Raw genomic sequence first — 60,948 nt, forward strand, 5'->3', positions numbered from 1 at the left:
GAGGGAAAAAAATCACTGAATAAGAAGAAAAGAGAGACGATCAAACGGAACGACAAATCTGTAATACTTTTTAAAAATAGTCAGCTTAATGGATTTTTTTCATTTTGTTACCCGGATCGTAAATATTTTAACTGTCGTTATATTTATGAAAATTAACCATAATCTTTTTTATTTAATTTATTTGTTTGCATTTATTAGTGATGACATTTAATTATGACATGGCATGCAATTAGGAAAGTTGTATTTTGAATTTAATTAACCAATATATTATCTATAATATTCAAGTAAACTCTTTCTTCGTCCATTTTTTCTTCTTCTTTTGGTGAGATCTTCTATTGTTATACTTTGTCATTCATGTTTTTGGGTGAAATATATTTTCTACAATATTTCAACTAAACTCCATCTCCGTCCATTTTCTTCTTCCAGTCAAATCTTGTATTCATTTGTCATTCATCTCCTTCATGTGTTTCTTATGAGTTCATATTTTTTTCATCTTCTATATTATATCCAATTATCGTTCTATATAAGTTGTTTTTCTCGTATCAAACAAACATTTGAATGTATTTTTGAAATGATTATTACAATGAAATTTTAGGTATTTCAATTCATTTTTCTTACATTAGTAAAAATTAATTTTGTTCATTTTGAGAGGAATATAGTTTCAATTTATAACGATTATATTACATCAAAATTGTAATTTTTTTTCATATATTTAAATATCATTTCAAAAAAATTTAGTGTATATGAAGTTGGTTTTTGGTTTACATATTTGTTCATTATATACCAGGCCATATTGTGCATCATATGTTACAATTATATCTATATATTGTTTTCTTCAGGTATACATGACCAACATAATATATTTTAGTCGATAAAAAGATGTTTCAAGAGTTACACAATAATTCATAAAAATTCTATTTTCTAAATCAACCACTTATATTATTTTATTCACGTGACAATATTACTCTTATATTTAGAGTTTTGTTTCTAAATTAACACATTATATTTTCCATATTATTTGTTGAAGTCATTTGAAACTATAGATCCAATATACGTTAGCATACGAAAAACTCGACATACACAATATGTGAAATGAATATATTATAATCATTAACAACTGAATCAGATTAATTAGGTCTCCAAGATATACCATGTTTTATATATAATATTATTACACTTGTTTAATTATATAATATGAGATATATATGTGCACGATAATTAAATATACATGTGTATATATGAGAAAATACGTAAAATATATATCTTACTATTACGTAACTTATTAAAAATCTATAATTGTTATAATTATATTTGATATAAACATGGTACATACTTGAAATTAATAACTAAATCAAATAAGTACACGAATATAACAATTTTACAGTATATCATCTTATATTACAAATAATACATGAGAGGTATATTTTCATTTTCAATATGTTTATCAACCCAAAAACAAATCAGGGTATATTTTCGTAAAACTATAGAAGTTGTAGAATAAAAAAATGTACATATATTTCTATAAAACTCTAGCAACATAAAACACGTAGAAATGAAAAAAAAAATAAAAGTGGAAAATTTTAAAAAATAGTAAATTTTACAAAAATATTTACGACCTATAACAAATTCTATTACTGATTGTGATTGATATACTACAGTGATAGAAGACTATCGGTTATAGAATTCAAATTTTTTCTATAGCTTGTAAATATTTTAATTTATTTTGTTATTTTTAAAAATATCTCAAATAAAAAACCATATAACTGACAACAGAAACATAAAAATTATATAAAAAATAAAAAATAAATCAAATATTTATAATTTAAATATACATATATATGTAATGTTTCACATATAAATTGAATCTCATACCATTAATATATGTGTATTATCTTATATTAAATGTTTTAAACTAAAATGAATAATAAAAAGTAAAAATTGAAATAAATTTAATAAGGATTTTTTTTCATAATATACAAATTTCTTCAATTTTTTTAATAATATTAATCGGAAAGATAGATAGTGTTGATTATTTGAACTTATTTTTGTGTAAATTTGAAGTTGGATAGGTCTTTTACGGAGAAAAAAAGTTGAGGATTTTTAACTTCTTAGGTAATTTAACCTATGTATTTAGGTTATATAAGTAAAGCGTGCATGAAATTCTGTAGGGCCAAAGAGCCCATCTATGAGCTTCCATGTAGGGGCTTTTCATTCTTTCGATCCATGGTGTGATATTCATTTTCATACAAAAGAAGATTCTTGAATATATTTAGTAAGGGAACAAAGAAAATGATGCAACTATTAGACTATAAGTTAAAGAGTACAAAAAGTTACTAAATAATTTTTGTGTTGCCAAAGACTATAACCGCTATGCAAAACTAGTGTTAGAATTATAGCCACAAAGAATATTAAATTTTAATCATAAAAAAGTATAAATATAAAATGGTCAAGATGTTTACCAGCTGTAACGGCAATAATCTTGGATCCATCTCCCAAAATTATCATTCTATTCAACATCTGCAAAAGGAAAAAAATGAAAAAGAAATCCATTAGAAGAATTGTTCATCTTAACAAACAAACAAATCTCCTAATTTCACTGCATAAACAATATAAATCTCAGCAGAAATCAACAACCCATTTCAAATCCAATTAAAACAAATTCCAAAAAAAAGGAAAAAAAGGAAAAGAAAAAGAAAAAGATATCGCCGTTCGAATCCCAATCCTAATTCCATCGCTGACGGACTAACAAATCAAGCAGTAATTTCCACCGCAATGACAATGGGGATGATTTCAACTTTGGGTTTGTTCTTGACATGCATTGTAGCGATTGCGAGTGCAGGTTCGCCATCGCCAGGGTCGAATGCGGGGGATTGCTCGGAAGTGGTGTTCCAAATGCTACCGTGCGTGGATTACCTAACGATTGGGAGCACGAAGGCGAATGCCTCACTGGTTTGCTGCGAGGTGTTGAAAAATGCGTTGGAGCCGAGACCCGATTGTATGTGCGATGTGTTGAAGCAGAGCGACAAGATGGGAATTCATTTGAATAATAGCAGAGCCATTGCCCTTCCTGCCGCCTGCGGAATCTCTACTTCTCTTCCCGATTGCGACAGTGCGTTTTGCTTTTCTTTAGTTTTGATTCTGTTTTTTTCTGGGTTTTGTTTCTCTTATCTTCTCTTTTTGGCAGTTGCTCTTACACAGGGTATGGCTCCAGCGCCAATTCCGAGTACGAAAGCGCCTACGCTGGCTCCACTTGCCAAGACGCCAACGCTGGCTCCACTTACCAGGACGCCAACGCCGGCTCCACTTACCAGGACGCCAACGCCGGCTCCACTTACCAGGACGCCAACGCCGGCTCCACTTACCAGGACACCAACGCCGGCTCCAGTTATCAAGACGCCAACGCCGGCTCCATTTACCAGGACGCCGACGCCGGCTCCACTTACCAAGACGCCAACGCCGGCTCCACTTACAAACAGCCCAACGCCGGCTCCAATTACAAACAGCCCAACGCCGGCTCCAAATAATCAGGCTCCATCACCGGCTAGAAATAATCAGGCGCCATCACCGACTCCAACTACAGTTGCCTCAGTGCCGGCTCCAGGTACACTTTTACATATTACTCCATAAAAAATTAACCCGAAACAGAAATCATTTTAAAAGGAAAAAATACTGAAAATATTTACCTAAAATATGACACACATATCATGAGTGTGTTTTTAATTATTTCTAAAGTGTTTAATTTCTTTTTTAAAAAAATTAGATTGTTTTTGGTAGTTTTCCAAATCTTTTTTTTCAAAATGAGTTTGAAATCTAACCAAACACCAAACATGTATTGTTTTTTTTTTTTTTTCATATATAATTCAACCCACTAATTTGTAAATATAATATTTCAGGTAAGACAAAATTTTCATTTTCACCATTTTCACCATTTTAAAAAAAACCTTATGTTTCCTTTTTATACATTATCATTAATAATTTTGATTTCTATATATGCAATTTTTTAAATAAAATTGTACACGGTAACATTTTCATTATCAATATGTACCTTTATTCTAGTTTAATTTGCACATATATTACAAAAACAAATATTGAATTTTTATCCTTTCTTCATTTTTTTTCCGATTATTTTATTCTTTGAACCCATGGAACTACTTTTTTTTATTTCAATTTCAAGGGTATTATTTTTACAATTTTTCTAAAAAGGAAATATATTTATTGATTTTTTGAAAAAAAGTATTGTGTTTTAGATTGGATTAAAATATTTTAAACAACTAAGCTAAAAAACTAGCTAGTCAGTAGCTATTTAATTAGTAAAAAAATAATAGGTTAAATTATATATGAAAAAAAAGTGTTAAGCACAATACTTTCACTTTTCCAATATTATTATAGATTTTAAAAATATACTTAGAGTACAAATTTTATAGAATCTTTTTATAGAAAAATAGAGTGTTAGATAGATTTAGATCATAAGCACAATTTTAAAACTCAATTTATATTTAAAATTTTAACTAATTTCTATCATTGTTTTAAAAAACTGTCGTTGGTCAAATAAATATATGGATAAATATATTGAAATGTTTTACCGTTTTGGAGGTATTTTTTAAGAAAGAAAAACATCTGGTTATAATTTAGGTAATATATATATAAATTAGAAGTATTTTTAATTTTTAAAAATGCATTTTAGTTAATTTTTTCTAAATATAACAAAACCAAAATAAAAAATAAAAATTCTTTTAAATATATTTTTTTTTCTTTTCATCTTCCTTTTCTCAGCTTCTTCTACAAATTTTCTTTTTTTAAATTACTATCTTTGTTTTCAATCCATCCTCTTGTATTATTTTTTCTTTTTATTAAATATTTTTGATATTTTTGGGGACATTTTTCATTTGGAAATAGTTTATATTAAATATTTTGTCTATTTGTTTTATTTTTTTAAAAATCCCTTTTGCTTTTTATTTTAGGTATCATAATCGTGATTTTTAATATAATTCATTCACCTACCTTTCTTTTTATATGGTAGTGTGTTAAAAGAAAAACTTATTCTCATATTTTAATCCTATATTAATTTTGATATATAATCAAATTTATTGTGATTAAATATATAATAAAAAATGTTTACAAATATAGTAAAATATTTCACTAATATATTATTTAAACAATTTTTCAAAATAAAATTTATGTCCTAATATAATTTAATAGGATTAGGAATATGAAATCTTTCCTATTTGAGAATAATTATTAGATTTTGTTTGCTTTTATTTGAGAACAAAACAAATAAATCATTTCTTAATGAGACTTTTGTAAACATTGAGCTTAATTTTGATAAACTAACAAATGATTTCTTAGAGGGGACACAAATGATCGGAAGTGGTTTTAGTCCATGTTTGGAAATTAGGTTAGAAATAATTAATTTTGTAAAACTGATTTTCATTTATTTTTAATCAAAAGTGTATTTTATATATTTAAATATCATTTTTAATTATTAGATTGATTTTGAAAGTCAAAAGGAATTAAAATTGCCAATCTTTATTTTAACGGTAACAATTGTGTAACGTCCCATTCTTTAAAAGTGTGACAATAGTATAAGTGACTTTGAGATTAGGGATGTCAAAAAAATCTCAAGAAGGTGGGTTCTCACGAGACCTGTCCTGATAGGACACCAAATTTTCTCGTTTGACTGGTAATTGGGGATAAATAGAGGACAAATTTAAGGATGGAGACAACATCTTTATTTTGATACATACATATCAGTGATAGACTTTTCAAAACCCAAACACATTGAAGAAACCCTAGTAGTCATCTTGGGTTCAAAGAACGTAACTTTTGTTCTACTCACTATTGTCGCTTTCGTCGGTTTCATCTGTTGTATTGTCGATGAGGGTTTCATTTCAAACATGATTTTTAGAAAAGATTTGAAAAGTCCCCACCCCGTCCTTACCTTCAAATGACGAGAACAGAACAAGAAACCCTCACCCCGCTTCGCTTCCATTGCTAACCCTATTTGACACTAATTATAAAATGGATGGTGAAGATTTAAGGAGAATAAAGTTTTGGGAGAGATTCCCTTCCCTTTTAAGATGAAAACACTTCAAAATACTCACATTGTTAATAGAATTTTAACTTTTTGTAAATGATAGGACCAAAATTAAAATTTATCCTATCAATTATATAATATTACAAAACAATGTTTATACATTTTATTTAACATAAAAGATGCTCATAAATAATTATTAATTAATTTAATTATCAACTAATATGTAGGCTGTAACTCTAACTAATTTGTAGTTGTTTAAATTATAATTCAATTATTTGAATCCATATGGTGCATTCAACCAATCATTTCTTTTTCAAATTTATGTTTTAAGATTTTGTATCAAACATTGGTAAATCAATTATGGGTTTTACATTAAAAGTGAGTGTTTTTATTGTGAATTAAACTAAAACCAAATTTTGTTGCAGTTAATCCTCCAATAGCAACACCGCCAGCACCACCGGCCCCCGAAGTAACACCTAGTAGCGACCTAGCACCGTCAAACGGACCATCTGGTGAGGACTCGCCGATGCCGACACCGTCGGCCGGTTCCCCATATTTTCCCAGTTCCAGTAACTTAATTGTGCTGCTTCTCACCCTTCTCGCATCATTCAGAGCTTTGTAATGCTCTTTTTTGGAAGTCATCTTTTCCAATTTTGATCTATTTTCATCCTTTTTCTTTCCAATTCATCTTTTAAAATTAGGAAAATTTAAAAACGCAAAAAAGAAAAAAACAAGAGAAAAAAGAGAGAAGAGATTAATGTATTTCTTTCCTTTTTAAATAAAGTAGTTTTACTATGTTGCTGGAGATATATGGAATCAATATATAGAGAGTTTTATTTATTTATTTACTCTTTTTTAAGTGTAAAAAATATCATTAAATTATTATAAATATTATAATTTAGGTGTAACGTAGATATCTATGATTAGTGTCTTTAAAATCTACTTCCCACTTTCAACCTATAAATAGTGTCAATGGAAATTTTCCTAAATTCCATAAGTTCATACTTTCGTTATTTTAATTATAATTTTGGAGTCTTTTTGAAAATATAATAAAGGTTATAAAACAATTTCGAAAATGAAAAAAGTCCTGCAATAAAAAATACAAAAAAAATAATATATTTGGTTATTAAATTTGATCGTTTAGATGACGATTGTTTATGTTGTGATTATTACAATCCGATCAACATGGAAAGCACACTACTTTTCTGAGTTAATTAAAAGGAAATTGTAGTTTTGAAAAGAAAAATTGAGCAAAACATCTAGTTAAAAAAAGAATAGGTAAAGAGGGCAATGGTTAAGCATTGACTAGAAAGTCTTAACAAGTCAAATAAAAAAATGAAGTCATTTTCAAATACTAAAAAGAAAACATATAATTATTATTATAATTTACAAAGTGAAAACCACATGTTTATATGTTTATGACATAAACTCCAACATATATCTATATATATCATAGTTGTAGTTGATTATGTATGTATCTAAATGGGTAAAAGTTGTAGCCACTGGGACAAATGATACCCAAACAACTTTAAAATTTTTGCATAAAAATGTTTTTACACATTTTGGCACACACTGGGGGGCCATCATTAATGATGAGGGGTCTCATTCTTGTAATAAGCTATAAGTCATTACGGACAAATATAGTGTTAATTATAAGATTGCTACAACTTATCATCATCAAACTAAATGTTTTTGTTGAGTTGTCTAACAGGGAAGTCGAGCAAATTTTAGAAAAGGTAGTCAAGACCAACAGGAAGGATTGGGCCTTAAAACTCAATGTATGCACTGTAGGCTTACTGTACAACTTTCATACCTCTAATTAGTATGTGACCATATAAGTTGGTGTTTGGAAAGGTCTATCACTTGCTAGTAGAGCTCAACCATAAAGCCTATTGGGCCATAAAGAAGCTAACCATGGACTTCCAAAAAAAGGTGTGAGCATAGACTTCTGGAACTCAACAAGATGGCGGAGTTCCAAACTCCAAACCTACAAGAATGCCAAACTCTACTGAGGTGCATCGTTAAATGGCATGACAAGAGGATTACACCATGAACATTCTTACTAACACAACAGGTTCTACTTTTCAACTCACGTGAAGTTTGTTTCCAAGTAAACTTCAAACATAATGGTTACACTACTCAAAATTTGGGTTTACACTCGAAATCAAGGAAAAAATTGTGAAGATGGAGTAAAATGTGTCGTTGAAAATAAAAATATAGAATTTTTCTTGCCACAATTTAATTCTTCTTGACACAATTTTCGTATAGTTAATTAATGACATAAAAGAATTTGTGTTGTTAAAAAATTTTCCTCAAAAACAAAATCCTTATTTTCAAATTAAGTTTTTTTCCCATTTCCTTCGTATGCTTTTCGATCTCTCAAAACCCTTTATGCTTATGGTTGTAACTCTTAAATTACATTACACTCGCAAAAACCCTCGTGTCATCTCGAATCGCCATGATCTACGTTTTTCATCGAATAAACCCTCTCGTCATCTCATGATCTTTCTTAGTACGCACCGTCGAAATCAACCTCCAACTCTGCCGTCTCTCAATTCCTATAGTTTGCTCGCAAAAACCCTCGCATCATCTCAGTTCGTCGTCTTCCATCGTCTGGTGCTTCTCCTCGCTCCCTCCTCCATTCGGTGGTTATTGCAATGCTCCTCCGTCCTTCACCGTCGGTTCGTTCTCTTCACTCTCTTTAGTTTTTAGTTTAATCTACTTTCTTGCAAGAAGACTAAGAATTGCTACGTGTTTTTATCAACATGAGTTCCTAAAATTTATACATTTGATTATTGTGTAGTGATTGTTGATTCTCGTTTTCTCGCTTTAATATTTATCTTTAATTTTTACTGAATTTGATATGAAAATTTAAAATTCATTTTGAGTTTGATTATGGTGTACTGAATAACATTTCATTATGGTTTTGTATCATAAGCATGAAGTATATTGGTCACGATAACAACTAGCTTGACCTACCGTTCTTGATAACTCGATCATGATTATATCATGTCGAAACTCGATCAAGTTAGCAGAGCTCTGTTCATAATATCCTACTTGAACTCGGTGGTAGTGGCTAATGGTCAGCATAGCTTTATACCTCTGGAAACTTTGTGTACATTGACCGTCAAGAACTCAGTATATAGAACAAACATATATAGCTTAAAACTTTTCTTAATAAATTCATGCTTTTCGAGCATCTTTCTAAAACAGGGACAATTCTACAAACTCAAACATACCCATAAATCATTACTTTTCAAATCTTGTAAATGAACTTATCAATGAAAACATGCTTTGTGAAAGACATTTCTAACTCGTGCTTTAGAAACATTTTCTAAATAAACATACTCAAATACTTTTCATAAACATGTTTGTAATCAAGATCTAATGATCATTATAAAATGGCGCTCTTGTCTAATGACTATAAAATGACTATTGTCTTCCTCAACCAAAATCTCGAATGCCCTTAGAGAATACAAGAAAGACTAAGTGTTTATTGTTTTGGTTTTTTGGAAACCATAGTCCTAAATCTCTTTAGAATTCCCATTAAATCTTAATCAATCTTGAAATAGACTTCTACCCATTTAGTCCATACTCAATTCGAAATCTTGAACTTTAATTAAATAGATCTAATTTAATAAAATAACTCAATACAATAAGTTATTAATTTACGTACCCAGTCCACGCTTTAATTATGTAATAATACACACTTTAATTATACTTATTATTTAACTACGTCTAACAACTAACAACACAACTTAAAATAGTACTTTAAAAATATGATTGAAATAGAGATGGGAGTGGAGGTCTTATATTTTTTTAATAATCGAAGTCTTATTATTCTTTCAATCCTATTTTTAATTTTGTTATATTTATTTTAATTTTGTTATATTTATTTTAATTTTGGTGGATCATAATGATAACTGTCATATACTCATCCTTATCCCTCCAATCTCCATTAATGGTAATAATGGTCCACGAATTTTGGTGAATCAAATGATCCACGAGGTTCCACGTAGGCTCCAAATTAATCACTTTCTATTCACTTTCAACCTACAACTTCTCTTTCATTATTATGTTGCAAGTTTAACTCTATATTCTACACTAAATTCAACCTAAATTTTAACTTCCACTAAAATTACTAATATTTTTTAACATTAAAACTCCCAACTTTCAACTTTAGATTAGATGTGAACTGTTGTGCGTGTTTGAATTGATTTCTAGAGTGTTTAATTTTTAAAGCAATTCATTTTAAGATAAATTGAGATGTTTGACATTTGTTTAAAATAAATTTTGGAAAAATGAGATTACCAAATAAATCATTTTAGAGAAAATACATCCAACTAGATTTTAGAATAAATGTTTATTTGGTGCTTAAGAAAAAACTCCTTTCAAATACGTATTTTTCTCTCTATTTTTTCTATTTCCTTTTACTATCTATTTTTCACTCCGTGCTTTTTTTCTTTTTTCAAAATGTTTTGACTATTTTTTCAATGTGTGTCCATATACATTTAAATACAGAGATTTACAAATGTTTCTCCTTCAACTAAATCTACTTCACCTCAACATCAGTAAAAGAAATCATGAGAATGTCAATGAAAAACGTGATCGTTTGGTTCGTGAAATAAAAATGAATTAAGAACGTTATTTATCTTATTTATATTTTGTTGTTGGAAATCAATTAATTTTTTTATATAGTTATGTATTTACATTTCAAAATAGTGCTTTTAAAATTGAATTGTCCAAAATAATAATAATAATGAAACTAATATTTAGTTTCGAGTATTTAAAAAATTAATAATTTCAAGATAACGTGCGATTAATTTTAAAAAATACTTTTTTAAAAAAAATTTAAAATATATGTATTTGGTTGTGAAATTAATTCATAATATTTAATAACATTTTAGGGTAATTTAACCTACATATAAAACATTATTAGTATAGGACAAATCAAACACATTTTTGCATATAAACGTTTATAAATAGGTGAAGTTTAGATTTTAAACTTATTTTATAAAAAATGTTTTTTTTTTAAATGCAATCCAAAATTTGGATGATGGAATTACTACAACGTTTACCTAGATTGAAGGTGCTATTTGATGCAGTTTGAAAGATTGACATTATTTTGATACATCTTCGTTAATTTGATTTTTTTTATTAAAATAATTCACTTTAAATTCCTAAACTTTTGTTTGCAATCATTTACGTCGATGTAATTTAAATATGTTAACAATTTACATTTTACAAGAAGAGAGATTATATATTTTATAATTGGCTAGCTAATCATATATAGTCTCATTTAGTTATAACCTCTAAATGTGATTGTGATCAGATCATTTGTAATCCTTTCAAAATGGGTCACGTGAAAGTGTTCTTGGAATAAGACACTAAATTCTAATTTATCGAGATTTTATAAACATTTTGAGGTATTTTGGGGAGTTGATTTGAGTTATGAACTTTAGAAAGTTTATATCTTAGGTTTAAATTATGAAGATGATTTAGGCACCTTTAACAAATATGAAAAAGAGTAATATCAATAAAAGTTGCTAGATAAATACACAAAATTAGATAGAAAACACTATACAATCTATGAGTCCAAACATTTCATTTACGTTATTTCATAAGCATGATCATTTTCTATATTTGTCAAATACATTTGGTTTAAGATTACCATATTGTTCGATTCTATTATTTAAAAAATATAGTTACAGTCCTACCTTTAAGAGTTTTAAAAATTTACTATGCATTTTATTTTATAGAATCAACCATTTTTTTTATTCATACAAAAATTTCAATCATGTAACGACAAAAACACTTCGAAATTAATTAGGAAGGGAAATATAAGAAATTCTAACAAACAAAAATAAATTTTGGGAATCGGAATTAAATAAAGGGGGATTTTAGAAAATAGAAAAAAACGTGAAAATATTTACACTGCGAATAATTTTAAAAAAGAAAAAAACTCACAAGCCTACAACATAAAGTAACAAAAATATCCTGCAATTAATCAGTCACACACGTGCGGAAAAATGATTTTTTTTGCCTAGTCTAAACAATCTCGGACTAAGTCTAAACGATCTCGTAGCAAGTTTGAACAATCATGTAGCAAGTCTAAAGGATCTTGTACCTTTGTACCTAGTCTAAACGATCTTCTACCCAACCTAAACGATTTTGTACCAAATCAAAATGATTTATTAGTTATAGTGATCTATCTCTTTCTATTTGAAATGGACAACTGATTGTTTAGGTATTGATACACAATTCTTCAGATCTTGTACCAAGATGGAAAAAAGAGAAGAAGATGAGAAATGAAGAAAAAGAATGAAATTATGAAAGAGGAAATGAAGAAATGGGTAAACATTTACCTAAGTAACCATAATATTGTAAAATGAAGAAAAAGTAATAAAATGAAGAAATTAATAATACGAAGATGAGATGAATAAATTGCAAAGAAGAAAAAAGAAGGATAAGTGAAAATAGTCAGCATTAATCAAGTGCAAACCTGGAATTTATGAAAAGATCAGACTTTTTTATTTTGTTACATGTGTCGTAAATATTTTAGTATTTTGTTATATTTATAAAAATTAACCTTAAATAAAATTAAGCATTAATTAATATATGTTATTGCTAAAATGATCACAAATGCACAAAAACTTTATAAAGATGTCATGCAATAATGTGGAAACGTAAACAAGTTTTACTGAGGTAAAAGGTGTGGTTGAAGAAACTTGGACATTAGCGAGTAGGTTGGGACCTAACACCCTCTCGTTTTGTCTCCATATTTGTAATGGATTTGTTCATTATATATCATTGTATGTTGTTGGGTTTGCTTGTTTTAAAGTTCTTTTGAATCTTCAAATTTGAAAATTTTTGGGTGCAACTTTCTGGATTTTCGTTGATTTAAGAAAAACATGTGAAAATATGCGAATAACATAGTTTTTTTTTTTTTTTTTAAAAAGGTATCGTAATACAACTTGGGGTGAAGAGATTTAAACCTAGGACCTCTTGTCTTTAGGTATAGGTGTTAGCTGAGCTAAACTCGTTTTAGCAGATAACGTAGTTTAAATGTGAATATGTGAAAATAAACATGTGTGTAAATCAGGCCCCAAAGTTTTTAGAATATAGAATTTGAAATATAAAAAAGTGTTTAAAACAATTACATATCACTCACGGGCATGCATCAACCTATTAAAATTAGGCAAATGTAATAATAAGTATTGGCACACAATTGAAAATGTGAGTTAATTGTTATTAAATAAAAACTAAGTGTACCAACACTTTGAAACTCTTTTAGTTAGGGTACGCTTTAGTTTCATGATTACACAATGAAATCCTAATATTATATAAAACAAGAAGTGCCAAGATTTTTGAACTAGATGATTTTACAAATTAAGTTTAGTTAAAGAATAACATACCTTGATCCATGAATGTTCTTATTGAAGAATTGTGTTTCTCTCATCTAACCTTTCTTTAGAACTTAATTAGATTTATTGATGGGAAATAATGAACTACTTAATGAGGCAGGAAGAGGATCAATGCAGTCCTAAGGTTCTATTTATAGACACTATCTATCATGGTGTTTAATTAGGACATTATCTTTTTACTTAATGACCTTAATAAAATAATAGGCTCAAAAGATATAAAATAGCATATAATGCATATGAGTCACATTAATAGTAATATTGTCACACCCCACTCTGAGCACCTCCTTGCTTGGTCCGAGATGTGACGTGAAGTCAATCGATATCGTCCACTTCAAGAACGACACTAGTTAACCCCTTAACTTAAACCCTTAAAGAATAAAAAATAGCGGAAGCTAATACAAAAATTTTAAGCACAAATGGGTAAAGTCTTTTTCATTAAACAAACTCTAAAGGAGTTTTTACATACATAACTTAACTTTTATTTACATAACCAAAACCAACCTTCCTAAAAACTAAGTTTGACATCACAAAAGACCGACTAATCATAAATATAAAACAACATGACACATATGATGATAAAACAAAATCCTTCAGCAAACAGATAACAGCGATTCAGGCTTCGAGGACATGGTCTCTATCTGGAAAGTGGAAAACATTTTGAAGAGTGTGAGCTAAACAAGCCTAGTGAGTGATAACTTTTCATAGACTTTTCAGAGCAATCATTCACAAACCTTTGAAAACAGTAAACATTGAACAATATCATGAAATCTTAAACTTCATAAATATTTAGAAAACAGTAACATAATTTCTGTTTTTCTTGTTCAAACCCCAAGTCTCTACTCTTGCGAGGTGGTAGAGATTACTCAATATCAACGTGAAATCAGAGATGGACATCCCCAACCCCTGTTTTTGTGAGGTACGCATCCCTAGCTCGAATCCTGGAGATAAGTGTCCTTACCATAAATTTTTAGGTGCCTCATAATCCTGCCCTGTTAAGAGATATTTAAAGACATCTTGGTTTCGAGAAAATATTTATAAAACCATAACTTTAAAGCTCTTTAAGAATCCTTTTCCATGAAGAGTCTTCAATTCACATAAAACCTTGATAAACTCATTTTCCAGTAAATCATAAACATTCCTCAGTAATCAATATTTTTGAATAAATACCTTTAAACAATAACATGCTTGAAAACTATTCATTAAACAATTTAAGCATGTAATACAAATCATTCATAAATCAAAGCTTAAGAACATACTTGAAATCACGTTAATTAAATTATTTTTCACTCACAGATACAAACTCAAGTCCTTGGTCTATACATTTGCTCAATCTCTTTTTGACCTGAAATAATGGTAAAATAATCTATTTGATTTCCCTTAGCCATGAAAATACTAAAAATGTACTTAGAAATTCCAAAAACCACAAAAAACTGCCCAAAACGAGCCTCACCTTGGCCACGTGCCTTGCATCCCACGCGACCCTCCTCACGCACATGACTTATCACGCGCGCCTTGGGCACAAATTGTGTGTCCAACACAAGCCTTCATGTTCACTAACCTCTTTTTTTTCACCAAAACACACGCCCATCTCGCCTAGCTTACCTTGTCACTCGGCTAGCCACCAACTTGCCTAAAAACTCATTTTTGGTTTAGAAACATAACCCAACTTGAAAAATTTATAACTAAAAATACACAACTCTTTTGAAGAAATGTTCTTCTACAAAGTTTCTTAATAATTACTTAACTTACGTACCTTAAAATTTTAGGTCCTAATTTCAAAGGATGTGCTATGTACCTCTCTGGAAGTGCACCTTACTTAGATTCACCTAAAAACTGATCTTCCTCACTTTCTTCAACTCAAACTCAACCCTCCCTTACTTATAATCATCTGGTAACCCTTGTCTAGAAACTAGACTCAATTTGTGATCTTTTGAGAGTAATTTTAGCCAAAACGAACAAGTACTGTGGGAGAAATGTCAATCTAAAGTGACCTATTTATACTGAACCCTGCATGAACCTTTATTGACATCTCCTACTAGCTGAAATCTAAATGAAGCATGCAAGGACACCTGTAGAAAACTTCACAAACTCTACCTTTTTATTATCTTGCCTAACCAAAATGCCAAATGTAAGACCCATACCAAAATTAAGAATTTAAAAGGTAAAATTTTGACTAAGTGTTCTAAACAATTTGGATTAAAAGAAGGAATTTTGAAGTGGAGCCTGCAATAGAAAGTAATTCACGAGGAAGACTCTTGAAGTACAAGTATATCTATGCGGTAAAGATCTTTAAGCATTTTAGAAGATAAGTGAGATGAAAGGTTTGATGAGAAGATGTCAAATATGATTTGACATAGGTCAACGAGTAGGATTAAGGACTAAGTATCTTTAGGTTAAACCTTGAGCTTAGACGTACGCCACTAAGAAAGAGAGCTAGCAAACAGACAAGAGTTTGGTGATGACTAAGCTTTTTTAAGCAGTAGTATAAATATGAATCCTCAGTTAGTTTTTGGAGGGGTTTTTATTATGAGTTCTGAAAAGGAAAGCTTGAGAGCTAAAGTGCTGCTGAATTGCTATGCGAGAAGTAGAATAAGAGAATAATTTCAAGTTTAAGGCTAAGTTTGTGATTGTTTTTCTTTAAAAGAGTTCAAATGATTTTCAGCTTTCTTTTGCATTCTTTATTGATTTGATTCAATGATTTCTAAAAGAAATTCATATGAAAAGTGCTTATGTTCTAAAGGATGTTTATTGTGTTTCAATGTATTATTGTGTTTCAATGTATTATTGTTATAAAATGGTGTTTAAACCATTTAGTTACTTCTTTTTAAATAAGCTAACTTTTATGTGCACATAAAGAGTAATGGTTACCATGGGGTGTACGAGGCTATATGGGTGATGAGATGCTAGTTAATATGTTGAAAAGAGAAGATTAAACTTAGCAGCGTGAGCAACAAAGATGAATCTGTATGTTCTCGGATGTTGTTGTTACACTAGTCTAAACGCGAAGTTACATGACCTAGCGTAGAGAACTATTTGGGATCCTTAACGAAAGGAATATTTGGTAACTAATGTGTGTTATGTGAAATGATGTATTATCTGAAATGATATATTTCTATCTCATGTTGATGAAATGATATTTGTAAAGCTATTGCAAAAAGATTTTCTTAAGACCTCATTGAGTCTTGTAGACTTATGTTTTTAAATCTCATCTTTCAGAAAGCAGGCATTTAAGCAAATTAAGGAGGATTAGAAGGGCTTGTTAAGCGAGAAGACTGCCAATGCCAAGTGTTTTAACATAAGTTTAAATTTTTTTATTTTTATTTATTTGTATGTAGAGCTGTTGTAAGCTTTTAGACAAAGATTAATAAAGTATGAGTTGGTTTATTTATGTTTGTTAAGTTGTTTATATCGTCTAAAGTATATTTCTTAAGTCCAAATTAAGAAGTTAGGCGAGTAAGCAAAGCTTAAAGACCTCAAAATTAGTGTCTTGGCGTGTATCACATCAAGATACTCAAATTGCGTTGCGTCTCGCATACTAAGCAAGGATGTGTGCAGAGCGGGGTGTGACACCAAATGTTCAATGACAAGCCAAAACACCTAGTGTCAATGCATTGCTAACCTCCAAGTCCTTCTCGCGTGCCATACTCCTCGCCCATCCTTAAGCTACCCATCTTCTCGCCTAACCTCTCAAGACCCTAAATAACCTATAAGTGACAGCCTTCCTCGTCTAGCGAAGCATACTTAGCTGCCCATGACACCCATTTAGAGGTTCTTTTCGCCTAATAACCAAACACAAGCCTTAGTCACTTACCAAACATAAACGCCTAATGACGCTCCTTTAGAAGTTATTTCCTTTCCCTTGGCCGCCTACACAACACCAAAATAACCTCCAAAACACCTAGCCTTTAAGCATCACTTTTTATGACACTTTTTATCCTTAACTCCCTTCGACACTTTTTATCCTAAACTTTCCATCACTTCAAAGGACTTAAGTTTTTCCAAGGTTCAGGGTTTACAAATATTGTATTAAAAATAAATCTAACATTCTCCCACTTGGCCCATTGACATTATTTACCATATACATTCATAGACATAATGTGTAAGATTAAATTTCATAACATATTATGTCAAGTCAAAGAAACTACCAAAAAATCATGGCAGTCATATATCATTGCATTGACATACTCCCTTCCATGTATCACTGAAATAGTTCTTCTATTAACATGATCTATAATAAAGATAATCAATAACGGTCTAACAACAAGTGTCTTTATTAAAGATGATATACTGTTTGATTTACATAACTCATTTACGTATATACTAATAATCATAAGAATATAATCATGAGATAAAATCAGAAACAGTAAATAAATAAGTTCAAAGTGTCAAATAACATAATATTGATTTCAATAATGATATCCACTAATGCCCATATGTTTAACATGATCATTGAATGTCTTTGGTGACAATCTTTTAGTTAGTAGATTTGCAATCATAACTTTAGTGCTAATGCATTTGATTGACACTACTTGTTTCTGAACTTCTTCTTTAACAATAAAGTATTTTAATTTCACATGTTTAACACCAAATACTTGTCCATTTTTTAAAAATGAAAATTGCTGCAGAATCATCACAATAAATTCTCAGTGGCTTGGCAATACTGTTGACAATTCCAAGTTCTAAGATAAAGTTTCACAGCCATAAAACATAAATTGTAGCCTCAAAGCATGTTACAAATTCAACCTTCATAGTGGACAACAACAATACACTACTTCACACTTTTTCATGAAATTGCTCCTTAAGCTAATAGAAACAAATAGTCAAAAGTAGATTTTCACGTATCCACACACTTGGCAAAATCTAAGTTTGAATATCCAATCACCTCAAGATGATCAGATCTTTTGTAAGTAAGCATATAGAATATGAATTATAGTTAAACTTACCCCCACTGATCCTCAGGTATATATCAACAATGTTTTCTTTAAAACCAAAAGAATATCAACAATGTAAGTAAGCATATAGAATATGAATTATAGAATATCAACAATGTTTTCTTTAAAACCAAAAGATGTGATGGTATCATTGCACTTAAGATACCATTGTTTGGAAGCTTCTTTAAGTTCATATACTAGAAGAAATATGGCCTTTAATGTCAGTTTAAAACTGACATCTTTGCTAGTGTTATAAAAGGAGACCTTTTGACAGAGTAGTTTAAAAGAGAGAACGCCATCCCGTTCATCTTCTACCTCTCTCAGGAGGATGTAGTGGCAAAGTGGTCCATTGAACACCAACTTCACATCTAGAATATGAACAAATATGGTTTTCTTAAACATGTCTATTTGCTTCGGTGTAAACTTCTTTTTTATATTTGACACTGTTTTAGCTAAGTGCAAACAACATGTCAGGTTGACCAAGAAAAAGTCTTTAGAGTTTATTTTTATGACAAGAGGCATCTGCAAGAAAGAAAATATACATAACAAAGCACAATCAGTATTATGTGATGAATCTCAAGATATTCTCAGCCAAGAATAACATGAATAAGCAGTTGAACTCAAGCAACATTGCACCAGGATGCCATGAGATGGGGGTTTTACATGCATTCTATAATGCGTCAGTCTAATCTCGGGTGAAAATCATCCACGAGATTACCCCACAAAATGTATGTGAAACACATTAAATCTTGGGACTCATTCAATGAATATGAGAACAATTTCATAGATCTCAGTTGAGATTCTTCATCTACACGGGCCTAGATTGATGAAATAGCCGAGATTCATCGAAGAAGATTGAAACACCAACTACATCAAAACGAGTTTAGATTAACTTAGAATTTAGTTCACATTTAACTATATCATAACACCAAAACTTCGAAGTTTCCCATGCACCTCAGATTTCAAACTAAAAACTAAACCCTAAACTATAGGATCATTCAAAGTAATTCACCTTGAACGATTTGAGTTCGAGGATGACTTTTTCAAATTTGGCATAGCAAAAGTTAAAGAAATTTGTTCGATTTTGGAGCAATCTTGTTTAGTTCTCGATCGAACTAAGCAGAATTTAAGGATTTTGACAGTATCTAATGTTTAAGCTTCTAAGGGTATTTTGATCATTAGATACAATGCATAATCTTGGTGACGTGCCTAGTCAAGATGGATTGAAAAATTACGTTCAATGCGTTTCTTATACATCTCGAACTAATGTTGTCCAAGTTCAATTGGTAGTTAAATTATGTTGTTCTCGATCTAAATTGCCTTGAGTTTTAACACTGAATACTGGTTATGCTTTGTTACTTGTGTTTTCACATTAGATTTTAGAATAATTCTGCTTACAAACTTTTATTCCTTGGGAGCAACAACAAGAACACCCTTAAAGAAATGGAGATTTAAACTAATCTACATAATATTTGTGTTAGATATTTAATGGAGTGTCTATCAAACAAGTCAAAACCAACAGCCACCTCAACTTACATTCACAAAATTTGCCATAAATTCAACTTAACCAACATAAAGTTATTAATATATGTTGGAGCATCATCAAGACAAGGTGAGATTGAGGAAGTTATATGTAAACACTTTTCGAATAAGAGGTCATAGGATGGAAGTTGAAATGACGACATATAATTAATGAGGTTGGTACAATTAAATTAAGTGATATTTATTCATTTGGGAGAAAACCCGTATAGTTCTCGACTGAAATGAGCATGTTCGAGGTACCAAGGGTATTTTGATCATTTGATAAATTCCTTTATTTTTAATTTTTTTAAAAAACCAAACAATCTCGGTGTCAAACTCGGTCGAGAGGGATCGATAAATTATGTTGGAAGAATTTTCTAAAATTTGTGAAGAATCTCGTGGTCAAAGTCGGTCGAGATTGACCAAGAAAAACAAAATTAATTATGAGTTTTTCGAAAGTGTGTTGCTTTTGAAATGTAAAACTAAAATTGTACTACTTTTATCAACTTTCCTGAGACACAACTAGAACAACCGATTGAGAGACACCTTAGTCATGATATTAGTTTTTATATACCTAAAATGAAGAGGTCTCGACGTATACCTAGAATGTTTTAAATTCTTAGATATTATTGTAATTAAAGTAGGTTTTCAATTCTTAGATATTGTTTAATACTTCTATGTCATGTAGTATATAGTCTTGTGGATTACATTAATGTTTAAGGAATAATTAATGAATGTACAAATAAAATAAATATGGAAGAAAAAACGCAATATTTAAATTGCAAAATAGTAGAAAAGTTTTATTTGATTTCTAATATAAAATTAAAATAGTGCATAAGACAAATGGTTAAGAGCCCTCAGCAAATCATGGAATATTCAAACACTAACTTGTGGAAATGTTAGAACTATTCCTAAGACAACCATAAGTCAATAAATTTATGATAGTTTCTCTTATTCCTTTATTTTATTAAAAATTAAAACTTAGAAATATTACTTTCATTTATTGGTATCTTTCATATCAACCTTGTACTAATAACCTTGTACTAATATTTTATAAAATGTAAACATCAAACGATACAAAGCTTCGTTTGTTTGCCCTTTTAATTTTTTTTAATTAAGTATATACAAAGATCGAGTAGTTATATACTTTTGACAATTTTTATAGAACTTCTTTAAAAAAATTGTCTCAAATTTAAAAATACAAAGATGAGCTCGCTTTGGTAACGGAATGGAAAGTAGTATGTTGTGGTTATGACAAGGATGATGATGTGGGTATTGTAAGATTAAAATGATGAAATTATACTTGTGATGGAGTGATTAATCCTGGGAATCCTATAGAATGTTCACGAGTGGTCAATATGGCTTTCAAAGCATGCTCTAATATTTAGTTTGATTCCATTGGTGAACTCCATTGAAGAGGTTCAACTAATCCAAAACATAAGTTTAGGACAATTTGGCTGACATTTATGATGTTGTAATAAAGAAGAAGAAGTATTGTTACAAAAAATTGGATTAAATATGTAAACTATAACTTGACGTTTAGGTAAAGGTTAAGAACTAAAAGTACTTTAAATGGAAACAAAAAGAAAAAGTGCGTTGAGGTGTGAGAAGAAGCATATGGGTATATAAAGAAAGGCAAAACAACAGCGGTTATTCGTTGGATCATCAAAACGGGATTTGGATTTAAAGTTTTAGGGCAAAAGGGAAGGCGAAGATTTGAAATTTTGCGGCGAGAGAGGCGTGGATGAATCTAACCCTCAACTATTACCCAACCCAATCACCAAGAAATTTAATTTTTTTTTGCCTCTTTGGCCAACCCATCACCTAAACATGAATTTCTTGCATTAAATGATATTAATGGATCCACCCACAAACAGACACACGCACTTTCTCTCTCTCTCACGCATCAATTTGGTCAAAATGTGGAAGAAATGTGAAACTATTAAAGTTTCATGGCTTCAATTTCGTTGAACCGGGTGTTTGGTCGCCAACACCACCTTCCCCATACTCAATGCGCCACCTCCTTTGACAGTGATACCACCCCCAGGTTGTCTATGCTTCTTTCACCTTTTTTAACCATTTGGGCCTCATTTCTTGGGAAGGGATTACTGGAATTTGATGAGGTTTTTGGGATATGACTGAAGTTCTTGTTTAATCTGGGTTACTGTGAATTGTGAAAACTATCCGAAGGAGATATAAAAGAGAGATAGGCGGGTTGGAACTTGGAATGGGGGGATACCACGTGCAGGTTTCCATTAAAGGAGTTAAAGAGTGAGTGACCCCACTTAACCCAAACTCCAACCTACCTCCTCTGCCTTTTCTTTTAAGCTTCAAGGCTGTGCGTGATTCACACCGATCACTAATACCATTTGATGTTTTTTCTTTTTTTCCAATTCTTCTTTTGCATTTCTGCAGTCTCTGATTTGTAATGAAATAATAGTTTGTAGCAACCATTGTGTGAACTGAAGTATTTTGATCTACTCTTCTTCAAGATTTTGGTTTCTCTTTCTGCACTAAGGTTTGTGACTTCCTTTTCTTTGCCTTCTTTTTTTAGTTCTACTTAATGGGTTATTTCGTTTTTTTTGTTATTCTATGCTGAATTTTGGTGTCAGACATTTTTGGTAGAGGGGAAACTATTAGGTTTGTGCCGGATCAGTCCATCTGTGGCTTACTTTCTTCTAGTGGGAAATTGTCAATCTGAATACGGGAATCTTCTTGCTTTTTTTCCCCTGTTTTTGTGCACTCAGAAAGTTTATTTATCTGCTTTTAATGAGAGCGTAATTTTCTGTCTACGATTTATGGCTTATTTTGGACTTCACGAGGAAAGGGAATCCTCTAACAAAGCTAATGGAAGAAGAAAAGTTTTAGATGCCATGCACCTGTTAAATCCATGTCTTGTCTAGTTTCCTAACATGATACGCAATCTTGATGTGGTTGGATTCTTTTGCTAGGTCCGCTAATGTTAAAATAATGATATACAGTATGTTGCACTTTGCAAAGAGAAAAAAAAAAAAAACTCAATTAGGAGGCTTTCCCTAAAAAGCTGCATGATAAATAATGTGATAATTTTGCTTGAAACTTCTCGTTTTTTTTCTCAAAACTTGGAGGATAGCTCTGTCATGTAACTAAGTCGACAATTCAGTTGACTGTCTAGTTTATATCGTTGCAGCATGTCAGAAGCCCTGAGGAAATCAAATGTGATCAATTTTGGGCGTGGGAATGGATACTTAAATGGGGCAATACCCATCAGAAATGCAACTGCAGTTCCTGAAGTTGATGAGTTCTGCCAATCTCTTGGCGGGAAGAAGCCAATCCATAGTATTTTAATTGCAAACAATGGAATGGCTGCAGTTAAATTCATTCGTAGTGTTAGAACATGGGCTTATGAAACATTTGGCACTGAAAAGGCAATCTTGCTGGTGGCTATGGCAACACCGGAGGATATGCGGATCAATGCAGAGCATATCAGAATTGCAGATCAGTTTGTGGAGGTTCCTGGTGGAACCAACAACAATAACTATGCTAACGTGCAGCTTATTGTTGAGGTACTTCATCTTTCCAATCAAATTTGCATTATTATCTTCTAGTCCAAGCGTTGGCCACATTTAATAAATGGGCTTTGTTTCTCCTGGAAAAGAAGGGAAAAAAAAAAAAAAGAAGAAGAAAAAACTCTTTCTTTGATCATCAAAGTAATTCGAACAAGCAAATCCTCATAGAAGGTTATGAATACATGTTTCAGTTCAATTTCACTAAACTCTAAAACAGCCAAAGTGTAATTTAGAAATTCCAAACGTCAATTTTACTATTGACATTGGGCTTTATGATTTGTTGTGGAAATTGTGTGTTTTGAGTCCTATCAAATCTGGATTGTATTTGTTGTGAAGATGCTCTCACACTGATTAGAAATTAGGTAGCTTCATGCTCATTACATGTTTTTATTTTTTTAGGGTTTTTTTTGTCCTGATATAAAGATCTTTGTCATATTAAATTGGTCCATTATGTAGATGGCAGAGATAACCCATGTTGATGCAGTTTGGCCTGGATGGGGCCACGCGTCTGAGAATCCAGAACTACCAGATGCACTGAATGCAAAAGGAATCATATTTCTTGGGCCTCCATCAATTTCTATGGCAGCATTGGGTGATAAAATTGGTTCATCATTAATTGCACAGGCAGCAGAAGTACCCACCCTTCCATGGAGTGGTTCCCACGTAAGTTCGTGTTATTTTTTCTACAGCCATATCATTCACTCGATGATCGACAATCAATATACTTTTTATTTTGTGTTTAGGTGAAAATTCCACCAGATAGCTGCTTAGTTACCATCCCAGATGATGTGTACAGGGAAGCTTGTGTATACACAACAGAAGAGGCTATTGCAAGTTGTCAAGTTGTAGGTTACCCTGCCATGATTAAGGCATCATGGGGTGGAGGCGGTAAAGGCATACGGAAGGTTAGAATAGAAGTGTTATGGATGCTTTCTGTATAGGTAGCTTAGGAACAATGAAAATAACTTTGGGAGCTCTTTCATTGATGAATTTGAGCCAACGAAGCACCATGACCATTTTTCTTTTTAAATTGTTATATTATTCTCAACTTTCAGGTTCATAATGATGATGAAGTGAGAGCATTGTTCAAACAAGTGCAAGGTGAGGTTCCAGGATCGCCCATATTTATAATGAAGGTTGCAGCACAGGTTAGAAATCAAATGCACTTTATCACAATCATCATTGATTTGGGGCATATTTAATTCTGACTTTTTATTGACTTTTGTTTGATTAGAGTCGGCACCTTGAAGTACAGTTATTATGTGATCAATATGGAAATGTTGCTGCTTTGCACAGTCGTGATTGCAGTGTTCAGAGACGCCACCAAAAGGTTAGTTCATATTGTTGTGTTGCAGTCTCTATTTCTTGGGAACCTATGCTTTCGTAAGTTTTTCTAATCTGTTCATACTAGGAGACTATCATTTAACTTCCTATTCTCTGCTGAACAGATTATTGAGGAGGGCCCAATTACTGTTGCGCCACTGGAGACAGTAAAAAAGCTAGAACAGGCAGCTAGAAGACTGGCTAAATGTGTGAACTACGTTGGAGCAGCAACTGTTGAGTATCTATACAGTATGGAAACTGGAGAGTACTATTTCTTAGAGCTCAATCCCCGGTTACAGGTATCGATGAACTTAAATCTATCGCTTGACATAACCTACATTACTGATCACTTAATGCATCAAAAAATCCTTTTCAAGCATGGCATCGATCCTGTTGGATGTGGCCCGTGAGCCATGATGTGATGATAATGTAAATCTAAATCTTTACTGAGCAAATACAATTGTTGTTTTTTGTTTACTGAGATATTTGGATGCAGATAACTCATGGAAGGAGATTTCTTGTAGCATATTATGATCTCTGTTAGTCCCAACTGTGTGTTTATGCTTACTCTGACAGCATTCATGAATACCAGTTTTCTGTTGCGTGTTGATTAAATCCAAATATGCATATCACAAAATATTCATGAGGGGTGATAATTTTGTCTACCTATCTATTTTAAACAGGTCGAGCACCCAGTGACTGAGTGGATAGCTGAAATAAACCTTCCTGCAGCCCAAGTTTCTGTGGGGATGGGAATTCCTCTGTGGCAAATTCCTGGTATGATTTAAATCTATGGAATTCATTTTGTGATATTTGTCTCTTGAAATACAAGATTTCAGAAAAGTCATTGTATAATTTTTAAAATCAGAAATCAGACGCTTTTATGGGGTAGAGCATGGTGGAGGATATGATGCTTGGCGGAAAACTTCTGTTGCTGCAACTCCATTTGATTTTGATCAGGCAGAATCCACTAGACCAAAAGGTCATTGTGTAGCTGTGCGAGTTACAAGTGAGGACCCTGATGATGGGTTTAAACCTACAAGTGGAAAAGTGCAGGTTGGTGGAGTTGCTTATGATTATTTTACTTTTTATTTTTAGTTCGACGAAGGATGTTAAAATGTTTCCAATACTATGCAGGAGTTGAATTTCAAAAGTAAGCCAAATGTGTGGGCATACTTCTCCGTCAAGGTAGTCTTTTTTCTCATAGATGTATGTTCTTCCTATGATTTGTTTAACATGATGCTGAACTACATTTGCTGATCTGCTTTGCAGTCTGGAGGAGGGATTCATGAATTCTCAGATTCTCAGTTTGGTAAGTATTAGTCGTTAGATACTTTAATTACTTAGTCCTTCAGTTTGAATATTGGGAAACACATAAATATTGTTTAATTTATTAATTCTATAGTGAAGCAGAAATTGCCTTTACATGTAATGCTCAATAAGAAAAAACATTTCTTAGAAGATGGATGGATAGTACTCTGAATGTAGGAATTCCCCTTTAGAATTGGTTACTGAATTTTGAAGAAATTATTTTAAATTTCAATGTGTTCCTTAAATTATCAAACAACTCTTCATGGTTTTCATTCATCTCCTCTGATCGATAGGAGGATTTGGACCAGGATGGTTCAAGACCTCCTGCAAAAGAGCCTTCTAAAGTGTTCCTAAAGAAGACAGTGTCTCTAGAGATCTTCCTGTTTGGAAAACGGACATTTCTCTGAAAAAATAAGGTTTTATTTTGTTCTGGTTTTAGTTCTGGTCTCAACACAAATGACACAACCCAATCTTGAGATTCGAATTCTACTCTTCAACCTAATTGGTGTCATCTCCGTGAAAAAACTCTATAAAAATGTGGTTCATTGTTCCAAGATTGCCCTTTTGGCTAGCATATTCATTATTTTCAGATCTTTAGAAGGAGCTTCATCCTTTGAAATACTTTGAGATGCAGTCTCTATACCTTTCTTTGCTGCTAGCCTGCCACTCCTGAAGGAATACCTGATGTTTGTATAATCTTATTAGGGTAGGGCAATGTTTTAGTTTTTTTGGATTGAAATAAATAGAACAGTTTACTGAGGGGATCAGAGGAATTAGGTGAAGTTTGATGGACTATTACTTTCAGCATTTTTTTATGACTCCCATGCTTTGTTTGTTTGTTTTTTTGGTAGGCTCCTTCTTTCTGTAATTACTTTCTTTGATTAAATAGTATTGAAGTTTGTTTTTGTACATTCATCATTTATTACAAAATCTCTGTCTAAGAATATCGATTTTTTTAATCATAGAACCTAAGAGAATTATTTTTATTTGGTAATTTGCATGTCTTGCTAATATCTTGATTTCCTCAGGTCATGTTTTTGCATTTGGAGAGTCCCGAGCTTTAGCAATTGCGAATATGGTTCTTGGACTGAAGGAAATACAAATTCGAGGAGAAATTCGAACGAATGTTGATTACACAGTAGATCTTTTAAATGTAATGCTCAAATGATATAGTTTACAATTACGTTTTTTTCTGCCAGTTTAAAGTATATCCTTTTCTTTATTCAATTTTGGTGGAAATGCGACTTAAGAATAATAGTCTACAGGCTCTGGATTACAGAGAAAACAAAATTCATACAGGATGGTTGGACAGTAGAATTGCTATGCGAGTTAGAGCAGAGAGGCCACCATGGTACATTTCTGTTGTCGGAGGGGCTCTATTCGTAAGCACTTGCATTAGAAAGTTGTTTCAGTTTCCTAAATGTCTGTGTAGTTAAACATATGGATAATGATTTTTATTTGTTCAACTTAGAAAGCATCCACCAGCAGTGCAGCCATGGTTTCCGACTATATTGGCTATCTTGAGAAAGGGCAAATCCCTCCCAAGGTATTGAAAGGAAAGATTGTATTTAGGTACCTGATTTTTGTTATTTCAATCCTTCCTACATTAGGTGCTAACAAATTTAATGGCAGCATATATCTCTTGTCCACTCGCAAGTATCACTAAATATTGAAGGAAGTAAATACACGGTAATGGTTCTATCACTTGATACCAGTGCTTGGCAGGTAGTGAATTTATATAGCTTATTGACATATCACTGTAATTGTTGGGTATATTCATTTAGATTGACATGGTAAGGGGAGGACCTGGAAGTTATCGGCTGAGAATGAATGGATCAGAGATTGAAGCAGAAATCCATACTTTACGTGATGGGGGCTTATTGATGCAGGCAAGTACTTATCTTGAAGGTTATGTTTACAAATATTATGCACTACTGAAGCTCATAGTCCACTTCTCATGATAAGAAATCACTTTCAAGATCGAGAATGTCTGTTGACTTTATATGGTCAAGCAATTTGAACGTGTTGCTTGAATTTTGAACAGTTGGATGGAAATAGTCATGTTATATATGCTGAGGAAGAAGCAGCTGGAACTCGCCTTCTTATTGATGGGAGAACATGCTTGCTTCAGGTGTGTTTAAATAGCCCTAGTTAGACCCCCCTCCCATTCCTGAACATCTCTCCTGACGTTTTGTGCTCTTTGTTGTTAATCAGAATGACCATGATCCATCTAAATTAGTTGCAGAGACACCATGCAAACTGCTGAGGTATCTAGTTTCAGATGACAGTCATATTGATGCTGATGCACCATATGCTGAAGTCGAGGTCATGAAGATGTGCATGCCTCTTCTTTCACCTGCTTCTGGAGTCGTCCATTTTGAGATGTCTGAAGGTCAAGCAATGCAGGTTAGTGGCATAATTCAACCATGAATATGGTTTACTCTAGGTATGGCAAATTTATGGAATATCTATTATTTTAGGCTGGTGAGCTCATAGCAAAGCTAGATCTAGATGATCCATCGGCTGTAAGGAAAGCAGAGCCGTTCCATGGGAGTTTCCCCATCTTGGGTCCTCCAACTGCAATTTCTGGTAAAGTTCATCAAAGGTGTGCTGCAAACTTAAACGCGGCTCGGATGATTCTGGCAGGATATGAGCATAACATTGAGGAGGTGAATGATCCTGTCCATTTCTGCTATCATCATCTCTCTCTATATATATACACATATTCCATATTTATCCATTCACTTATGCATATTTCATATATATTTATCTGCACCACACAAACATATGCATACATATACCCACATCTATATGACTACATTTTTCAAGTCTTCTTATAGTAATGAAACACTAGTGAAAATTCATTCTTATCTCTCAGGTGGTGCAAAACTTACTCAATTGCCTCGATAGTCCTGAATTACCATTCCTACAATGGCAAGAATGCATGTCTGTTCTTGCAACACGTCTTCCTAAAGAACTCAAATTCGAGGTGCTTCATTGTCTTTAAATCCTTCTTCCACTTTTATCCTCAACTACTAATTTTACTACAATCTGAATCTTCATTCATTTTGTTTTATTAGCTGGAGGCCAAATACAGGGAATTTGAAGGGATTTCAAGTTCTCAGAATGTCGATTTCCCTGCCAAATTATTACGTTCTATTCTTGAAGTAAGTTCCTCCCCCAAAATCTTCTCAGGTTCTCGTTGAATTGGTTTCACAAAGGTAAACACTTCTTCTGGCAGGCTCATTTATCCTCCTGTCCAGAGAAAGAGAAGGGAGCTCAAGAAAGGCTTCTTGAACCGTTGGTGAGTGTTGTGAAGTCTTATGATGGTGGAAGAGAGAGTCATGCTCGTGTTATCGTTCAGTCCCTTTTTGAAGAGTATTTGTCAGTTGAAGAACTGTTCAGTGACAACATTCAGGTGACGTGTTTTCTCATTTTGATCAATGATTCTATAGTAGAAAAATAATAATGTGCTTCCATGGAGCTAGATGTTGAAACTTGCAGTATGAGTTAAGAACCAAAGTGGACGCCTCTCCGCTTTTCATATGGCTATTGAACTTATTTATCCAAATGGATCATATGATTTATACTACTGGATCATCTCTTGTATACCTCTTCATTTGGAAGGCATAGATGTGTTTGTTGAATTTTTTTCATTTCTGCAATCTAATCTACTAATCTAACCATTCACAACTTTGCTTACTTTGAGAAGGGTGTTGCATTACAGAAGTTGAGAATGAAAATACATCTCTCCTCTTGAAATGACTAGGACTAAATTGTTTCATACTGGATTTAGGAAGTTGAAAATCAAGTTTCAATTTACTCGGAGCTTTAAAAAATATTTTCTCTTTTGTTTTTCCTACCTTTTCTTTTTTCAATTTAATTGTTCTCAAAGCTGCTAGTGTGTTGAGTTTAGTCTATAGGTAGGTACTTAACAAATACTGAGTAGCATTTGCGACAATTTTGAGATTTCTTCTTGTAATTCCCATGGTGAATCTGGGTGATTGTCCTTACCCCGTTAACCTTTGTATATGCCATTCTTTCAATGAAGATTTCTTTCTTTTAGGAAACAATGTACGTCTTGTCTGCATTTACTGGATATCAACATGAAATTATTATTTCTTGACATGATGTTTTTTATCTTTTCCTTACAGGCTGATGTGATTGAAAGACTTCGACTTCAGTACAAGAAAGATTTGCTGAAGGTTGTTGACATTGTCCTTTCTCATCAGGTACTAATTTTTTTCTCGCCTTTTCCTGCCCTGATTTGATGCTGATATTTTATTTGAATATCAGTTTTGTGCTCACTTTTTGGTTTTTACAGGGCATCAGGAGCAAAAATAAGCTTATATTGCAACTCATGGAACAACTTGTCTATCCTAACCCTGCAGCTTACCGAGATAAATTAATACGATTCTCTGCACTTAACCATACAAATTATTCTGAGGTTAGCTACTTAGCTAAAGAACGGTTTCTGTATTGTTGAGTCAATTAGTTATTTATAGTCAAAATTTTCATAAGGTGGGGTTTTGATCTGTCTGATATTGGGGGTATTATTCTGCCTTCTAACCACAAAAGTCTCTCTGCCAGCATACCTTTCAGCTTACATTACATCTTAGCCCCCACTCTTAACATGCTTCTAAACACATGTTTAAATGCTTAACACAGCTGGCACTGAAGGCAAGTCAGCTATTGGAACAAACTAAGCTGAGTGAACTCCGTTCTAATATTGCTAGAAGCCTTTCTGAATTAGAGATGTTTACTGAAGATGGAGAAAATATGGACACTCCAAAGCGGAAAAGTGCCATTGACGAACGAATGGAGGCTCTTGTAAGTGTTCCTTTGGCCGTTGAGGATGCTCTTGTAGGTCTCTTTGATCACAGTGATCATACCCTTCAAAGGCGAGTGGTGGAGACTTATGTCCGCAGGCTATACCAGGTACCTTGTTAAAACTTTTGTAATCATCCCCCTTCCAGGTAGAGCCGACTCTTGCATGTCTAACTATGTGAATATCTTCCCTATCCAGCCCTATCTTGTTAAGGGGAGTGTGCGGATGCAGTGGCATAGATCTGGTCTTATAGGATCATGGGAGTTTCTAGAAGAGCATATTGAGAGGAAAAATGGTATTGATGATCAGGAGTATTCCCAATCAGTTGAGAAACACAGTGAGAGGAAATGGGGAGCCATGATCATTCTAAAGTCTCTACAGTTATTGCCCACAACTCTGAGTGCTGCACTGAAGGAGACGACTCACAACGGTAATGAGGCAACCAGAGACAAGTCTCCTGAGGCAATGAACTTTGGTAATATGGTACACATTGCATTGGTGGGCATCAACAACCAGATGAGCTTACTTCAGGATAGGTAACAATTTTACCTATTACTCTCTGCTTAATTCCAATCTTTGGTTGAACCCTTTCTTATGGAGATACAAATTTCTCAATCTTCTAAGCAGCTAAGCTTATACCATCTTTGATGAATTTAAGATTTTGTATGCCTGGCTTTTTCGGATCATAACTCAATAACATATTATATGTCATTTGTTATGTTCTATTGTTATTTGTTGTGCATGCATGTGCACTTTCACAATAACATAGAAATGTGTTGGTCTTCAATTGTTCTATATTTCTTGGCAAACTACGTTTTTTTAACAAGAAACAAAACTTTTCCATTGGTGCAATGAAAAGAGACTAATGCATTCCCTGCAAACTATGTGCATTGTGCTAGACAGATAGCTTAAATAGATTATTAAATTATCTTAGGATTTCTTTATCAGTCTTCTCTTTATCTGCTTGTGTTGGTAATAAACAGTGGTGATGAAGATCAAGCTCAAGAGAGAATAAACAAATTGGCTAAAATACTTAAGGAGCAAGAAATTGGATCCAGTCTTCGCTCTGCAGGTGTAGCTGTAATTAGTTGCATCATTCAGAGAGATGAAGGACGAGCCCCTATGAGGCACTCATTCCACTGGTCAGCGGAAAAGCTGCATTATGAAGAAGAGCCTTTATTGCGTCATCTGGAACCTCCTTTATCCATTTATCTTGAATTGGTCGGTCATGAACACACCTTTACCATTTATTATTCAATGCCATGATTGTCTTACACAGGTGTGACCAGACAATGGTATAATTTGGTGATCTCTTTCTCACCACCTGCATATTATCTGCTCATCCAGGATAAACTCAAAGGGTATGGAAATATCCGGTATACCCCTTCTCGAGATCGTCAATGGCACCTTTATACTGTTCAAGACAAGCCAGGATTGATTCAGAGGATGTTTCTGAGAACACTTGTTAGGCAGCCAGTCTCTAATGAAGGCTTAGTAGCATATCCTGGCTTGGATGTAGAATCCCGCAAGCCTCTCTCTTTTACTTCGAGGAGCATCTTGAGGTCCTTGATGACTGCAATGGAGGAGCTGGAACTCAATTCACATAATAGTGCTATCAAACCAGACCATGCTCATATGTATCTCTACATTTTAAGAGAACAACAAATAGGTGATCTTGTACCCTATCACAAGTAAGTGGCCTCCTTCTCTGATTACAATGTATTTCTTTTCTTTATAAATGATAGCATTCTTAGAGGAGTTTGTTGGACTAATTTCCAGGAGAGCTATCTTCGATACTGAAGAAAAAGAGGCTGCAGTGGAGACTATATTGGGAGAACTTGCTCGTGAAATCCAGTCATTTGTTGGTGTAAGAATGCATAAATTAGGTGTCTGTGAATGGGAAGTAAAACTTTGGCTAGATTCTTCTGGACAGGCAAATGGTGCTTGGAGGGTAGTGGTAACAAACGTGACGGGTCATACCTGCACTGTACATGTAAGGGTTTAAGTATTCTTTTTTTCTTTTCGAATGGTAGATAGATATGTTCGCATGCAACAGTAAATTAGTAAGTAGGACTTCAGTTGTTATAGCTATGGGTTCCTTTCTTGATATTACTGTTAACTTGTCACTTTTTCAGTAAATTGTAAGAAGATACATCAGTACTCAGGAAATTTTTGGAACATCCAATAATTTATGAGTCCAGTTGATAATGTCATCTAGGGTTAGCTGGAGTTGCATTGTTCTTGGAGCTTATCTTTTATACTGAAGTCAGCCATTACTTTTTAAGGTTTATTTATATATGTTCGCATACAAGTTTTAGGTAGCAAGGTAAACAATGGATTATGCTTGGTGATGGAATAGAATATAAATATTACATTTGACAAGTTGAATGCTTCCTTTTACACAATTATGTACACGTTGATATTTTTTTGGCTAAGCAGTATGACAGTAAACATAAAACAATAGGATAGATGTTATTTGAACAATGTTCGAGTAGACTATACAATCAGTAAGCGAAATTATATAGCTGACATGGAATACCTGAAATGATAATCAGACTATATTTTTTTAATCAGAATATATTTTAATAACCAGATATATCGGGAAGTTGAGGATACAAATCAACACAGAGTACTCTACCATTCAGTTACAAAGCAGGCCCCTCTTCATGGTGTCCCTGTGAGTGCACAACACCAGCCACTGGGAGTTCTTGATTTGAAGCGTCTTTCTGCTAGAAGGAGTAACACCACTTACTGCTATGACTTTCCGTTGGTGAGCAACATGTCTTGCTATACTACAAACTAGTAGTTTGTTTGTTTTGTCTTCCAAGTACATGCGTCCAGTGAATGCACAGTCCAAATACTGAAAAACTAAAACATAACTGTTTTTGCAGGCATTTGAGACGGCCTTGGAAAAGTCTTGGGAATCTCAGTTCCCCAATATTGGTAAACCCGAGGAAAAAGTTCTTCTCAACGTTACCGAACTCAGTTTTTCTGACCAGAAAGGTTCCTGGGGTACTCCCCTCATCCCTGTGCAGCGACAACCTGGGCAGAATGATATTGGTATGATAGCCTGGTTAATGGAAATGTCAACGCCGGAGTTCCCCTCTGGAAGACAAATATTGGTTGTAGCAAATGATGTAACCTTCAGGGCTGGGTCTTTTGGCCCTAGAGAGGATGCGTTCTTTCTTGCTGTCACTGATTTGGCTTGTTCTAGAAAACTGCCTTTAATTTACTTGGCAGCAAACTCTGGTGCTCGTATTGGGGTTGCTGATGAAGTTAAATCCTGCTTTAGAGTAGGTTGGTCTGATGAATCTAGTCCTGAGCGTGGTTTCCAGTACGTATACTTGACCCCTGAAGATTATGCTCGTATTAAATCCTCTGTCATTGCACATGAAGTACAGATGCCTAATGGAGAAGCCAGATGGGTTATTGATACCATTGTTGGAAAGGAGGATGGCTTAGGTGTAGAAAACCTAACTGGCAGTGGAGCTATTGCTGGTGCTTATTCAAGGGCGTATAATGAAACTTTTACCTTAACATATGTGACTGGAAGGACAGTTGGAATTGGTGCTTATCTTGCTCGACTTGGCATGCGGTGTATACAAAGGCTTGATCAGCCTATAATTCTCACTGGTTTCTCTACACTAAACAAACTTCTTGGCCGTGAAGTTTATAGTTCTCACATGCAACTTGGTGGACCCAAAATCATGGCAACCAATGGGGTTGTTCATCTAACAGTTTCAGATGACCTTGAAGGGATATCTTCTATTCTAAAGTGGCTTAGTTATGTACCATCTCACATGGGCGGTGAACTTCCAATTTCAAAACCTTTGGATCCTCCAGACAGGGAAGTTGAGTACTCCCCTGAAAACTCGTGTGATCCTCGTGCAGCAATTTGTGGTGCTTTGGATACTAGTGGAAAATGGATGGGTGGAATTTTTGACAAAGATAGCTTTATTGAAACACTGGAGGGCTGGGCGAGGACGGTTGTTACTGGAAGGGCAAAACTTGGAGGAATTCCTGTTGGAATTATCGCTGTCGAAACACAGACAGTAATGCAAGTTATCCCTGCTGATCCAGGCCAGCTGGATTCCCATGAGAGGGTTGTTCCTCAGGCTGGTCAAGTATGGTTTCCTGATTCTGCTTCAAAGACAGCCCAGGCATTATTGGATTTCAATAGAGAAGAGCTGCCACTTTTTATTCTTGCTAACTGGAGAGGCTTTTCTGGAGGCCAAAGAGACCTTTTTGAGGGAATTCTGCAGGCAGGCTCAACTATTGTGGAGAATCTGAGAACGTACAAGCAACCTGTTTTTGTATACATTCCAATGATGGGTGAACTACGAGGTGGGGCATGGGTTGTTGTGGATAGTCGGATCAATTCACAACATATTGAGATGTATGCTGAAACAACAGCTAGAGGTAATGTACTTGAGCCTGAAGGAATGATTGAGATTAAATTTAGGACAAGGGAATTGCTTGAATGCATGGGTAGGCTTGATCAACAGCTGATCAGCCTGAAGGCAAAACTTCAAGAAGCAAAAGGAAACAGAATCCACAATCTCACCGAATCTCTACAGCAGCAGATTAAAGCTCGTGAAAAGGAGCTTTTGCCTGTTTATGTTCAGATAGCCACCCGATTTGCAGAACTACACGATACCTCCTTGCGGATGGCTGAAAAAGGAGTCATAAAAAAAGTTATCAACTGGAGTGATTCTAGATCTTTCTTCTACAAGAGACTGCGACGTAGGATTTCAGAAGAATCATTGATCAAGACAGTAAGAGAGGCTGCTGGAGAGCAGCTTTCGCATGGAGCTGCACTGGACTTGATTAAGGAATGGTTTTCAAATTCTGGCATTGAAACAGCTGGAGAAGATGCGTGGATGGATGATGCCACTTTCTTTAGCTGGAAAGATGATCCCGTGAAGTATGAGGATAAACTCAAGGAATTGCGAGTCCAGAAGGTATTGCTTCAGTTAACCAATTTGGGTAGTTCACGTTCAGATTTGCAAGCTTTACCTCAAGGTCTTGCTGCTCTTCTAAGCAAGGTAAATATACTCCGTCAGTGACAAAATTTTGTACTTTATCTTATCAAGTTACTTAAGGCAGGGAACTGATTGCGTAAAAACAATGCAGGTGGATCAATCCAGCCGAGTACAATTGATCGATGATCTTCGTAAGGTGCTTGAATAATTGTATAAGTTATTGATTGTTGTCACAGATCAGGAATGTGATTGACTTGATAATTTCTTATGATAATCTGGGACATTCTTGATCCCGTCAATTACTTGGTCGCATATACAAGTTACCAATAAGTTTGATGGACAAATGAAGCTGTTGTTATTATATGCCAGTGATTAGTGGTTAGTCTTAGGAAGCATTTCATTACTTTGAGAGAATAAGATTTTGCTCATGCCTCTAGTTTGTAGGAAATAAATTTTGTATGTATATTAAGACTGTTATTGGTAGGGTCTCATCTGCCCAAGCCTTACTGTATCATTGTAACTTTGTGAAATTATATTTAATGAAAATACTAGGTCATTAGGCTTAATTGAACCATTTTGGCCATCAAGAACGGCTTTCCACGCAATTCTACATTTATCATTTGTAGTTGATTTCCCTTTTTGTAGTTAATGAAATCCTTGTTTCTTCATTATTGGCAGACAAGGTTTGTTTTTTAGATAGATAGAAGCAGAGTACTAGACAGTTAAAATCAAAGAGCGATGGTGAATATGATTTAGTTTTATTTTTTTCAGTAGAAACAGATGCTCAGGTGAGTATGGTACAAAAACACTATCCAGACCAAAATGCTTTTTCATTTGCAAGAATTCATAACTTATTTCCTTTTTCTCTTGTTCTTCTCTTTCTCTATCTTCAATGCTTTCTGCTGTTTCCTTTTCTTCTTCAGTTTTTCTTCCTTTTCTCTCGTCTTTTCAGCTTTCCTCTGTTTTTCCTTCTCTCTTTTCTCCTCGGCTTTCCTTTCTTCACCCTCTCTCTGTCTTTCCTTTTCCCTTGCTTTCCTATCTTCTTCCTTCCTTCGATGTTCTTTTTCTTTTTCTCTTCTCTCTTCTTCCTTTTTCTGTTTTACCTTTTCCTTTGCCCTTCTTTTCTTCTCTAGCTCTTTCATTTCCTCCTTTGTGAGCTTTCTTTTGATGTTGAAACACATTGGTTGCAAAAAGGAAAATAAAAACTTTAATCCTCGAAGAAGTCTCAAGAGTAGTCTCAAGCATCAGATTGCTTGTAGTTAAATAGCCATTGCCGTCCAATGGCCTGCAGAGGGGTGTATCTAAATAGCCTTATTTTTATGGCTTTCGGCATCTGGGAAGTAAAAGGGAAAAAAAAAAAAAAAGCCGGCCAGAACCTATTTAATATTTCTTATCGGGTTTTACGAAGAATGTAGCACTTTTATCTGTAATGACCCTCCGAGGCAATTGAAAACACAAGCTTCAAAACGTTCCGAACATATATGTAAAGGGGACTTAATCCTATACTAAAAAGAGGTGCTTGTCATGGAGCCAATTAATAATAGCAGATACATTTTTTATTCAAGGCCAGCCTCAACATGCTCCAACACTCTTCAATGGTGTTAACATCTTTTCAGTGAGCTACAGCTGTGTGTAATTTGAGAGTTTTGCCTGTTGGTTGATCAGAAAGTCTCTTTTGAAGCAACGTTAGCAAACAGATATTACGTAGTAACCTTGCAATTTGTAATTTTCTCAGCCTTCATAGAAATGTGAAGTATGAATGAAGGAAGATAAACGAAAACCTGCCCTCAACAGCCTTTATGAGTTCAAGCTAATGGAGTTGCAAACTTACACTTAATGGAAACAACACTACAAGTAAAAACGAGCGGCTATCTTATACACGTTATGCAAGTAGATCTAAAATTAAATAAGAAAAAAGGTTAAATTCCAAATTTCAATCATGAGCTTTTAACAGAAATGTCCAAGATCATAAAAAGAAAATATTCTATTTTGTCTTGAGCTTTAAAAATATCTAATAAGTTCTACTATATATGACTTATTTTTTTTAATTTAGTCTTGCTATGGCTTGATGCAAATGTACATATTTCTTTTTAACTCCTTTGGTTTCAGGCAACATGTCAGTCATACACATCAATGAAATTTGTTTCGTCACTTGAATTCTTTATTTAGTATGTTTGAGAATTTTGAAATACGTTCCATAGATCAAGACTTTATTAGGTACCATATTGGTTATCAATGTCTATCAATAAAATTTTGTTATACTTTGTAAAATATTTTAGTTCATTTGACTATATTGGGAAATGCCCAAAGAAAAAACCTCCAAAAGTTGAGTGACCAAAATGGCGTAATCCCCCGAAAAAGACTTGAGGGAGCCATGGCTAGAAATGTAAATAATATGAGATCAAACATACATTGATGATACTATCTACTTACCAATACAGAACTTGCCAAAAATATTGGACAAAATCTCTTCAGAGATATCCTCACCACAAATTTCCCCAAGAGCTAATACAGCATCCCTCAAATCCACTGTCCAAAAGTCAGGGGGCAACTCGTCTTCAATGGATGATTTCAATCTTGTAAATGCCTCCTTGGTTCTAAGAAGCTGCACGCATTGTCTCTGAAGGTAACCAAAACAACACTAAATCATGAGTTCTACATTGCTCATTATTATTTCTATTTATTAAGACAAGAAATGATGTTATATCAAGTTTTACCATCAAAGAACCGGATTCTTATCTGGTACGGGGAAGAGAGAAATAGGTTAGTTATACCTGGTTTACCGTCCATCTACGGCCACTTGCAAGAGTTTTGTTGAGTCCCACCAGCTCTGATATTGCCATCTCCAGATTCTGTATTCCTTGTCCAGTGACAGCACATGTAAAAACTTGTTTACTGAAAGAATCACGATTTATACTCATTGCATCCATCTTTGGAGATGGAGCACAGTCTATCTTGTTTATGACAAGAAGTATAGGAGTGCATGATTCATCTGATTTCTGCATATTCAAAGCGTTTAAAAGAAATTGAAATAAACATCATTTTTAATATTCTTTATGGTGGTGGAGCTTTGATTTTGAGCAGTGATTCATTAAAGAAGAATTCATTGCAGGAAACAGGTGGTCGAATTTTGCTAAACCTTTTTTGAAAGTATCCTATTGAGAAGTATGGTATCTTCGGCAGTCCATCCATCGAGGGCACTTATTGCCATAATAATGACATCTGCTCCAAGAGCAGCAGCTTCAGATCTCTCGACACCTGTAGAACAGAGTAGGAGAACGGGTGTCAATTTGCAACTCAAGAAAAATCAAACATGCGAATAAAATAATTTCTTCCAAATTAAAATTGACCCGAGTTCGAGACTGAAAGGGGAAATAACAAAAGCCATAACAAAAGCCATAACAAAATCTTATTATAATCAATCACTATAGTTCTGATGGTAGATCAGGCCTAGGATAAGTTACAATTACTAAATGCAAATCAACCTAGCTCAAAGGGAATAATTGGGCATCATGTGAAATGCTGAATTAAAACACTAAACATTAGGAAATTCGTAAATCATACCAATCTTTTCTACGATGTCATCTGTTTCCCTAATTCCAGCTGTGTCAAGAAGAGTCACAGGAATACCAGAAACGGTAACATTTGCTTCAATTACATCCCTGGTAGTTCCAGCAATTTCTGTAACTATTGCCCTCTCGCTCTGCACGCTAAAAAATAAATGTGACAATAGAATAATGTGATTAAGAGTAAAAGAAAAGGTAGCTAAAGAAAACCACCTAATATCAAACAGAAATTTCTGTTGTGAGGTTAAATTTTTTTTTAACAAATTCACAATTTCTTTTTAGTGAGACTAACACACAAACAATTCATAGAATAAATGAAAATACGCCAGAGGGTAATCACCCTCACAAAAGCAGAAATGCTGCATGTTTCTTAGTTATATGTAGGTTTGACTTTCCTATTGTCTAGCATGGCGGAGGAATAGTTGAAAGAACTCAAGGTGGTAGAAACAATTGAGTTTGTGTACGATGGACTGAAGTGACTCAAAGATAGAAATGGAGGCAAACTCCTGAATCAAATCACAGCAGGTCTGGGTTGGACACAGAGGTAGGAAACAAGAACACAAAGAACTTGTAGGTAGGAAACAAGAATTCACGAACTTCTAGACTAGAAACAGTGACATTGTAAAGGTCTACCCACAAACTTCTAAGCTAAAATAGAGATATACGTAAAGTAAAACCCATGAACTTCTAGATTGGAGACACAACCCAAGAACTGAAACACAGAGATCTTTTGCACTGAAAACAGAGATTTTCATAGAGAGATCTAAAACAAAACCAACGAACTGCTGATCTGAAAATGGAACAGACCAAAACACAAAGAACAAAATCAACTAAACAGTAGATCAAACTAACTAGAAAAATGAAGACGAAACTGGCAGCGCTGAATTGCATTAAAGCAGATTTTGCTGTCTCCACCGACGGTGACGCCCACAGAGACAGAATCAAAGTGGCAGAAGTGGATTAATATGAAAGAAACCCTAAAGCTATGATACCATGTTAAATATTTATAATATTATTGAATAATAACTTGAATAATCATAATGGAAAATTACTGAACAAATAGACTCCCAATAATACAAACAAGGAGAATAACAGAAAAAGAAAATACTAGAAAGGAAAATATTAATTTGATCGTAAACCCTAATTTATTCTAACACTTTACACTCCTTCAAAAGTACTCTACTTTCTCTTTAACCACACTTACTCATAAAAGATTTAGTAGCATCTAGTCAAAGAACTAATTTTCCTGAAAATGTCTTGATTGCTTCTTAAACATATGGCCACAAAGCAGCAACGATGAATTTTTTTTAATTTTCGAGGGAAGTGCAGACTGCAGAGAAGTGGCTAAAAATGTATACCACAACCAACAGGCATAAAAAATCTCTCTGATGCTCAAGACGGACTTCTACAAACAACCTATCAACCAAATTCAATTTCATATGCCTACTCAACCAGCTTCCAAACTGTGTCTTTAGCAAGGCTTCTTTGAGATCTAGCCGCTAAACCCCATGTTCATTGTAAGGACTAAAACATAAGACACCAGATTCCCAAATTTAATGAGCTCCTATAAACTTTTGTGAAACTCCTCATTGTCATCTTTTTCTGCAACTCCATGTCAACATAGGCACACTGCACAGAATAATGGAAAAAGCCATTAGCAAGTTAAATCCAATATAGCATCAGGTAGATTACCAACTCCTTTACTACCTCATGTGTTCATGCCCGGTCCCCTCCACCATCCCAGAATTTTGCACAATAGGTTTGACTGTCCCCATATTTGCAATGCAACAAACTTGACCATGAAGAGCTAAGAGCCACAACACAATGTTCATCTTTCAAGAAATGTTGAATAGAGCCCCTTCCTCTGCAGGAGTTACTATAAAATCCTCACTGTGCTTCTCAACCAACAGTCCTTCAAAATTCAAATCAATCCTTTCCATGTGAAGGAAGAATATTCAGATGTTTCACCACCCTTTTCAGAAAAACCATTACTAGTGTGAAAGTAGTAATACAGTACCAAGATTTTCTCAAATTTCAATTCACATAACACCAAATCTGGAAGTCATGCAAGAGTATCCCTCTCCCTCTTACAGTGACAAAGCACTAGGTGATATTAAGAGTAAGCGGATAGACGTTGACTCAATGGAAACAACAAGGAACAAGCAAAAACTGACATGAAGATTGTTAAATGTCCTTTTCTCTTATATTATTTCGTTCTTTATTTATGCCTGTAATTTCTTTTCCTTATTGGTTGCTGATATTTCTCTATATAAGAAGACCTTCTCCAGTCGCTGCAGCCGACCACAGGACCACAACTTCCTGGACACCACCAGCAGCTGCGTTTTCTTGCGTTTTTTGCTGTATGTTGGTAATTTTAACCACCACTACACAACCATAGCCACCGTCGGAACCCTAGATGTCGAAATCAGTGGCACATCCTACTTCCAGACCAAACTTTCCTATTTGCAGTGGCCAGGGGGTGAGTTACGACTGTCTTCTCCAAACTTCCATACCCACACAACTGAGTGGGATTTTTCAACCTAAACTCGCCAGAATCACGTGCTGTTGCATTCTCCATTGCCACTGCTCGAGTTTGCCACCTTTTTCATAGTAGAAATGGGAGTTCGCAGAACCTCACAAATAACGTAGTTACAGCCGGAGTTTTCTCGTTTCTGTCTACCTTGCCCAAATCGCTGCCAAAACCCAGCTGGAATTCCACCATAAATTTTTTTGGATCTCTGGTTTGTATATCGTTATGTGATTGAACTTGGCTGGTTTAGATTGGGTGCAGTTTGGTTTTCACCTGATTTGGTTTTTCCCAGTTCATTCCTGCACTCCTGCTTGCTGCTTTAGAACTATATTTCCTGGCTTGGTTCTCAGGCCTACTGTGTTGTTCTTTGTCTACTAACACAGGGGTGGAAGTACTACTGATAAAAGATCTTTTATTTGTTGGAGAAAATTTAGGTACATGGTGGAGTAAAAAACAAAATGTAGCGGCCAGGAGTAGTGCTGAGGCAGAATTTAGAGCCTTGGCCCATGTAATTTGTGAAGGCATATGGATTAACAAAATCCTTGAAGAAATGAAAATGTCTCCAAAGACACCTATACAAGTTTATTGTGATGACAATGTTGTCATTGCTATAACTCATAATCCACTTCTACATGATAGGACGAAGCACAGTGAAGTTGGCAAGCATTTCATAAAGGAGAAAGTTCATCCAAGTATAATGTACATATATTATCTTCCTACGAAAGAACAAGCAGCGAACATTCTAACTAAAGGTCTTTCGAAGAAACAATTTGATAAATGTCTTAGCATGTTGGCTATGGATGATATCTACAAACAAGCTTGAGGGGAAGTGTTGAGTTTCCTTTTCTCGTGTAATATTATTTTGTTCTTTATTTATGTCAATTTTTTTTCCTTATTTGTTGTTGGTCTCTCTATATAAGAAGACCTTGAATTTGGTTCAGTAATACAGAGGGATGATATTAAACTTTTTTACTTCCCATTTTTAAGTAAGACTATGAGTCAGACTCATAGATAGAACAAATTATCTAAAGGAGGTCAAGTTCAAAGAAGATAAGAGAATGTCATGTAGCTTACTTTGCTCCATGCATTAAGAAGGCTCGACTTCCCAACATTAGGGCGGCCAACAATTGCTATCTGCAAGTTTTAAGGAGATAGAAAATGGTATTAACAAATCCATGCATCTTTTGTGCAAGGAAACAAACTGATTTAGACAGTGCTTAAAATTTACCTGTATTCCAGATTGAAGAAGCTTGTCATAATTGGCTGTCTCAAGAGCAGTCTCTACTTCCTGTGACATGGCATGCACTTTTTCCATTACAATGTTCAAATCCAACGGTGGCATCTCATCATCAAAGTCTAGACGAGCCTCAATTTCAGTGAGTAATTCGATACATTGTGTTCTTAGCGATTTGACTAAGGAAGAGAAGCCACCCTGCCAATCAAAATATGATATGCTTCAGTAAACTAGAAGTCATTGGATATGATGGCTTAGTATTGAACTTTGTATATGATGGCTTTGTGAAGATCTACTATCATGGCTTAGTATTGAGTTTTTTTTTCTTTTGCTTTTGTTCTTCTGATATGATGAGGTCGCTAAGGAGGTGACAACCTAGTTGAGATGTCTGAACGGAACTGCTGATCCCTAGTATTTTTTACCACTCATGTATAACCCTCTTGTACTTTGAGCTCGGTCACTATTAACAAAGAGATCCGTCTCGTTTCAAAAAAAACTAGAAGTCATTGTTAGCTTCCACACCAAGTTGCAGTAACTCGGTAGCTGAAATTAGATGGAAACACCAGTTCAGACAACATTATCAGTCAAATAAAAGGTCCCAACCTGAATTCCAGCCAGTGCAGCATCGGCAGCAGCTGTAGACTTGGCTGAAATTAATTTCCCAACATTTTCTGCTTGTGAAAGGTCTAAGCGTCCATTTAAGAAGGCACGAAGAGTAAACTCACCTATACATACAAAATCTTAATTATAAACGTTTCTTTCCCCTAGGCAATCATAAGTGTAGATTTGGTAACGATATCATAATGAAAAGCATAAATTCTTAGCCTAAACCAATTTTCCCCACTTCTTTTTTCCATGGATTAGCACTGGTTTAATTCCGATGCAAGCAAACACTTAATGTAAACAAATGAGCAGGGGATTTGTGTATAGTCCATAAATTTAATGAGAAAGCAATCCCAATTCAGAAAATAAACCTGGTTCTGCAAGCCGAGCTCCAGCTTCTAAACAAGCTTTTAGCACACGACGGAGACATACTTCACTCCCGTGACACTGAAGCTCGATCACATCTTCACGAGTATAAGATCTTGGGGCCAACATTGGCACTGTCAAAACCTTCACAAAATAGCAAAACCATTGCTCAAATTAATCCCAAACTAACAAAAGCCTATAACGACACAGAATTGAAAGAATTTTCCAAAGATGACAAGGTAAACATTACTGTACTTCATCAATTACATCGCCCTGTTGGTCCAATACCACACCGTACTCCACGACATGGCTGGTGGGTCTCCATGGGTGCAGGCTCAAATTTTTCCCCTTCTTTTTGGCGGCAGGGAAAAATAAAGTCCCAACGATATTTACAGCACGAGGACCCGATAAACGCACAATCCCCACAGCAGCAGGGGGACCCCCAATGGATGTCACAATGGCAGCAATTGTGCTTGAATTGTCAATTTGTTCACGCTCAGTCCCGGCATGCGAATCCCCCAAGCGCTCATCTGGAGCAAGAACGAACGTATTCTCTGCAGGAAGAAGAAGAAGAATGAGAAAATGGAGAATTCCAGTAAAGTTGAAGTAAAAATAAGAGCAAATTAATAAGGAGGTGACCTTTCCCAGTAGAGTGAGACTTGATCAGGGATTTTGAGAGAACATGGTTAGAGGTTTTGGATATGGAATATATAGAGGATGGTCTAGAAATAGGGGTAGAGAAATGGGTAAAGAGAAAAGCCATTGGTGGTGTGGTTCTGTAAAAATGGGCGATGAAATGGCGGAACCCTGGGAGCAGAGCCATGCCACGAAACTAGGCCAAAGGCGAGGATTGCCGGGGTTGGCGTGTTTTTGAAAGATAAGAGCAAAATATATACAACGGAAATTGCATAAGAGAAAAACCTTTTAAAAAAAAAACTATTACAAAAAATAAATGGAAATTGATTACTAAAATTTGAGTTTGATGTTTATTTGATGGGCCAAGTGTTAATAAGATTTGAGAAACAGTTTCATAAGTCTCTAAAGTCACTCACATCTTTAATAGACTAAAAATGATTTGGTTATTAAATACGATTAATTTGGCACAAATATATTAAAAATTATTTTCTTATGATGTGGTACCTCTACCCTTTTCTATTCTCTTTTTCTCTTTTCCAATCAAAAAATCAAACTCACCTTAGCAACTTTGACATAAATTTTCCTTCTTTTTTTTTCCAACAATCATAACACATCTTCCAAGACCTTTCTTGACTAAATTTCAAATCTTAACTCATTCAAAACCTAACCTTTCAAACTCCGTAAAGACTCAAACTTTTCTAAGGTTCGAAGTTTACATCTATAATTTTTCAAAAATATACCATGATTTATTTTGTGTTGATAAACATATTGAAAAATGAAAATATACATCTCATATATTGTTTGATATATGAGATAATATATTGCAAAATTGTTATATGTATGTACTTATTTGGTTTAGTTATTAATTTGAAATATATACCATGATTATATCAAATATAATTATAACAATTATAGAGTTTTAGTAAGTTACATAATAGTAAGATATATATTTTATGTACTTTCTCGTATAGACACATATATATTTAATTATTTTGCATATATATACCTCATATTATATAATAAATAACTATAATAATATTTTATATAAAACTTGGTATATCATGAAGACCCAATTAATTCGATCCAAAATATAGTATGTAATGAAATTAGTTGTTAATGGTTGTAATATATTCGTTTCACATATTGTATATATCTAGTTTCTTGTATGCTAACGTATATTGAATGTGTAGTTTCATGCCGACTTCAACCAATAATATGAAAACTATAATATGTTAATTTAGAAACAAAACTTCAAATATAAGAATAATATCGTTCCATGAATATAATATATTCGGTTGAAATTCAACGAAAATTATGAATAATATACAAATGTAGAAAATAAAATTTTTATGAACTATTGTGTAACCTTTGAAACAACATTTGTTCATGGACTAAAATACATCGTAATGTTGGTCATACCTGATATATATATATATATATATATATATATATATATATATATATATATATATATATATATATCAATGTAACCTATTATACACAATATGCTCGTTATATAATGAACAAATATGTAAACTGAAACTAACTTCATATCAGTAAAAAATTATGAAATGATCTTCAAATATATGAAATGATCTTTAGATATATGAAAACATTGCAAATTAGATGTAATATAATCGTTATGAATTGAAGTTATATTTCTCTCAAAATGAACAAAATTAATCTTGACTGATGTAAGAAAAAATCAATTGAAATACCTAAAAATTCATTGTAATAATCATTTCAATATTACATTTCAAGGTGTGTTTATACCAAAAGACAACGTTATATACAGTTTAACTCTGGATACGAAAGACGCATTTCAATAACAAAAAAACAATGATATATAGAATGATAATCGGGCATAATATGGATGATGAAAAAAATATGAACTCATTGAAAAACATGAATGATATGAACAACAAAGAAATACAAGATTTGATCGGAATAAGTAAAATGGACGGAAGAAGAAAAAATGGACGGAGAAAGTTTAGTTGAAATATTGTAGATAATATATTTGTTAATTAAATTCAAAATATAACTTTAAGCCCTATGTATCATAGTTAGATAAAATCCCTAATAAATGCAAACATATAGATTAAATAAAAATATATATTACATAACTAATAAAAAAAAATATATTACATAATTAATAGTATAAATATGTAAGTGTTAATATTCAATAAATGCAGTCCAAAATATTTATGGTAAATATATGTACAAATTTTCATATATATCTTTTATTTTAAATTAATGATAAGGTCAAATATATCCCTAAAATTCGTTAAGTCTAATTAATAATAATGGATTTTTTTTAGAAATAATGTGTTTTGTGTAAATATTTTGAAAAATAGGGTTGTTGGGAAAGAAATTATAAGAATAAGGTTGTTTCCAAAACTATTCTAAAAAATATGTGTTTTTTTTTAAATTGGACGAAGTTGTGTACGGGGTACACGACTTCCAGAATGTACAGTCAGCACATTTTTTGAAATTGAACGAAGTCATGTACCCCGTACACGACTTCCTAAATGTATACGACTTCCTAAATGTACACATCAGCATATTTGACCACTTTGCTCCACGTATGGACGAGTTTGACCCACGTGGACGGAAGTCGTGTACGGGGTACACGACTTCCTAAATAATTTTTTTAAAAAATTATTATATTTTAAAAGATTAACTATTTTTAGGGTAAAAACATTTGTGAAAGATGGATTTTCTTTTAAAATAATGTGTTTTTAAAAAGTATTTTCAAAATTAGGGTAGTTGGAAATTTATGTTTTTGTTTAAATGTCCAACTTTAAATATGTGAAAATTTTAGTTTTTGTTTAAATGTCCAAATTTTTGGTAATTTATGTTTATTATGGTAAACAAACTAAAAAAATAAATAAATAAAATTTTGATTATGGTAAGTGGTAAAACAAAAAACCAAAGGTAAAACACATCATTAGTGATATCTTATAAGAATTTTTGTTAATTTATTAAAGAAATCTTGTGGCTTAAGATAGATTGAGAAAAAAATATTTTGAACGTTTTTTTTAATACCTGGTTCTCTATTTTTAAAAAAAACATATTATATATTGATATTATTAAGAATACTCCTACATCTAAATCACGTATTGGCAACTTCTAATTTATAATTAATTTTAAAAAGTCCAATTTTTTATTTATACAACTTGAATAAGTTCTAGCAAAATTTAAAAACACTTAAATTATACAACTTAAGAATCTTCCCCATCTCCCTCTATGACATCATCGCCTTGTCGTCGTCGCCGTCGAATGCGTCTATGATCTGTGTCGGCAACATTTAAACATCGAGTCCGCTGAACAAGGCGGTCTATATCTCTCATGACTTCGTCACACATTGGTCTAAAAATTTCAAAATTGTTTTCCATGGAGACTCGACATACGTCTTCAACAAAATTATTCTGAACGATCACTACTACAAAAATTGAATTATTTAACGTTAATATAGTGTCATGTAAATCTATACTTGACGCTTTAAAAAGCGTCAAGTAATCGACTGTCAAGTATAGTCCTATTACTTGACACTAAAAAAACGTCAAGTACTCTATTGCTTGACATTATTTTTGTGTCAAATAAGATAGTATATTTGACGTTGTTTACATGCCAAGAAAGAGATTGTGTTTGACGGTTTTTTAACGTCAAGTAAGATAATATACTTTACAATATTTACACGTCGAGTAAGATATATACTTGACTCTATTTACCTGTCAAGTGAGATAGTATACTTGACACTATTTACAAGTTAAGAAAGATATATACTTGACTATATTTACCTGTCAAGTGAGGTAGTATATTTGACAGTATGTACACGTCAAGTAAAATTTTATACTTGACACTATATATCCATCAAGTAAAATGGTATATTTGACTCAAATAAGATAGTATGTGTGACACGTATTTAATGTTATGTATACCGTTTATTAATATATTAAATATACTAAATTTTTCTTTTTTCATTTTTCATTTCCTGCATTACATACATTTGTTTCAATAATACATATCCATAAACGAAATAAATTCTCCAACCAACAATTACACAACAAAAAAAAGGACAAAAAGTTTAGTATAATATGTAAACCAACAATAATTCCATTCTTCTCAACAATGTCACCAACAATTACACAATTCCAATCCAATATAGCCAACTAAAATTTCCTATATGTGTCATATTCTAAAATATTAAATGATACTAGTTGTCTTATATAATCAAAATTGAAGTCTATCCCCATATATCTTTGCCCTCATAATGGCTATGAACAAAACGTTTCCACAAAAAAGGTTATGAGCATTCCCATATCTTAGACATTTACAAAATTAACATGATCATATCCAGGTGTGTCTATCATATGTACCGAGCTAAAAATTCAGCCCACTCCCCTCGTACTTCATCCAATTCAAGTTGTGTGTATGGGCTTCTCGTATCAATCTATAAAACATAAAAAGTAGAATACACTTTGTAAAATATTTGAGTTAGTCATATTATACTATCTATAACGTTATAATGTAAATAGTTTAGAAACATACCGCATTAGTGACAATGTTTGTGCCTTTAGTCACAATTTCTCGTATGTATCTCATGACATAATATCCACATTCAGTAGTACCTACTTGTAAAGGACACTATAACACAACCAATTAACAATGCATATATATTATATTATGTGCTAGATTAAAATAAAAATTATTTTATAAATATATTTACCTTTACCGTTTTCCAAAATGTTGTTTTTCTTGTCTTTTTCAAATTCTTATGAGATTGAAAAATTGTCAAGGCCCTACATTTTTCAAAGTATAGTTTAATTCAAAATTAAATTGATTTTTTTAGGGATAAAAAAAAAAACATAAATGTAGTTAGCTTACGTATTCGTTATGTACTTGATATCTTCTCGGGAACTTGTTCTTAATGAGTCAAGATGGTACACCACATCATTATATGCATTAATGACTACTAATGACCAGTGATCACTAGATGAAATATATATGCAAGTAATTAGTATCTTGCTACTAAGCAAGTTTAAATTGATAAAAATTATACTTACCCGAGATTATAAGGAGCAATAACTAATTGATCTTGTTTAGAAGTCATTAATCTACTGCAAAGGTTTCGAGCTCTAATCTCTCGAGTACTATGACCAGTTGAAATAACAGATGGATCTACAAAAACGTACTTTGAAACCTTCTTTAAATCAATAATGAGTGAGTGTAAGTACCTACAATAAATCAATTGCACACATCAACTTATTACTAATTAAAAAGTGTGAGTACATATATCATAAAGAAATAACATTTACTTACGTGATATAAGCAACAATTGATAAAGTCTTCACTTTTTGCATGTTGGAAAAATCAATGACATCTTCTCGCAAGACATAACTCTTTCGGCATATACCAAATAACTCAAAAGGTAGTTGAAAGGAAAAACTAGACCCATCAACCATTACCCTTTAAGCATATCGGAGAATATATTTCAATTGAATTGGTAGATTAGATGGTGTGCTAGTAACTTCCACCTCCTTTGTCATCGACCTTGAAGCTTTTACCTAACAGAATTAAGTAATGATATAAGAACTCATATATGTAAAATTATTTGTTTACAATCCACCTTCACATTTACCTCATTCTTTGATATCTGTGGCTTAGTAGCAATCAGTTCCTCCTCTTCCACTTCCTCCTCTTTTACCACACATTCTTCTTTAATGTAAGTGATATCGGTGGTACACTAGTAGCAATCTCTTTCTTCACTTTTACCATATTTTCTAAATGTGTATCATTAGTCATCTTCTTTAAAACTATCTCCTAAAACCATCCAAAATGTCAAAGCACAAATTAATGATAACTTCACTTTGATAAACAATTAATATTGTAACTTTACTTTAGAAACAAAAATTTTACCTTCTTCTGGACTTTATTCCTGGAGCAACTACCATGCTCGGATGTTGGCATGTTTTGAACTTTTTCTTCTAGTTCTCGAATTCGTTGACGAAGTGCTTCATTTTCATTAATAATTTGTTGGGTTGTATCCACTTTTTTTTGACTTTCTTGGTTTGGCTGTGTGAAAATAAACAGTGGGTGTAATGAAACCACCCACACCACGTACTCGACCACCATATTCTGGAGTACGCCCAAAGCTTGAGTCAATGCATCATTAGGTGATTCATCTTTCTTAGAGAGTGGATCTGCATTGCTATTCAGACTCTCATCCTAAAAGGAGTAAAATTTGATCATTAATATGTAAATATATATTCATGTGATTTTGATGCACATGTAACAATGAGAATCTTACTATTTGATTGGCAACATTTTGTATATCTTCGTTCATGTATCCTCCATTTTTTTTTTGTTCGAGCTTTTTTCCACATATTAGCTCTCCCAAAATCATGTTCATTAGAAGGATCCTTTTTCTACATATCATCAAGCATACCATAGTTAAATTTAAGAATATCTGTAAAATACTATAACATTAAGAATTACCATATCCTCGGCAAGATTTGCATAACCTCTTCTTGACATATTATGGGTATATTTGCTCCTCTTTCTTCGATCTTGTTGTTCACTTCGCACTTTCTATACAAATTTTATGTAAAAAAGATAAAAATAAACAAACGTGGTTTATATTATGATTGATTTTACTACAAGAGAAAAGGTTTATACCTGAAATTCAGGAGACAGTCTTGACTTGACAAACTCTTGCCAAACATATATGTGTATCAATTATGTGAGAATACAATGCAGCTGGATCTATCATGAGTTGCGGTTCATCCACAAAGGGGATAATATATTGTGTCGTCAACCAACTCTTTAATTGACGAAATGAAACTCCAGCCGTTTTCATAATGGCCTTCTTACTTCGACCATCAACCATAAATGCTCCATATACAAACCAAACAATGCATAAGCAAAAATAACCTCTATGCACTAAGTATCAATATATGCATGATTGACTACCATAGCTGTAGGATAGACATACATAGTACAACTTAAAATATACAATAACTGTGTAATATATGCATGATTGGCTACCAAGGCTACAGGATAGCCACAACATAGTATGACTCAAAATATACAATAAGTGTGTAATATTTGCATGGTTTCCAAATAACAAAGGATGATTACATACCTCAACCATATTGTATATTTTTTCTTTCAACTCAGTCGACACCAGCTTCCAAGATGCATGTGTAATTGGGATATGATGATGCACACAAGATCCAATGAAAGATTGTAATTTATGCCCATTCTCGCCAATGGTACTCCATTTTCATTATAGTCAACTACTATTTTTTCCCCCATACTCTTAATTCTTGTAAGTCATGCATCAATGTCAGTCCTCTTGTTTTCCTTTTTTCGTTCTTCGGTGCTTCAACTTGTTCCAATTCATTTGTATTTGCATTATCCAAATCTACTTTGACGTCGTCCAATCCAAGTGCTAAGTGTCCTCATCACTTGCTAGCTCCATTGTATAAGAATCAACCTGAGAAAAAAATAAAGTTAAATTAGCTAAGTGTAAGATGAAAATTATTTATAACAACTAGTATGTTACCCACCCAAACATTTACTCGTTAGGAATCCATGTGCCTTCACAATCAGATCGTATATATGTTGGAGTGTTATCGTCTAAATCAAGCCTAGATTCAAATATCTAACGTAGCTTTAGGCATTCCTTGACAATTTAGCATTGTATCTCCAAGTTCGTCATCATTGTATTGATCCTCGAAATCCCTTTGTGGTGGAGTAAGAACAATAGACCATCGACTATCACTTGGATCCTCGACAAAAAACACTTGTCTTGCCTGAGTTGCGAGTATGAAAGAATCGTTCTTGTGACCTATTCTATTTAAGTCAACTAACACAAACCCAAGCTCGTCAGTTTTGATACCACCACTATTTTCAACCCAATCACATTTAAAAATAGCAACCTTGAATGTATTATAATTAAGTTCCCAAATCTCTTCTATCACACCATAAAAGGAGATTTTTCCAATTATAGGATTTTTATATTTCGAGCTACATACTTGCATTGCATTTGCAACTAAACTGACTCCACTATTCTGTACAATTTTGTTTTTTTCATGCAACTTTGTGTGGTAGTGACATCCATTAATAGGTAACTATTGTAAGTAGTCACAACTGGATGAGGGCCATGAGCAATCCACCGCAAGTTATCTGAAATCTCAACATCTCCTGTTGCAAGTTCCGTTCCAACCTAAGTGACAACGACTTGGACAATTAGAATATAATTAATAAAGGATAATGTTAAATATCTAATTCATGTTATACCTTTTCTCGTAACCAAGCTATGAAGGTTTTGTTGTGTTCATCTTGAATCCATTTTTGGTTTTTTGATCTACTTCGGTGTTGTTGTTGCAATGTGATCAAATGCTTCCTTGTAAAGTAGAACAAGAGATTGAAATGCAATTACTTTAAATTTCAAGAATTTCAATTAAATAAATGGATTATAGAGAGAAGAACTTACTCTATATATGGTTGCACATCAACAGTATTCTCCAAAACATATCGATGAGCTTGATGTAAAAGCTCTCGTTCAGGTATGTTAGTAACTCCACTTGACAATGGTCTACCAAGTTCTTAATTGCCAAAATTGTCTCTTAACTTTTGACAACCAAGTCCAGTAGGATCTACTCCACATACAAATTCTGACAAAATTCAACAGCTTCTTCTAATATATAACCTTCAGCAATACAACCCTCAGGACGATGTCAATTTCTCACAGCATTTTTTATAACCTTCATGAACCTTTCAAATGGATACATCCATCGCAAATAAATAGGCCCATAAAGTTTTACTTCTCTAACAAGGTGTACAGTAAGCGCCATCAGGTGTAAATAATATAATTAAAAAATATTCATGCTTGTATTAAATTTATAAATCATATTAAAACTATTACCATGCGATAACAGTAAGCGCCATCAGGTGTCATGAAGCGTCGGGTAATCGACGTGTGCCAGGAAAAGTAGTTATCTGATATTGTCGGCTTCTGTGTTGCTTCTGCTTTGGCATAAAAATTATTTAGTGAATGCCACATTGCTATATGCTCTGCATGAATCCTACTCCAATCGTGATCGTGCTTGCCTCTTAAATCAATTTGGTGTAGGCCCTAATCTGTGGAGCAAAACTCTGGTGGCATTTGTAGCATATGGAACTGTCGCAATACACGATCTACTTGATGCTTCTCAACGAGATGAAAGCAAATCATAGGACCCACATATGTCCACATCGCTTGACCGTTATGACATTGATGTGGAAGCAATGCCATAATGTGGGACGTGTATGGTGTCCAATTAATCTGTTAAAAAAAACGAACATAAGGAAACAACAAAAAACATGCCTACGCAATATTGGTATAATATTTTACTACCTGAGAGTTGATCAGCCGATCAAAAAACATTCGGTAGGTGATAAACATATTTGCTAACAGTTCTGACAATGGTATAACACCGCTCCATCTAATGTGAGAAATGAACCATTAATAAGTTATAAACCCTGCAAATTTTACTAAAAATATATATATATATATATATAAAATACCTGAAACTCAAAGGTCGACCAACTGACACCTCAACTGATACTTGTGGTGCCAGAATAGGAAATCTGTCATACGCCCATACTTGCAACAATATTAATGGGCCAGCAATCTCTAAAGATCGTGCATTACTCGCTCGACACAATTCCCTATACAACCATGCGAGGCATGCAGCGCCCCAAGCATACGTACCAGCCTGGTCAAAATTAATTAAAAGCGGGAGGAACATACAGTGGACCAGGGTGTTTGATTTGTGTGTAAATAGAAAGCCTCCAATTAACTGCATAATGTATGCACGAGTGTATCTTTGAACGCTCACTACATCAGCATCCGGTGGCAATTCTGTGAACTGTTCTGCCAACCAAGAAAGGCTCAATCGTTGACCTTTCATTTCAGGTGGACGAACTCCCAAGTAATCCTCACATAGTACCTTCCAGTCATATAATAACGACCCTACCACAGGCTCACCATCCACAGGTAACCCTATCTGAACTGCAACATCCTGTAGGGTGATCGTGCATTCCCCACAAGGCATATGAAATGTGTGGGTCTCTGGTCTCCAACGCTCGACCAGAGCAGTAATCAAATGCCAGTCCAACTGCATAAATCCTATTTAGGAAGCCCCTAGAAATCCAGCAGCCTCTCTTCGTCGACAACTCAAAACAACTGTGCAGGAGGCCTCCCAAATAAACTGTGAACGATGGGATGGTTGTAGATATAGCTGTGTAGGATCACTTGGCCCAGGTTCCATTATGCAAATAACCTAAAAAATATCAAAATACTATGAGGATCAATTTACCCAAATTCCATTACATGATTACAATATTATAATTTTACATACCAATAAATTATAATTAAACTATTCATCAAATAATTACATAGAAGTCATGCATTAATAATTACATCAAACCCTAAAATAATTACACATTAGTGTCTTGAAGAAGAAGCACGTTGAGGACAAGTATGTCTGTTATGTCCTTCTACTTTACAGATCGTGCATCTAATTGATTGACTAGACTCTTTCCAATCCATTTCATTTTGGATCCTTGTAGTTCTTGGTCGACCGGGTCCTTTAAGTAAGTCCGCATTGGGGCGAACTTCAGTGAATGATATCTCTGGCCAATAATCTGAGTGTTGGATTGGATGGAAGCGACCGTCATAACAACGTTTGAATGTCGACAACAAGTAGCATTCATCAATGTATGGTACGTATGTCAAGTGCATGTAATTACAAACTGCAATTACATGCGAACACAGAATCTTAAACGACTGCCACTTATTGCAAGAACATGTCCCTTCCATCAAACTTACTACCTGTGTGTGTTGGCCTTTGTATGGAGAAATCATACTCATACCCGTGTGAACCTCAAATGTCTGGGTTTCTCTATCAATGGATGTCACTGAATGTGCAGAAGCTCGTTTTTCCCACTTCTTAAGCTTTCTTATCGCATATTCCGTATAAATATCACCACGATCGAGTGCTTCACTTATCTCAGCTCGCCGACGTTCGAAATAAAGGATTGTGCGATAAAATGTTAGTCTAACCAAAGAAGTGATGGGTAACATTCGAGCTCCTTTAAATACACCGTTCATACATTCAGCTGCATTGCTTGTCATCCACCTATATCGAGACCCATTGTCATGTGACTGAGTCCATTTTTCCACGTCAATATCTTCAAAAAACTCAAGACACTCTGGGTTCAATCGTTGTAGTTCTTTCATTATTTTTATAAATTTGCGCCTTTGGTGTTGATTACCTGCCCTAAACACCAAGTCTTTCAGTTGCTTTGATTTATATTTCTGATTGAAGTTGCTAGCAACATGACGAAGACAATATCGATGGACAGCTCGAGGTTCACTCCAACCTACCTCTTCATTGTTAATGGTAGAAAGAATGCCCCTATGTCTGTCAGAGATCAAGCAAATACCATATCGATCAGTAACATATTCGCAAAGTGCATGAAGAAACCATGACCAACTAGACGTGTTTTCCCCTTCCACTATAGCAAATGCAAGAGGAAATATATGACCATTTGCATCAATCGATAAGGCAGTTAACATTTTTCCCTTATACTTTCCATACAAATGGGTTCCGTCGATCTGAATTAATGGTCTACAATGCTTGAACCCTTCTATTGCAGGACCAAATGACCTGAAAAACCCTTCAAAAAATGGTTGTACCTGGTACATCGAATGGAAGAAAAAACCAATCAACTCGAGTTCCCGGATTATAATGTACAACGGCACTCAACCAGTATGGAAGCTCATTATATGATTTCTCCCAATCACCAAAAACTGTTATCAAAGCTTTTTTCTTTGCTTGCCAAACTCGTTCATACTTAACACTGTAACCGTATTGTTGTTTTATGATTTCCACAAGCACAGGCACAGTAATAGTAGGATCAGCTTTCACCATGTTTTGAATTTGAACACTCATGAAATTTGAATCTAACTGTGAGTGATCTTGTGTTAGATTTGAGTACAGACATGAGTGCTCTCCTTGGAGCTTAGTTATTTCAAACAATCCGTGACTCTTACACTTCGTAGCACGTAACCTCCAGTTGCAACCATTACTCCACTGTTTGCATCGAATATTCCACAAATGTTGGTTTGATTCGACTACAACAATTTCATAGTGTTGTGTCACACAATACCTCTTAACAGCCAACATAAGATCTTCCTTAGAGTCAAATATCATTCCCTTCTATATTAAACAAGATGTGTCAACAGATACATTTCTATCTGTCAATGTACAACCTTGTTCACAAACAGAATTCGCAATGTCTCAATCTATTTGTGTAAATATATCAGACGGGATCATTTCATTCTCTTCCTCTATATTTTCTTCATTACCAAATAGTTCATCGACTTCTACATCTATATCACTATCTCCATCATTACCAGGTTCAAGAATAACTAACTCTTCAGGTCGCAACGACATATTTAATTAGCTGTTAAATACAAAAACGATCATCAGTTTAATGTATCTATTTATTTTATTAGTAATGTAGTGTACACAATAAAGTGTACACAGTAATGTATGGTTTACTTTTGGATTGATTGTTATTATTATTATTATTATTATTATTATTATTATTATTATTATTATTATTATTATGATTATTATTATGATTATTATTATGATTATTATTATGATTATTATTATTATTATTATGATTATTATTATTATGATTATTATCACTATCAGTATGACTATGACTATGACTATTATTATTATTATTATTACTACTACTACTACTACTACTACTATTATTATTATTATTATTATTATTATCACTACTACTACTATTATTATTATTATTATTATTATTATTATTATTATTATTATTATTATTATTATTATTAAAATTAAAAAAACAAAAATTGTACACTAAGGTTAAGGTGCATTAATTAGGTTTTCTTTTAGATTTTTATTAATAATTGTATTTTTTAATAATAACCCTAATAATAATAATTATTATTATTATTATGTTTTATTATTATTATTATTATTATTATTTTATTCTTATTATTCTTATTCTTATTGTTTTTATTATTATTTTTTTTTATGATTAGTCAAATCATTATTATTTTTACTATTATTTTTTTTCATTATTAGTCAAATCATTATTATTATTAGTCAAATCAGAATTTTTATTTTTATTATTATTATTATTATTATTATTATTATTAGTCAAATCAATCAGAAAAGAAAAAAAAGTACATTTAACATTAATTAGGTTAGGTTTTGATTTTTATTAATAATTATTATTTTTAATAATAATATTAATAATTTTACTATTATTATTATTATTAATAAGGTTAAAAAATAACAAAATTTTTTTAAAAAATAACAAAATTCAACTAATATAACAAAATTCAAAAGATATATCCAAATTCAAAGATATAACTAAATTAAAAAATATAACTGAATTAAAAAATATAACTAAATTAAAAAAAAGAACTAAATTAAAAAAACATAACTAAATTCAAACAATTTTTTTCCACAAAATAAGAAAATAAAATAACAAATCTAAATAAAATTAGGGTTAGAATAAACATACCTTGTGAAGATGAATGAGACAATGGAGAATAGGAGAAGCCTACAACAAAAAATAAATTATTTTATCAACATAACAACAAAATCGTGTACCCCGTCCACGATTTTTAGAAAAATATACCTTTATGACGAAATAGAAGAGGAAAAGTGAAGAGGAGGAAGAGAAAATTTGAAAGGAAAAATGGATGAGAGGAAAAGAGAAGAGGGAAGAGAAAATTTGAAGTTGGAAGGGAGAATGAAATAGGAAGAGAAAAGATGAAGAGGGGGAAAGGAAAGATGAAGTTGGGATGAAGAATGGGTTAGAAAGAGGAAAGATGAAGAGAGAAAAAACTAGATGAAGGAAGAGGAAAGGAAAGATGAAGGAAGAACGAAAAAGAGGAAGAGGAAAAATTTAGAGAGGAAGGAAAAAAGATTTGGAATGAAGGCAGAATGAGGGGATTTTAGGGTTTTTAAAATAGGCGAAGTCGTGTACCTCGTACACGACTTCCTGCATGCGCGACACGTGTCCACACCCTCTGAACCCTACGTCCACCCGTGAACCCTACGGTTGACTGGACTGTTGACGGTTGACTCATTATACGGAAGTCGTGTACAGGGTACACGACTTCCACCATACGCGGCAAAATGTGCCAGCTGTACGGGAGTCGTGTACGACTCCAGTCAGAAAACGTGGGTCGGGTCCACGACTCCACTCAGATATCGTAAGCCCGGTCCACGACACCAAATCGATCTGTGGAAGTCGTGTACCCCGTACACGACTTCAGTCACCTATTTTTGAAAATACTTTCCCAACTACCCTATTTTTGTAAATACTTTTACAAAAGACATTATTTTTAAAAAAAATCCCATATATCATTAGGCATTAAACATCACACACAGAATATATAATATTTCATATATGTTACAATATATATTAAATATCATTAAGCATTAACTATCAAGCATCACACACATAATATATTATTAAGCAGCAGACACATAATATATCATATGTTATACCGCATATATAAAATATCATTAGCAATACTTTTTTCTAATTGTATTGATATAAATTTGTATTTTCACATAATGTAAAATTTGTTACAAAATTAAAATATAATGTAAAATATGCACACATACATTGTTATCTTATATTATGTTAAATATACATGGTATATAATGATCTATTTAAATCGAAAACAATTTCAGTCACGGTAAGATTTTACAAATTAACTTTCAATAGATGGAAATCAATGTAAATTTGATGAAATATAATAAGTATATATAAGAAATTATTAAGTTACGTGGAATATATGAAAAATAAAGCAAAATTGAAAGAAAATGACGTGGTATATATACTTGACTCACTGTAAATAGAGGTATATACTATCAATTATGTGGCATATATACTCTATTCAATGTAAATTTTTTTATTAGAAAAATTTATCAAAAAATTTCATCGGTATACTATATTTTACAATTTCATACACATAGTTAATAATATATGAAACAAATATGCACTCATAGGAAACATTTGAAAGAGATGAATGAAATAAGAAAGAATGACGAATGAAATAATTTTTTAACAAAATCACCAAAAGAAAAATAAATAAGGCGTAATTTTGATTATAATATTATTATCATAGAATTAACCACATACCATATTTACATAAGATATCTAATAAATGAAAATTTTAATCCAATTGGATGATCCACTTTTCTTATTTTATTTTTCTACTTTTAATATATTATTAATAATAAAGATGAGTAGTTAGGTCTTTTGGCTCTACAATTATGTAAAATTGAAGCCTATTAGAACAAAAAAATTGACAAGATTATATTCAATTTATAATAATAACTCATATTTAGGGTGTAGTAGCTAAAATCCAAAAAAAAAAACTTAGAGTGTGTTTGGGCTCATATAATTAATGTGAGCTTGGATTATAATAAGGGTTTTAACTCATATAACCTAAAATTACATACGATATTACAATATTGATCTAAATTTCTCAAATTTTTCATAAATGTCCTAAATTGACTAATATTTTACACAAATATAAGACCCAAATGACTAATTTACCTATATTTATTATTAATAATATAGTAAAAATAGAAAAAAGAAAAAGGAAAGTAGACTGTGATTAATATTTGTATTTATTAGATATTCTATGTAAATATGATAAGTCAGTAATTCTATTATGGTAATATTATAATAAATTTTTTCCTTAATTATTTTATTTTGGTTATTTTATTCAAATAATCTTCTCTAGATCTCTCTATCACTTTCTAATTTCTCACTCTGACCATTTTTTCTTTCATATTAAATTTAAGGTTAGTAAGAATTTATATTTCATATTCGAAATACATTAGGGTGTATTGAGTATATTGAAGATAACATCATTTATGTATTATTGAATATATGAAGTAGTATATATGTAACAAATCACATAAAATATATGTATTATACAGTAGTATATATGTAGGAATTTTAAAAAAATACTGAT

General features: G+C 33.0%; 4 protein-coding genes across 8 annotated transcripts; 2 read left to right on the top strand and 2 right to left on the bottom strand.

Annotated features, from left to right (window-relative positions):
• The first annotated feature begins 2,778 nt into the window (after nucleotides 1-2,778).
• LOC105435500 (extensin) lies at nucleotides 2,779-6,867 on the top strand. Its single transcript, XM_011656904.2, has 3 exons — nucleotides 2,779-3,109; nucleotides 3,185-3,601; nucleotides 6,460-6,867. The coding sequence occupies exons 1-3, from the start codon at nucleotides 2,779-2,781 to the stop codon at nucleotides 6,654-6,656; spliced, it is 945 nt and encodes a 314-aa protein (XP_011655206.2). The 3' UTR covers nucleotides 6,657-6,867.
• A 14,738-nt stretch (nucleotides 6,868-21,605) lies between these two features.
• Nucleotides 21,606-36,489, top strand: LOC101212380 (acetyl-CoA carboxylase 1). 4 transcript variants are annotated; one of them, XM_011656906.2, is made up of 33 exons: nucleotides 21,607-22,181; nucleotides 22,326-22,428; nucleotides 23,080-23,455; nucleotides 23,915-24,121; nucleotides 24,202-24,363; nucleotides 24,514-24,606; nucleotides 24,693-24,788; nucleotides 24,907-25,080; nucleotides 25,465-25,558; nucleotides 25,650-25,837; nucleotides 25,919-25,969; nucleotides 26,054-26,093; nucleotides 27,121-27,245; nucleotides 27,358-27,474; nucleotides 27,564-27,638; nucleotides 27,725-27,781; nucleotides 27,877-27,981; nucleotides 28,137-28,223; nucleotides 28,307-28,498; nucleotides 28,573-28,761; nucleotides 28,971-29,081; nucleotides 29,173-29,259; nucleotides 29,334-29,510; nucleotides 30,247-30,324; nucleotides 30,417-30,539; nucleotides 30,761-31,030; nucleotides 31,119-31,456; nucleotides 31,904-32,141; nucleotides 32,268-32,611; nucleotides 32,700-32,913; nucleotides 33,514-33,690; nucleotides 33,812-35,965; nucleotides 36,054-36,489. In XM_011656906.2, exons 3-33 carry the CDS (start codon nucleotides 23,081-23,083, stop codon nucleotides 36,108-36,110), a joined length of 6,795 nt encoding a protein of 2,264 aa, XP_011655208.1. In that variant the 5' UTR covers nucleotides 21,607-22,181; nucleotides 22,326-22,428; nucleotide 23,080; the 3' UTR covers nucleotides 36,111-36,489. The 4 variants fall into 4 exon arrangements, with proteins under 4 accessions (XP_031742208.1, XP_011655208.1, XP_011655207.1 ...); XM_031886348.1 differs by lacking the exon at nucleotides 22,326-22,428 and having other exon boundaries at nucleotides 21,606-21,957; XM_011656905.2 differs by having other exon boundaries at nucleotides 21,607-22,428.
• A 1,638-nt stretch (nucleotides 36,490-38,127) lies between these two features.
• Nucleotides 38,128-45,084, bottom strand: LOC101217353 (tRNA modification GTPase MnmE). Of its 2 annotated transcripts, none has more exons than XM_031886133.1 (10): nucleotides 44,841-45,084; nucleotides 44,457-44,755; nucleotides 44,207-44,345; nucleotides 43,836-43,957; nucleotides 43,227-43,430; nucleotides 43,073-43,132; nucleotides 39,467-39,605; nucleotides 39,042-39,160; nucleotides 38,677-38,754; nucleotides 38,128-38,522 (listed from the first exon to the last, which is right to left on the bottom strand). In XM_031886133.1, the coding sequence occupies exons 1-10, from the start codon at nucleotides 45,022-45,024 to the stop codon at nucleotides 38,328-38,330; spliced, it is 1,539 nt and encodes a 512-aa protein (XP_031741993.1). In that variant the 5' UTR covers nucleotides 45,025-45,084; the 3' UTR covers nucleotides 38,128-38,327. The 2 variants fall into 2 exon arrangements, with proteins under 2 accessions (XP_031741993.1, XP_004140317.1); XM_004140269.3 differs by having other exon boundaries at nucleotides 38,677-38,901.
• A 9,934-nt stretch (nucleotides 45,085-55,018) lies between these two features.
• LOC116403927 lies at nucleotides 55,019-57,346 on the bottom strand. The gene is made up of 7 exons (XM_031885872.1): nucleotides 57,259-57,346; nucleotides 57,140-57,147; nucleotides 56,944-57,024; nucleotides 56,613-56,857; nucleotides 56,163-56,557; nucleotides 55,720-56,078; nucleotides 55,019-55,168 (listed from the first exon to the last, which is right to left on the bottom strand). Exons 1-7 carry the CDS (start codon nucleotides 57,344-57,346, stop codon nucleotides 55,019-55,021), a joined length of 1,326 nt encoding a protein of 441 aa, XP_031741732.1.
• Between the last annotated feature and the right edge of the window lie 3,602 nt (nucleotides 57,347-60,948).

This window comes from Cucumis sativus, chromosome 5 (assembly GCF_000004075.3).
Source record: "Cucumis sativus cultivar 9930 chromosome 5, Cucumber_9930_V3, whole genome shotgun sequence".
NCBI lineage: Eukaryota > Viridiplantae > Streptophyta > Magnoliopsida > Cucurbitales > Cucurbitaceae > Cucumis > Cucumis sativus.

What these genes read in the sequence shown, in the direction of transcription:
- LOC105435500 (XM_011656904.2), top strand. Translation starts at nt 2,779, where the DNA reads ATGGGGATGATTTCAACTTTGGGTTTGTTCTTGACATGCATTGTAGCG. An exon ending in TTCTCTTCCCGATTGCGACA is followed by an intron (nt 3,110 to 3,184) that starts GTGCGTTTTGCT and finishes TCTTTTTGGCAG; the next exon opens with TTGCTCTTACACAGGGTATG. An exon ending in TGCCTCAGTGCCGGCTCCAG is followed by an intron (nt 3,602 to 6,459) that starts GTACACTTTTAC and finishes ATTTTGTTGCAG; the next exon opens with TTAATCCTCCAATAGCAACA.
- LOC101217353 (XM_004140269.3), bottom strand. Translation starts at nt 45,024, where the DNA reads ATGGCTCTGCTCCCAGGGTTCCGCCATTTCATCGCCCATTTTTACAGA. An exon ending in AGGGCGATGTAATTGATGAA is followed by an intron (nt 44,346 to 44,456) that starts GTACAGTAATGT and finishes TATTTTGTGAAG; the next exon opens with GTTTTGACAGTGCCAATGTT. An exon ending in ATAGGATACTTTCAAAAAAG is followed by an intron (nt 38,902 to 39,041) that starts GTTTAGCAAAAT and finishes TTGAATATGCAG; the next exon opens with AAATCAGATGAATCATGCAC.
- LOC116403927 (XM_031885872.1), bottom strand. Translation starts at nt 57,346, where the DNA reads ATGTCGTTGCGACCTGAAGAGTTAGTTATTCTTGAACCTGGTAATGAT. An exon ending in CCGGGAACTCGAGTTGATTG is followed by an intron (nt 56,558 to 56,612) that starts GTTTTTTCTTCC and finishes AGGGTTTTTCAG; the next exon opens with GTCATTTGGTCCTGCAATAG. An exon ending in AGACTTGGTGTTTAGGGCAG is followed by an intron (nt 56,079 to 56,162) that starts GTAATCAACACC and finishes AGTTTTTTGAAG; the next exon opens with ATATTGACGTGGAAAAATGG.
- LOC101212380 (XM_031886348.1), top strand. Translation starts at nt 21,863, where the DNA reads ATGGCTTCAATTTCGTTGAACCGGGTGTTTGGTCGCCAACACCACCTT. An exon ending in AAGGGCAAATCCCTCCCAAG is followed by an intron (nt 27,639 to 27,724) that starts GTATTGAAAGGA and finishes ATTTAATGGCAG; the next exon opens with CATATATCTCTTGTCCACTC. An exon ending in TTGAAGGAAGTAAATACACG is followed by an intron (nt 27,782 to 27,876) that starts GTAATGGTTCTA and finishes ATATTCATTTAG; the next exon opens with ATTGACATGGTAAGGGGAGG.